This window comes from Sciurus vulgaris (genome assembly GCF_902686455.1).
Source record: "Sciurus vulgaris genome assembly, chromosome: 9".
Classification (NCBI taxonomy): Eukaryota; Metazoa; Chordata; class Mammalia; order Rodentia; family Sciuridae; genus Sciurus; species Sciurus vulgaris.
In genome coordinates, this window is record NC_136469.1 from 20,715,403 (window position 1) to 20,787,491 (window position 72,089).

Consider the following 72,089-nt stretch of genomic DNA (forward strand, 5'->3'; position numbering starts at 1 on the left):
TTTTTTTTTTTCATTTTTAACAGCCAGGGAAGTTTTTTGAGACCTTTCACGTCTCAGGCTCTGTCTTCAAATCTTCACAGGTATTAAACATCCCAGGACCATTTATGGCTCCCCATCCCTCAACCCACAAACTCAATATAAACTCCTGCTTCTCATTTTATATTTGGGTTTGCTTTTCTCTCTGACATTTTGGGATTTGCCCCCATTTCATTCTTTGGAACTTAGTTTTGTATTAAATAAATTTTGGCTATCTCATTTCTATTTATTGAGACCTTACCATATTAGCTTAGTTCACCATGTTATTGGAATGTCTTACCTTTCTCTCATATGATCTCCTTCCAGATCTTACTTCACTTAGTTCATTGAAACATTGAATATGTCCAGAAAATGTCAGCATATACAAATAGTAACTCCTTATGCCTGTGTTTTTGTGATATCATTCATTCCCACAGTTTCTCCTACTTACAGAAAGTGGTGCAAACTTACTGGAAAAGCATGAATGTTATCTTCAGAGAGACCTAAGTCCAAGAATCACATCTTTTACATGCATACTGTATGATCTTCTTTAGTAATTGAATTAACTTTAAAATCTTTATCTGTAAATGAGAAAGTGTCCTTCTTTTTAAAATTCTTAATGAAGAATTACCAAAACAAAGTGCATAAAGGATGCAGCGGAGTATTGGAAAGGTGTAAGAGGTTAATATAATTATTAGCAACAGCAGATGCTTGTGATGCCCTCCTATTCTATATGAAAGTGATCATGCTTCACATTCCTCGTTTTTCCAACCCAGGGCAGTTCGTGAAGTCTGTGAGACAAGATTACAGAGGAGATGCTCCTGTTTTGCTGGCAAACCTCTGCCAGTACATCACTGCCCATCCAAAGGAAGTATGTGTTTTATCATTGTTACTGCTTTCCTGAGGACAGGATTCGTGGACAAACAGGGGCATCCAGTTGAAAATCTCTTAAGTCATCTGCTTCGAGTTCATCACCATTCACTTCAGTCAACAATACCAAGCCTGTTCCCACACTGCGGAGAAGGATAAACAGATTTTTCCTTCTTCTACAATGGAAATGCACTTACGTAAATGCATTATAAAAACAAATAGACTGTCCAAGAGAACTTTCTCTTTATTTTCTTGCTTGGCAGGATCTGTCTTCTAGGAAAGGAGCACATGGATATTGAGGTCAGAATGTTTTAGCACTTTTAAATGAAATTCATAGGGAAAAGTCTCAAGTGCTCCTTGCTGCTCTCTTTCCTTCTCATTCCATACTCCTCCCCATGCCCAGAAGCATCCTCTGCACTCCTGTGATTCTAAATATCGCTCATAGTCTATTCTCAAAACTATCATTATGGTCCTCACCTCTTCATACTTGAATGCTGTTAGATGTTTCTGGTGTCTGAAAAATCAAAATTTCTGTTATTATTATGTTCCCTTCTGATTTTCACAAGAAAGTAAACCTACAAGGATAACAATCACTTTGTCAATAGTTACATGATTAGTTTATCCTTATGCAAAGCTTTGATTAAAAGTCGCATGGAAAGATTTTATTTGAGCCTCAGGCTAAAGCAGTACTTCTTTCTTTACTCTTAAATCGTGAATTTCACTTTCACCTCCACCCAATGACAGATTCCTACAACTTCAGTGAAAGAGATGGTCAAATTAGGGGAAACGGAAGGAAACGAATAGTCAGAAAGATTTCTCTGCTTCTAAATATCTAGTACTGAACTGAGCTGTACTGCACTCCATGGCCAGAGCAATACAGAAGTCACTGTGTGGAAAGAGAAGACAGAAAAGAGATTCCCCAGTGCATTTCCAATACAGGGCATCGCAGGTCCCATGGACTGTAAGGTTTCCTCTTTCCCTAACCACCACTCCACAGCACCATGTCCCCAGCTTTAAACAGGGAAACAAATATCCACTTATCCCAGCCTGCCACCCTAAGCTATAGCAGATGGGAGACCTCCAAGAATTATAACCTTAATACCAGGATGAGCCCATTGTCAAGATGGAGTAAATGAGAAGCTCATCTCTGCCCGGTGAGTCACCGAGTGCTTGAAGACACCATTTGTCCATTGAAGGACAGGTGTTGTATCTCTGCTCTGAAATCCTGTAGTCTCCTGTCCAATCAGACCCTCCCAATTCAGACCCTGAAAGAAGGCAGAGGGTTCAATGGTTGCTGGGCAGGGAGAGGGAACAGATCTTTGGGAAGGGGGTAGGTGGAGTGGCATGGGACAAGGATCAGGCAGTGGAGGACCTACCTAGGCAATCAGTCAAGGCAGCATAGAAGCAAGATCACCTGTGAGCTGGGGCTCCAAGCCCCAGCTACGCGTTCCATTGTCCTGTCAAGTTCACTCTCAAGATACAACTTCAAAGACAAATTAAGAATTTTAAAACTGTGAACAGGGAGCATTAAATCCCCAGCATGGACCCATCTGAGCATGGTGTCCTGTGTGACTGCACTGATCCAAACAGAGTGTATGGGCCCACCCTGTTTCAGAGCAAATGTTTTTTCTGTTAATCTCGCTAGTGTAACCTGGAACATGTTTCTCAAACACACTCACCAGTAGAACAATGGATATCTGACTCAGAAGTTTTACAGGTAAACCACATATGATTACTCTGCCTCTTCTTCAGACAGAGATAGAAGACAAAGCACCACGTCCTCCAGCCCCTCCTACGTCCTCCTTTCAGCCCTGACTGTGGCCCAGGAACTAACAAGTACTCCAGGAAACAGTTTGAGAAACAAAACAAACAAACAAACAAACAAAAACCCCACAGTTTAATTCATTTGTACTCCAAATCCAGGAAATCTTTGGTGTCTATGTTACTCTCCTTTCATTTTCTATAAGGTTCAGAAGGTAGACAGTTTGTATTTCATGAGAAATAATTGTTTTACATATTTCTAAAGAAAATAACTTACTGGATCCTATATTTAACTATCAAAGACAAGAGTAAAACAGTTTTTGAGTCCTTGTTTAAAGTGAGGAATTGAATATGTATTCATTTTCCTTCTCAGATTGTTTCCATCTCCTCGTCCTCTAGGATTATAGACCCTCCTTAGAAATTTTCAACAGTATCAAGTTTTAATTACAGGAATATTTTTTAGTTGTTTTCATTTTAATATTGAGAAATTTCTGAACACTCTTAAGAAAATCTTTAACAGCATATTTGTTAGTTTCATTTCTCAATATGAGCAAAGTCACCAGTACTTCCCCAATTTAGATATCTTAATTATGATTAAATTCCCAGATGGGTAGAGTTCATCTCTGAGGTTCTGTTTCATTTCCAGCATTCACAAGAGGGACAAGGATGTGATGTGTGATATTTTTGGAGCTTTTCCATATGTAAGAGTACTCTAATAGCATTAAAAATGAATGACATTTTGTCATGATTTGAGATTCTGTGTCCCCAAACTTCTCATCCCCCTTTTTCCATGGACATAGATCTAGTTTCTTCTGAAAGTTAATGTTCAAGCGAGTACAAATCTTTTTATTCTAATCCAAATTATTTCATTTTTTTTCTGTGCTATAGGTGGTGCTCTTTATTATCTGGAAAAGTAGTTTTACATCATATCTTTGAGTAAAAATTATTTTATTTGTTTTGTGAAATATTTTATTATCTATTTTTGATCTCTTATCTCTATTTGTATGTGTCATCACACTTATCAGTTTTTATCGTTTTCTTTCTTTTTCCAGGAAGAGAGCTTGAAGTATTTTTGCTTATATTACTGAGTTGAATGAGTCCGATAAAGATTTTAATCCTGTTAATAAGATTTTCAAAAATTTCTTTAATTTCTTCACTGTGTTTTGGTTGGTTGGTTAGTTTATCTCCTCCTGTTCTTATCTGACTTTCCACGGTGTTTTCATTCTGGGTTGAAGTGGTGACTCTGTAGGCTGGGTTTTGCAGACACATAGCGGGCATAGATTTCCCATGGCCATCTGTACTATTCCTTCTGTCCCCTCAATTGCATGCAGCATCAGCTCAATTTCTGATACTCCAGGAACATGCATCTGGCACTGAAATGGAACATTCTGCTCTACTTCCCTGTTCTTCACCATGAGAAAGATTACATATCTCTTAAAGTAGCCTTTTGCTGTTTAGTCAGGTATAGTTAGTGACAGATCACTCTTTCTAACAAGTTCCATTCCTAAGGTTCTTCCTGCTCCACTTCTAGCTTTACCCAAAATGTCATTTACTTAGAATGCAAATGCCACTCTTCATTGCTCTCCTCCGCTGGCCTTATACAAGAGACACTGTGCTGGATGAGGAAATTGAGGAGGGAGGGATGAAATCTCAGGCATCGCAGAAACAGGAATTGGTGACTGTTCAGTTTGCTAATGTAATATCTGCTCTTTAAAAACAAGCAGTAAGAATGAGTCAAAGCTTCTCTCCATTCCATCTCTATCTGTGTCATTCTAGTTCAGAGGGATAAACGTTCTTCATCCAATTGCTACAAAATTAAAGTTGATGGAAATGTCTGCTCCCTTTGGACATGTGCCTTACATTTCTGTTGTTTTTATTATTAAAGTTTTGGTGTAGGGGATTTAACCTAGGGACACTTTACCACTGAGCTGCATCCCCAGACTTTTTAATTTTCAATTTTGATTTTGAGACAGGGGTCTTGCTAAGTTGCTGAGACTGGCCTGAACTTGTAATCCTCCTACCTCACCCTCCCAAGTTGCTGGGATTACAGACGTTCAATACCACACCCAGTTCTTTTTTCTTATTTTTTTTAAGCCATTGTTAATTATTGCCATTCTGTATAATTCTCCCTTTAATTTGTTTGTAAGTGAGGAGGTAGTCTCTCATGATCTCAACCCAGAAATGAGGTGTCTTCTAAATGCAGGCATAATTAATAGGTTAGTAAATGTCATAGTCATTTTATTATATACATGGAAACAATTAACAAATTCAAATTGAAGCAGTGTTATTGAGTGTGAAGAACACTGGTGTCAGAAAACATGTCAAAATTGTACCCCCTTTGATGAATTATGTGACCTTAAACAAGTCACATGGCTTTTATGAACCTATTTATTCATAAAGCAATAAAAATGACTCTTGTTCTAAGGACCTCACAATGTTGTAGTGAGGAACAAATGGGTCAATACTTGTGAAACCCTTCTGTAGTCATTAACACTGTTGACAGTGTTATTTGGCTTCATTAGAACCTTATTGAAACAGTAAACTAACAGGTCACAGAAATGGCTTATTACTATTTACTTTTTCATCATCATTAAAATGGTTTTGGTTATAAAAAGTAGGTAGTGATTTGAGTGCTTTGGCCCTGCCAGTAAAGAAAAAGGAAAAAGATAATTCTTCCAAGTTAATCAATTTAAATGAATTTTATTCTGTCACTTTCATAGGTTCCATAAATAATTCCATTGTTATTTCTATTTATAAGAACATGTAAATATTCAGACTTTAACTGTAATGCCTTTTAACAGCATAAAGGAAAAAACAGCAAATGAGACCAAAGTCACAAGTAAACTTTTGCTCTTGTTAAATTTAAATAAAACAAAATCATAGACAATAAAAATTGGAAGATATTGTATAGAAAAGGAAGCAATGAAAAAATTGATCTTTAATTATCTTTAAACTCCTTGGAAGCAAATACTTCTAAATAGAGTTATGATTTACAGGCTAATAAATGTCATGACATCTTGTTATTAGCATGAAAATCAACAAATATACAAGGAGAGACTAATTTGGAATATGACAATTTTAAGAACATGGAAATAAAACACACACCAATTATATATTTTATTTTAATTGCTGTATAATACACTCCTCTGAGAGGAGAATATAGTAATAACTTGTAGGCTTTTACCCTTAGTTGTACATAATGATAAATGAAGTGGCTTACCTTTGGTGGCATACTAAGAAACTTTTTCAAGAGGCAAAAGATCATTCATTAAAATATTCCACAAACTTCTCTCCTTTTCTTTAGCTATCAGGTCATGAAAGAAATTTATTTTCTATGTAAATATGACCTTTTTATTCATTTTTGCAGATAACTGAGATCAAGAGAAATTATATAAGGAACAGAAACACCCCTATCATTTTAGATTTTATATTGTTTTGCTTTTCATGTATTTTCTTCCTAATGCCTTGAGGAGAAGACCATGTCTTATCCATCAACACCATCATAGCTTTGGATTCAGTTGCTCAGTGTACTCTTTCACAGAAGTACATTCCTCAGATGCTAAGGCATAGATGGAAGGAAGCAGTTAAAAGCAGGACTGTGATCTTTCTTTAGCCTCTGGGATCCTTGAAATATTAACTCAGGACATTTATAAGAGGACATTGCAAGTTCAGGAGATTCTTCATGACTGCCTTCATGGGCACGGATTCACAAGGACTCATCAAACTCAGAAAAGCTGTTATACTCCTATGTGCAGTTTATTACAGTAAAAGTTCATTATGGAAATATCAGCGAAGGGAAGGAATGAACAGGGCAGGTTCCAGGACGGTTTCAGACTTGAGTTTCCGGTCGTACTCTCTCAGTTAAATCTTGTGGACAGTGCTTGTTTCTTGCAGCAATGATGCATGACAATCAATGATGGGTATTGCCAAGAAGGAAAACTCATCCGAGCCGTGGGGTCCAGTTTGTTGAAAATCAGTCACGTAAAGGTAACTGACCACCTGCATGGCTGACCTCAGTCTCCAGGTCCTGTGGAGGTCCAATGGTACCACATGGTATCACCATACATTAAATTGTTAGCATAGACCCCCTAAAGCAGCTCAAGACTTCCAGTTAAACAAAGATATTCCTATCCAGAGGGTATTCCAAAAGCTTAAATGTGATGTTCCAGGATCTGGGGACTAAGTGCATAATCTTTCACTGCACATATATACTGATCTGTTATTCATACTATTTACTATCTTTTGTTATACGCACTATATCCTATGTCAATGCACATTGATTGAAGTTGCAGTGTACACCATTGTTGAGAGTGTGCATCAAGTCATAGTTGCTGCCACTTACTTATGAGATACCTCAGCAAAGGAGAAAAGGAGTTGCCAATAAACCAGATATAAAATTTCAAGAGATCCCACAGCTTATGATTTCACTGGCTGAAGTGATCCATGGCTAGTTAGCTTCTTCTTTCATGACCACAGACCCCCTAGTGAGGGGAGTTTGGAGGCAATATTTGGAAATTGTCTCTAAAGAGGAGTCATGTACTTATGCTGGTGCTGGATAGTCTTTGAGTTTTCTGCCCCATATTTTTTCTTTGGGCTAAGTAAATTCGATACTAGAGAAATCTCTCAAATCTCATTAAATCTTGCACAGCACAACCGTAGGAGAAACCCCAGCTCACCGGGGAGTGGAAGAGTTATACAGAACACCCAGTGATTTTTGAGGAATTCCTGAGGAACTGGCTTCAGTCTTGCTTGACCCACTGTGCTGACCAGACTCACCACATCCTAGATTCTTTGGAGCTGCATCATGAACAAAGAGAGTGGGTTGGATAAGCATTCATGTTTTAGAAGCCCCAGAATTTTTGGTCAAACTGCCTGAGCACTCTTCTTCTATATGAGGAAGTCTATGAAGACTAGGATAGGTGCTTTGTCTAAAGTGCAGATGCTAACACAGACTGTCAAGGAAAAACTACCATATGTTTGATAAGGGGTTAATCTCCTAGCTACATAAAGGACTCCTACAATTCTATAGTAAAACACTAATAGCAATTTAAAAATGGGCTAAGGACCTGAATGATACACAAGTTCAAGACATATATAAAAAACACTCATTATTGCTAATCTTAAAATACAAGTCAAAGCCCAGTGAAATATCACCTCAGACTTCTTAGGATGGCTATTATTTTTTTAAGACAGGTATTAAGGAGGATGGAGAGAAATTTAAATATTTGTACACTGTGAATGAGAATGTAAAATGGTGTAGCTACTATGGAAAGCAATATGAAGGTTCATCAAACAGAGAAACAACAACCATATGATCTACCAATACCACTTCTGGGCAAGTTGGAAATCAGGAACTAGAAGAGACATTAGCACTCTCATGTTCATTGGAGCACTATTTACAATAGCTAAAATGTGAAAACAAGGTAAATGTCCATCGGCAGATGAATAGATAAAGAAAATGAGGTATGTACATGCAAGGGTGCTTTAGTCACCTTTATGAAAGAATGACATTCTGCAGTATGTGATGATATGGATTAATATTGAGGAATTTATGCTAAGTGAAATAAAACAATCACAGAGATACAAACATCACATGATTTCACTTGCATGATATATCTGAAATTCATAGAATTAAAAAGTGGGATGGTAGTGGCCAGAGGTTAAGGGAGGGGTAAATGATGAGTTACTACTCAACTTGCATAAAAGCTTTAGTTAAGCAAGGTGAATAAATCCTGGATATCTGCTTTATAACATTGTATCTATAGTCAGCTTATACATTTCTTAAAAGGATAGATATGATGTTGAGTGTTCTTGATGCAATAAAATAAATTTTTTAAAAGCTGAATATGAAATTACCATATGAACCAGCAATTCCACTCCAAGGAGAACACCCAAAAGAATTGAAAACTCGTATTCAAGCAAATATTTGTACAGGATAGTTTATAGCAGCACTATTCATGATAGCTCAAAGATAGAAACAACCCACATGCCCATTGACTGATAAATGGATAATAAAACAAAATGTGTTATTTCTATACAATGGAATAATATGCTACCATAAAAATAAATGAAATATGGATAGAGGCTGCAAAGTGGATAAACCTCAAAAACATTACACTAAATGAAAGAAACCAAACGTCAAGGGTCACAAATTCTATGACTTCATGTATTTGAAATATCTAGCAACTATAAACCCATACAGACAGAGAGCATATAGTGGTTGCTAGGAGCTGGGGACCAGGGAGTGTGCAGCAACCGATTAATGGGTACAGTACAGGATTTCCTTCTGGGGTGATGCAAATGTTTTAGGAGTAGGTAGAGGTGATGGTCGTACAACCCTGTGATGGATTGTGCTAAATTCCACTCAACTGTATACTTTAAAATTGTTGTCATTTCACTGTATGAATTTTACTTCCATCAAAAGGTAAATAAAGGAAAGTATATTAGAGGGAAGTATGGTTGGAGGTATGTTTCTAGGGTGTAGTTTCGTGCAGAAAGAAGTATTTTAGTCAGGGATCTTAAGAAACAAGAGTGAATTTAAGTAGAATAAGTAGTTCAGAGTAAGTAGTTCATATTGTGAGAAAAATAATATCTTATTCTCAGAAGATGTTCCATATTGGCAGGAGGAAGGGAAATTTAGTTTACGAAAAATAGCAATTATGGCTGTTTTTCTTTTTTTTTAATCTGCCTATGATTAATTTTTCTAAAAAAGGGGCACTTCCTCATAAGAGTGCCACTTTTTTGATGCTAAGTTCTTATAAATTTTTAAGATTCCTCTGGCTAGTGTTGAAAAGCATGTTGTAATATAGTATCTCTAAATCTTCCTTCCAACCACATTTCTTCCTTCCCACCACTACCTGCTCCCAAGGAACTACATCAGCTTGATTTCTTTGGATTGATGGCGACAGTGAGCAGCTCTCCAAAGGCTTGGTCATGGCAGTTCAAGCGTCATCCTTCAGGACTTCTGAAAGCTAGTCTACTTATCACTTGAGTCTGATTGTCCCTGCACATCCTTCAGCTCCTCCCAAAGAAAAGATAGGATTACAGGACTCTCAAGTTCCTCCAGAAACACTTTAAAAAACAAAAAATAATGTGTCCAATGTTATCAAAATTGTTGCATGCATACACAAATATACTCATCATTAGGTAATACAGTCTTCACTCCCTTTTGCCCCTATGTTTTAAAAATGAGAAAATGGAGGCTTAGAGACAGTTAATCAAAGTCCAGAAGCTGGTGAAGATGAGAGCCAGCTTTAGATATGGCCTTTCCACTCAGCAAAAATGCTTCCACAGAGGTATAAAGTACCTTCATCTCAGTGGCTTTCAATATGCATGTGAAACTTAGTAGAAATTGAAAATAGCAGGCACCTCAGTAACCTTAATTTCCTTTGGTCTTAACTACTAGCAATATTGCCCTTGGAGCAGCAAAATTGTCTGGAAAAACCCAGGGGAGTTGAAATAATAACTCAGCATAACTCTTTTAAGATATGACTTGATAATTAGCTCAAATTACTGATATGGAGAATTACATCTTATTGTTTCCGAGCACTAAAAAGAAATTTGCCTTTTGGAGTTATCAACTGAATGTGATTCAAGGTCAAGGTTCAGAGTTACTTGTCCCTGGTGTCCTCTGTGCCAAGAATGGTAGCTGTCACCCAGTTGGAGCACATGACACCTTAGCCAATGAAGGAGATGTCCTGTTAACCCCCTCTATCCTTTGGTAAGCTCACTCTGGCAAAGCCATCTCTTAACAAAGGGCAGGGTGAGCAGCTGTTGAGGGTGTGGACTCTGTTGGTTTCAAACTTCTGGTCTGACACTTGTTATCCCAGCAAGTTGCTTTACAGAATATCTTTAAAATGGCTATAGCAACAGTACCTACCTTTTGAGTTACATCCTGGTGAGAATTGAATGACTTTTAAGTGTGTAGAATAATTCCTGCAGTTAATACAAATGGTATGTGTCTCCACTTATTATGAATATGGATCCTGGGGTCATAAATATGGATGTCAGTCATAATATAAGTGGAGGTATACATAAAAGTTTAAGTGAGATCTTAAGATACAACGTGTACACTGAAATAAGTGCATGCATTTGGGGTTTATCATTTTAAGACTCTTTGTGAAATTATTTTGGGTTATCCATCTTTTAAAAAATGACTTTCTTCCTAGTCCTACAACAACAACAATAAAAGCTAGTCAGTAGAAGTTTACAGTTAGGTTCGCATAATCTATTGTAACATTTAGTTGATAAGTATTGGTAAAGAATATTCTATTAGAGAGATGGGTTTCCTGATTTGTACAGGAAGGGATGTACATTATGCAGTAACTATCCACCCAGATACCTTTCTAAACCCAAGGAAAGAATCTTTACTCAAATAAAAAGCATTGACTGAAACAGGCTCATTATGGAATAAATTACTCATTGTAAAATATGCAGTAGCTTGATCATAAATTGTAAATCCTTATCAGGTGTCCAATACATATTTCTTTAACAAGTAAGTGACACAGTACAGAGAAAGCTGGCAAGAATCCTTTTTCTGCAGTATGGATTTTTCTTCGCCTTGTCTAAATTTTTCTACCTTTCTCATTTATCAGTATATTCTGAAATGCTGCTTCCTAGAATCAGGGTCCACATTTCCATTCATGGAAAAGTCTGAATTCTTATATCTGTAATTGCTCAAAATGTCCCTTATGTATAGAATGATCACCAACTAAGCTTCCTGAAGTCGTTCGTCCAGTTTTCTAGAACCCCATGCCTTCCCCAGGTTGCCACCCATTTACCAATCTGGGTACAGTGGATTTGTTTTATGTTGGGTGATTAGGAAGGTAAGTTCCCAGTCTTTTGTTGGAAATGGTTGCTTCCCAAATGAGATTTAAGCTGAAAACAAACTAGGACCCTCATTTGGATAGGAGCATGTTTGCCATGATGCACTTCCTGTGACTATTACACATACTCCAGCTTGCAGCAAGTTAAGGGTCTTCAGGGTCTGACAGTTTTGTGTGCTGCTCTGCAGTTAGTTATCCATTTGAAAATGGAGCACTCAAAGAGAGATATCAGCTTATGTACCATATTCTCAGGGTTTGAGTCCTGGAAAATGAAATGTTAGGTCATAATTGGTAATAAAAACAATTCAATCTCTCCAGTAAAATGCAGAGACTGTCGCCATTTCCATCAACAAACATGAAAAACAGATGAGGCAAAAATTAAGAAAAGCTCAAAGCAGGCCCAGAGACAAAAAAAAAAAATGAAGTCATACAAAGTCCATCACAGTCAAGATATTCAAGAAATAGTAAATACACAGAATCACAGTCCACTAAAACTGGCATTTTTCCACAGTGAAAAATTAAAGCTTATAGATAAAATAATGTCACCTATTGATATTGAGTTGAACTAAATAGAAAATATGCGTAAAGTTAATTTTTCTAATCACCTTTTCTCCCTTAGAAGGGTTTTTAGGCTTTATTCTTTATGTGAATGATGTGTTCTTTCAAATCTTTAATCAAGTTCCATAATTCATTCCATCAACATACTGTAACATATGCCATTAAAGTATAATGTGTTGTAAATCATTCTATTGACAGAGCTCCATAAACCATGGAGTTGGTGGAAATAAATCATATTGTCTTCTATTTTTCTCTGAAAATAAACATCTATACTCATAGAAAATAAATACAAAAATGAAAACCAAAATTTTAGTAAAAGTAAAATGACACTGAAGACTTTCATAATATTTCATGTGAAAATGAAGTCCTTAGATATTATTTTTACCCCCATTAAGGGTTTGTAGGATGAATTTGTGATTATTACATATTTGAATTTTATGACAATTTTTTCTAAATAATGTTATTTTTATTTTTAATCAACATGCAATAATTAGGTACGTTTATGGGGTACAGAATGATACATACACATTGTAATGTATAAAGCTGCTCCGCCTGACCTTTCCCGTGCAGCCATTTTCCCCGCCTCCCAACCCCTTGTCAATTTGTGAACATCTAGCTAGCTATTGGTTCATCAGTCAGCCTGCAAGTATCCTTCTCTGATATTGGTCCCCTGTTAGCCAGGTGGAATTCAACTGTTTACTAGAGCTTCCCCACCATCTTTTCCCATCCTTCTGTCTGTTCTCCTCACTTTTCTCTCTCCTCCTGGCTTTCCACTCTCTCTAGCGCACGCCCTTTCTCTTTCCTTTCTCTTTTCCTCTCATTTTCTCTCTTACCCTGCAGTGAGACACTCTGTTAATTACTAATAAACCCCCTTATGTAATTTCCCGTGTCCGGTGTGGTTCCATGGGATTTCCTTACACACATGCCCATATAGACTTGGGTATAATGTTCAAAGTGGGACACTAGGTATATCCATCACTGCAAAGTGATGAGAACATTTAAATTCTCTCTTTGAGTTATTTTGACATATCCAATAAAATATTGTTAACTATAGTCACCCTACTGTGCAAGAGAACACACGAGTTTATCTTGTGCAAATGTGCACTGTACCACTGACCAAGCTCTCCCCTTGCTCCCTCCTCACCTCTGGGCACTACTGTTCTACACTGCAAGGATATTCTCAATCAGGTTTTAGAGTGAAAACAACTAAAGGAGATGACATGTTGTAATTGCACTCCAGGCAACTTCACGCACTACTGAAACATTACCCTTCTCTTTTCAAAAGCCAGTTCTGATTATGAAGCCAGAATTAAGGACAGGTAGTTAGTGTAGAAATAGGGGATCGGGTCAAATGGAGGAAATGAAGCCATGAAGCCATCTGCCTCTGGAAGTTGGAGACTGCCCCTGGAAGAATGGAATGTCAAGGATCTCCGGAGCCCATTGATTACCAAATTTCCCTGCCTTTATCAAGGACTGCAAGCAAGGAGCTGCTAATTAATGCCCCTGGCCCTTGCCTGCCTGAATCACCTTGGCCCTCCCCCTGCCCATGGCTTCTCACTTAATGCAAAACCAGGCCTAGTCACTAGGCAGGAAGGAGAGATAAAGGGGAGAGAACTGGAGAACAAAAGAGATTTAATCTATAAAAGATGTAGGGTGCTCTCACTTCTTGGGACTTTAGAACATCAGCCATGGCCCCCTTCTTCCTGCCGGGAGAAGTCTGTATTATTACCATTAAATAAAACCTGCTTAATATGCTTGCCTTGGCGTGCTTCTCTAGTGTTCAATCTTCATCATTAGAAGGAGCAGAACTTGTCACCGGTAAAGGGTGGTATCAATTACATGATTCTCTTTCTTAAAAATCTGAATGGTTTTCTACTTGCCCAAAATAAAAAAGTCTCCTTGAGCAGAGTTCGATGCTCAGAGTCCTCCAGACTCTAGCTTACCACTCATCTCCCAATATTGTCTCTTATCTTAGGCTGTAGCCAAACTTCACCACTCCCTTAACACTTCTCTCTGTGCCTTTGTCCATACTATTCCCTTTGTGTGTTACTCAGTTTTCCATCATTATGAGAAAACACCTGAGATAAATAAACTTACAAGAAGAAAAGGTTTACTTTCACTCATGGTTTCAGAGATTTCAGTCCATATTCACTTGGTTCCATTGCCTTTGGGCCTATGGTGAAGCAGAACATATGATGGGTCATGGGTGGCAAAGGAGGCTGTTTATTTCATGGCAGCCAGAAAGCACGAAGAGAGAGAAAGTGGATGAGTCCCAATATCCCCTTCAAGGGTACAACCCCAGTTACCTAACTTCTTCCCACTGGGCTCCACTGCCACATCTCAATAGTGCCATCAACTAGAGACCCCATCTTTAACACATGGCCTTTGGGGGGAACTTATTCAAACCATACCCCTCTGCCAATAATTTCTTTCCTGTTTTTGCATGTTCACATGCTAGATAATTTTTTCCCACCCAAACTTGCACGTTCAAGCCCAGATAACATTGAAGACTGAATCAAATGCCAACTTTTCATGAATCCTTTTCTCCATAAAAATTCTTCTTCTAAGTCCCTCTCTATGATAAGTACTTTGTGTCCTAAATTATCATTATTTTCCAACCTGCTTTAATTCCTTTGTAAAACCATAAGCTCCATAAGAGCAGGATGCGTAAGAGATTAATTTTAAAATCTTACTGAAGACAGAATAAAGTACCTGGAATCTGTGATGGATAAAATTACATGATGTATCTTTTTGGGTTAAAAGAAGTTGATTCTATTTGAGTGATTCTTTCCTCTCACGCTTGCTTGGATCCAATGGTATAAGAGATGATGGAAGGAACATAGAAGGAAACCGGAAGTGAGTTTCTTCTTGTTCCTCTTTAGACAAAATGACCCAGATTTCTGCTTTTGTTCCTCAAATTACCTAATTAACTACTTACCCATGTTTCAGATTTTGAAATGTTTCCTCAGATTTCAGTAATGAATGAATTTAAACAAACAAAAAAGACACCAAACAATTGTCAGAAATAATATAAAAAATTCCTCTAAGTAGAAGGGAAATGTAAAGTAGAAATGGAGAATACCCTTTTATGTCCTTGATATGTGCACCTACAGTTTAAAATGTAAGGATCTTAGAGTTTAACCAGTTTCCACAAATCCCAAAATCCATCATCTTCTATAATGAAAAAATAAAGATATATTTTAAAGTGTTGCAAATGTTTAAAACTGAAGAGGACCTGATATTTAATCCAGACAGTTAGTAAAATTTATGCCAAAATGAAACTGGGACTGGTAATATACAGCTCTACATTTTGGAGATTGAGCACATTTTAGAGTTCAGAATAAAGGTAAATCCAAGATTCCCTAAGCAGACACTTTTTTTTTTTCTAATTTCCAAAACCATTTGTCAACCTGTTTCATACATCAGCTGCAAAGAATTACAACATAGAAAAATCACACTAAGATTGGAAGCAAAGTGAGATTAACTTGGTAGGCCATATCTTGTTTTCAAGAGCTCACCTCCAGCAACAGATAAAAAAATGACTTTTATTTCATTGACATTGATGAAAGCAGAATTTGTTCTAGTGAGTTTTCTTTCCCCTTCAATCATTTGGGAGAAATTTTTCAATTATTTCAGGCCAGCAGAATAACAAAATCCCCAAAGTTTTACTACCACTTCTCCCTAGAGCACTATTAATGTGTTGAAGCCAAGAAAATTTAAGGTGTCTGTCTTAGAACTGAGAGGCTATGAAAGTCGAATCTTCTCTGGCATATTTAATGCCCAAGGAGACCTCTGTGACTCTCATTTTAATAGTAATCTCATTTGACCTGAACTCCTAAATCCATGCATTATAATAGATGACATTTGGGGAAGGACTTTTAGTAAATTTTACTCACGGGATTGTAGGATGAACGAAAATTTCAAAACTTGGGGAGTCCAATGTTAGTCGGTCTTTATACTTGGGCTTACACAGCGTGATTCACATCAATCAACCAAACTTTGCGTTTGACTCTGTTTTGCTGTCTCAGCTCTGCCTTGGGCACATTGCTTGCACTGTGTAGCACGACTTCTGTTAGTCCTATTTCCATTAGTCTGTCCCCTTCCTGCATCATCTCCCATTTCCTCTGAACCTACTTCCACATAGTTCTTACCTGCTGTCATTCAAATAAAATTCCTCCCTTAATGCTTGCTGAGGATGTCTAAATACGAAACTGCTCAGCCATTCCCCTTTGTCCTCTCTACAGCACTAGGAACCACTGGCCACCTTCTCTTCTTTGAAACTCTTATGTGTCTGCTGACTCCTATGGATCTTCCACAATTTCCTCCATGTATCTGGTCCCTCTCTTTTTCCTTTAGACCTCCTTTCCCCTAAGTGATGGCATTTCCCTGAGTTTTATTCTTGGTCCTTTTTGCTTCTTACCTCATTTTCTTGAGTGATCTTCTCTGTGATGAATGTAAAGCTGACCTTCCTGCCAATCAACAGATTCCTATTTTTCAGTGCCTCCCCAGCGTGACCACTTAGATGCTCAGCAGGTGCCTTAGAACTAAAATGTGCTGCTTCTCCTGCAAACCTGCGCCTCCTCATTAGATGTTGCCATTTTTATAAATGGCCAACATCACCACTGCAGGCTGAGTGTGACTCCTGCTTTCCTTGCCGCTCCCGCTGTCTGATTTCATCTGTCACCTGGTGTAACGGCTTTATCTGCACAGCATTTCACGGAATTCTTCGCTGCTTCCTCTGTTTCAGTCCTTGATCAGGCCACCATTTTTCAGCAACCCCTGAATCCCTCACATTTCCCCAATGTTCGGCACACCCCTACTCTACCTTTTACCTGTTACCTAAATCCTCATTTGAAAACATGTAGATAATAATAATTGTCTCTTCTGTTAATTTTTGAGAACTTTTCACAGCCCATAAAATGAAGCCAGACTAGGGAAAAGACAAAGGAACAGTGGTTGGCTGTTCTAAGCAGCTCTTTAAAAAAAAAAAATTTTTTTTTGTACATTTTTAGTTGTTGATGGACCTTTATTTTATTCACTTATTTATATGCAGTGCTGAGAATCAAACCCAGTGCCTCACACATGCTAGGCAAGTGCTCTATCACTGAGCACAACCACAGCCTTCCAAGCAGCTCTTGAGAGCTGACTAGGTGTATCTTTTCCTAACTCTGGATTCTGATTTCAGTGACTATCCTCTATAGCTTTAAATTTGCTTTGATAGCAATATCAAGGGTCAATGAAATGTGAGAACAGGTGATATGTGTCACTTCTAAGTACTTCATGTAAATTAGCAAATGCTATAAATTAGGGTTTTCTCTTTGTTTACATTTTGAGATCATCTTAAACATGTACACTTCCATGGAAGCTCACGCTTGAAAGCTTATTCTAAATGGGGCAGTGTGACTTGCTATAATTCAGTAGTTTTGAGAGATTTTCTCCTCTATCTGGCCAAAGAAATTTTGGAAATATATTTATTCATCTATGTTTGTGTTGAAAACTGTGTTAGACTGTATTGTTGTTCAGAAATATTCCCTTCTTCACTTGGCAGTAGTTGTATTTCTCCACCACATTGAAATCAGTCACATGACTTGCTTTGGTCAATGAAATGTGAAAACAGGTGACATGTGTCACTTCTAAGCCAACTTTAAAAAGAATCAGCATTCTGTTTCTGTTCCTTCTGGTCATGATCCAGATAAGGATTGTTCTATCATCCTGCATCCCGGAGAAAAATTTTTATAATGTGCTGCTTTTATTCCAAAAGTGTCTTATTAATTTCCTTAATTATATAATCCCAAAAGTGGATATGGAGGAAATCTGCATAACTGTATATACTGCATCTACCTCTATGTCATATATGAGAGTATTTGTATATATACATATATATTACTCATACGGTTTGTATACACACAGTTGTCTGCATACATGTTGCTGTTTATAACACTAGCTAATCCTAACTTTTAAGCCCAATACCTTAATATATCCATATGCTCTTATTAAAATCCATTAACCCATGTTCTAGCCAAAGCCAAAATACAAAAATTCTAAAACATTAACTCCACCTCCTATGTCCTCTTCTCTTTTTCCCCTTTTCCAAACTTAAGTCCAAACACCTGCTTCTTCGCAGCCTTGTTTAACTCTCTTCACTGCTTCCTGGAGGATTTTTCCTCATGCAGATTTTACTTGAGCTTCATTTATATGTATTTATTTCCTTTGTTAACTCCTGAGACATTATAATAAAAATATGGATACATTTAAATTTGTTTTAATTTTGTCAACCTTCTTTTTGTATCCCTTTTGCCTAAATTAGTGTATAGAATATGGTTTAAGTTTAATAAATGTTGAACAAATGACTCAGGAATAATGTGCTAGATTCTGCTATTTCACAGCAAATTCAAAAGTAAATTGCAGAGGGTCTGCAAATTTAAATGTGAAAACCAAATTTGTTTATATATTTACAGCAGGGCTTTTCCAAGCAAAATAAAAAACATGGACACTGCAAAGAGAGTATGGACAGATTTGACTAATTAAATATAAGACTTCTGGGTAAAAAAAGATAACTTAAATAATGAAGAGAACAAGAGCCAACTCAAAGAGTATGTTTTTAACACAGAGAATAGTAACGTTGCTTACAATTCTATGGCAACTTGGTCAGACCTCTTTGTACCAGAACGAAGACGACCAAAAAAAAAAAAAAAAAAAATCAGAGAAGAAATTTTTAAAACAAGTATACAAAGATGTGCAACAGTGTAAATGGCAAAACTATCACAAAATTCCTGATTTTGTTTAAAAAATAAAGAGAACATATGCCTATCAACACTGTATAAGCATTGAAAATATAATATCAGTTACTTTAAAGATTGTCTTGTTTGAAATACCAGTGGTATTTAACTTTCACAATGATCAAGTATTGATTTTATTCAAATACTGTTTCCATAAGTGTTTTTAATTTTTGGTAGTGAAAAAAGGTGACATAGATCATTATGTGAGCTTAAGCAAAATTCCTTGATGAATTATGATAAACCCAAACCTCTTCCATTACTACTGCAAGACACAACTGCTTTGTAAAATAAAAAGACTGTGAGAAACGAGGGAGGTGCTTGTATCTAGCTGTACAGGTCTGTAAGCCTGGTTCCAGAGTCATCTGCCTGTCTGGGGCTGAACTCCCACCCCTCCCTTGCTGAGTGATCTTGAAAATATTTAATAATCCTTCTATGTGTCAGTTTCATTACCTCTAAAATGCAGATTAAAATCATGATGATGTCACAGGCTTATCATAAGGATTAAGTGAATTAATAGCCTTTCAAATAAGAGCTGGTACATACTAACTGCGTTACAAAGGTCATTTGTCAGTATAAACTTGAGAGACTCAGGAAGAAAATACAACAATAATCTCTTGGGATCGAGAGGCAAAAACGTTCACTTCTTAGTGATGGCAGATCAAGGGATGAAGGGTGGAATGTTCTAGTAAGTTCCACCACTTAGGCAATAAGGTAGAGAGCTGACTTTTAGAAAATTTAAAAATGATAATAGTGATGAGTAAATGTCACTTTGGTTTTTATTTTTATTTTTATTTATTTTTTTAATTATTATTTTTTAAATTTTTTACAGACTGCATTTTTTTTTTTTTTTTAGTTTAAAGATCTAATTGACTTTTATTTGTGATTCAATAATGAGACATCATCCCATCTCAAAACAGAGGGAGTTCTGCTGGGAAGGGAACAATAGTGGGGGTTGTAGAGCAGATTTAGCAGGAATAAGAAACAGAACAAGAAAATAAAGTAAGTTGGTTAATATCAGGTTGCTTTTCTTGTAAAGGGCAAACTAAGGGGAGTTCTTTATGTTGTTGGGTCAGGTTGACTAGTCCCTTTCCTATTGACTGCTATGAATGTCCTGTTTTGGGGAGAAACTGACCTGCTCAGGGATTTCTTATTAGCATTTCATTTGATTACACAACACTTGGCACAAGTGACTCCTCCGTGGCTATTTTGTTCTGGGATGCTGGTGCTTAGTGTAGGACCTTACTCTAAAACAATGACCTCCAGCAAATTATATATAACACACCTTTCCCACATCTTTATTACATACTTGTTGTTACTTTAACACTTTCCAGATAGGCCTCATGTACAAATAGGTGAATTTCTTCCTCTCTTTTTGGGGGCAAAATATTGATTCATTACCTCTGAATTCATAATCAAAAGCAGTATAACTTATTTCTGGATGAAGTTTATCTAACAAAGTTATTTTCTCCATAAGGCACAGGAGAAACTTCTGGCACATAGGAACAATCAGACTGCATTTTGATTAATTGTACACAAATGGGGTACAACTTTTCATTTCTATGGTTGTACAATGTAGAGTCATACTATTTGTGTAATCATACATGTACATAGGGTAATGATGTCTGTCTCATTCCACCATTTTTCATACCCCCACTCCCTCTCATTTCCTTCTACATAATCTAAAGTTCCTCCATTCTAGTGCTATGAATAGGCAAGTCTAAACCTTACCAGTAATAAAACTTCAGCATCTTATCTCCTCCCTGCTTCTCCTCCTAAAACAAAGAACAACAACAACAAAAACATTTTGGTTGCTCTAAATTCAAAAGAATTGCCATAGGTTACTATTGAGTTAAATAATGTACAAAAAGCTTCAAATGAGCACATTTTTGTTGTTGCTTTAATAATTATTTTATATTACATCAAAGTGAATTCATTGAACCTCCATCTATATATTCGTCCTCGATATCTGTGGAGTACGTGGTATATGTTCCTCTGGGAGTGAGGTGTTTTTTTTTTTTTTAAACTTAATTATTCCTTTTTTAAATTTGTTCTCATTAGTTATACATGGCAGCAAATGCATTTTGACATATTGTACACAAATGGAGCCAACTTCACGTTCCTCTGGCTGAACACGATGCAGTCACACCAATCACACCAGTTGTGCAATCATACATGTGTATAGGGTAATAATGTCTGTCTCATTCCACCATCCTCTCACCCTCACACCCCTCCCCTCTTCACATCCCCTCTGCCCAATCCAAAGTTCCTCCATTCTTCCCTTGCCTCCCCCACATTATGAATCAGCATCTTCTTATCAGAGAAAACAAAGTCTTCTCTGTTTTGGGTGTGGCTTATTTCACTTAGCATGATATTCTCCAGCTGCATCCATTTACCTGAAGATGCCATAATTTCAATCTTCTTTAAGGTTGAGTAATATTGTCTATGTATACTGCATTTTTTGAAAATCCATTCATCTGTTCAAGGGCACCGAAATTGGTTCCATAATTTGAATTGAGCTGCTATAAACACTGATGTGGTCCTGTTACTATAGTATGCTGATTTTAAGTCCCTTGGGTATAAACTGAAGCGTGGGACAGCTGGGTCAAATGGTGGTTCCTTTCCAAGTTTTCTGGGGAATCTTCATACTGCTTTCCAGAGTGGTCACACCAATTTGCAGTCCCCCCAGCAAGGTATGAGTGTACCTTTTTCCTCACATTCTCGCCAACAGTTATTATTCCTTGTATTGATAATTGCCATTCTGACTGAGTGAAATGAAATCTTAGAGTAGTTGTGATTTGCATTTCTCTAATTGCTAGAGTTTGTAACAGTCTGACATAGTTTGAACTTGTCTGTGGCACATTTTATCAACAAACCTGGAGTACTATTAAATATTCCTCCAAACCATACAGGATGGGTTTGTAGCTTACTGGTAGAGTACTTACCCAGTATGCATGGGGTCCTGGGCTCAATCCCCAGCAACTCCCCGCAAAGGAGTTTTGAAAAAAGTAATGTTTGTGAAGAACACAGAACTTCAGTTACTTTGATTCTGTTACTCAATATTCAATATAACTACTTGGACTTTTTATTTATTTGAGATTTATACATATGCCATTTTCCCCTTGTCCTTCACTTGCCAGAAACACTGGCTTTTTTTTTTTTTTTTTTTTTTTTTTTTTTTTTTAACTGCAAAACACAGTAAGTTTTTTCCTACCTCAGGGCCTTTCCACATGTTTTTACTCTGCTTGGACCTGGCTTCCACAGCCCTCACTGCAGAAGACTCCTCAGCTTTCAATATTAAAGGTAACATTACTTCCTCAGCGCTTGCCTGGGTGCTCTGCAGGGTACAAAGTTAATTTCACAGTGTCCTTTCTTTTGACAAGTGCAAATATTACATCATGTATAAATAATTATACTCAATTTAAACATGTTTAGTTAAAAGCGTATTGTTTCTAATTGTTAATTGTTCCAAAACTAAATAATGAGTCAAGAAATTAAATACCATTATTGACTACTATCTGATTATTATTGAAAATAACTTCATTGTATAAAATAGAAAGTTGTTAAATATCTAACTCAGGTGATAACTTTTTAGGTATGCAGCTTGTTATTACTTTAAATAATTTTAAATAGTAGGAGGTGATTTTGTTTTGTTTCTTTTTTGCCTTCTGAGTGTAAAAAAAATAGAATATTACACAAGAGGCATTGCAAAATAAGCTGCATTTCACAATTAAATTTTCTATAAGGTTAGTCTAAGCACAAGGCCCTGGGTTCAATCCCCAGCACCCCCCAAAAAAAAAAAAAAAAGTTAGTCAAGAAAAGCCCAAACAAACCAATTTCAAGTATTTTTCTCAACCTTATTTATAGTTCCTCTATTTCTACAATATTGCCATGAATGATAGTTATAAACTTCATAAATGAGCAATAAAGATGGAATCTTTTAATGATGAAAGGAAAAGATTAGTTAAAAATTATCGTTATCTAACTTCCTAGTTAAGGATGGTAAAACTTCTTTTATTTCTTAGATATATATAGATTTTTTTATTTTTGTGTTTTTCTAAAATTTGCCTTTCCACAAATAATTCTTAAAGGAAAGAAAACTCTTGGGAAGAAATAAATCCACACAAATATACAACCGATCTTTGACAAAGGAGCAAAAGCAATGGAGAAATACAATAGGCTTTCCAACAAATGATGCAGGAGCAAGTGGATATTCATATGCAGAAAAAAATTATAGATGCAGATCTTACACTGTTCCAAACAATTAACTTAAAATGGACCAAAAACCTAAATGTAGAGCATCAAACTCTAAATCTCCTAGAAGGTAACAGAGAAAATCTAGATGAAGTTGGGTTTGTGATGTTTGTCTAGCTACAGCACTAGGGATCCGATCCATGAAACAAATAGTTGATAAACTGGACTTTATTACCTCTAAAACCTTAAGCTGTTAATAGAATGAGAAGACAGTCATAGACCAGGAGAGAATATTTTCAAAAGACCTATCTGAAAAGTTTGCTATCCAAAATATACAAATAACTGTAGATCTTAGCAATAAAAACTCAAGCAATGCAATTTAAAAAAATATTAAGGATATCAATAAGCACCTATCTTACAGATGGAAAGTAAATATAGGAAATGATCCTCAACATCACGAAGCAATGGTGAGATGCCACTAACACACCTAGTAGAAAGGAAAAATTCAGGACAGATCAAACCAAACGCTGTCAAGGATGTAGTGCATCAGGAACTCTCATTCATTGCTGGTAGAAGGGCAAGATAGCAGAGCCACATTGGCAAACATTTTGGCATTTTCTTACTAAATAAAGCATACTTGTGTATAGACTTTATAATGTTAAGGTAAGTCCTTCATATCCCTGGTTTCTTCATTATTTTTAACATGAAAGCGTGGCTGATTTTGTTGAAAACGTTTTTCTATCTATTGAGATGATCATGTGATTCTTGTCCTTAATTCTATTTATGTGGTGAATGAAATGTGTTGTTTTGTGTATTTTTAACCAACCTTGCATCCCTGGGATTATGGTGTACTATCTTCTTAATTCATAGGCCAACATTGTACTAAACAGAAAATCTGAAAGTATTTCCTCAAAAATCAGGAATAAGACTAGGATGTCTGCTCTCACCACTGCTCTTTGACATGGTTCCTGAGAGAACAGCCAGAGCAATCACACCCTAACCCTCACAATTAGAACTATAGAACGCTGAAGAAAGAAATTGAAAAGACTTTAGAAGATGGAAATACATCCCATATTCTTAGATGAGCAGAATTAATATTGCCAAAGTAGCCATACCACCAAAAGTGTAGTGCAGATTCAATGCAGCCCTCACCAGAATACTGATGGGTATTCTTCACAAAACTAGAAAAAACATTCCTAAAATGCATTTGGAACAATAAAAGACCCAGAATGACTAAGGCAATACTAAGCAAGAAAAGTGATGTTGAAGGCATCCAACATCCAATCAGATCCAATCAGATTGTAGTTAAAAAAAGAAAAAAGCATGATATTGTCATCTAAACAGACATTAAGACCAATGGAATAGAAAAGACACAGAGACAAGTCCGTTCAGATATAGGCGTCTTGTATTTGACAAAGGTGCAGAAAACATATATTGAAGAAAGCATGGATTTTTTAACAAATGATCCTGGGAAAGTTGGATATCCATATGTAGAAAAATAAAATGAGATCCACACCTTTGAACCTGCACAAAGTCAACCAAAATGAATTAAAGACTGAGAAATTAGGCCAAAGCTGCTAAGACAAAATGTAGGGCTACAACTCCAACATACTGGTACAAACACTGACTTGCTTAAATAGACTACTAAAACTCAAGAAATAAAGCTCAAGAATCAATAAGTGGGGTGGCATCAAATTAAAAAGCTGCACAGCTAAAGAAGGGGATTAATGAATATCATGAATGTATAAATAACTCAAAAATATTAACACCTACATAAACAAATAAATAAATCACTCTAGTTAATGAATGGCCAAAAAGCTAAACAAACATTTCTTAAAATAAATATAAATGGTCAACAAATATATGATAAATGTCCAACATCCCTAGCAATCAGGGAAATGCAAATTGGAAGGAAACTGGATTTCTTTCAGACCTTGAACACTGGCTTTGAAGGGAGATACTTAACTTCCTCATCTGTATTGCTGCTTCCAGAACTTTATTCTCTTCCTTTTTGCAAGTCCATATCTTGTCAATCACATATCTAGACTTATCACCCTTTTCTCCTAGTTTCTCTCATCTCCAGAATTTCTACTTGATGAAAGTGATCATTTCTAACTCCCAGTCTTCTAACCCAATTTCTTCCATTGATTCAGGAGACTGCAGTGGCTGTGTGATATCCAACCCAATATCTCTAACCCACATTCTCCCGTCCTGGTGCAATCGAGGGCCTGGTTCTCTACAGATGCTCAAGGTTTCTGCATGTTTCTCTATTACCAGGTAAGGAGTTTGCCTTTCCAGTTATCATCTCTTCTCCTAGACCTTCAATCTATTCCTCACTCTTGCCTTGTTACTATCACAAATATATTTTCCTTGAGGTGATATTTTCCTACAGATGCAATCCTACTTCTCTATTTCCCCCAACCCAATCCCCCACACCCTGCACACCAAGCTTCTAGCATATTTTTCAAAAGTAAAAAACTGCATTTTGGTCATTTCCTTGCATAAAAAGCCTTTTGTAACTAACTTGGACACTTTACATAAAATCTGATCTCATAATGGTTTTCAATGCCAGAATTGATCTGTTGATAGTTTCCTCCCATCTTATCTTATGAACCCCTCCCCCCTTAACCTCTGCATTCAGACCACACTGGTCTCCTCTGATTTCTCCAACATGCTATGATTTAGCACTCTCTAATTTCTCAGCACATGCTCTTTTCCATGAATCAAACCTCTCTTCCCTGTTCCTCCCATGGTTGAATTTGAATGATACTCTCTCATTCACATTGATCTCTTTCCACCCATTCTACATGATTACACCCTGATCAGGGTTCATTATGATTTCAAATTATGGATTAATTTGCTCAGTTAACAATTTTGTCTACTACTCTGTCTATATATAGTGCTTACCTGAGACCAAAAAAAATCTTATTAATAATGACCTAAATATAAATTATTTTGTTTGGATTGTGAGTTTGAGGGTAGGTGCACTGTATCAGAATGTCATGCAGATTTCTTTACCTGGCATCCAGGATCATCCAACAGCACTAGTGTTCATTATGCACTCTGGTTAAGGATGAAGGAGGAGGGAAATCAAGGAGTAGTACTGTCTATATCAAAAAAGCAAAATATTTCCTAGAAAATTCAAGAAAGTCATGGATGTTTTACTGACAAGAATTCTGAAACACGTCATTTTGGTCAACTTTTCATTATTATGACCAAAATACCTGACATAAACAACTTAAAGGAGAAAGCCTTCACTTTGGCTCATGATTTCAGAGGTTTAGGCCCTGGTTGGCAGACTCCAAGGCAGAAACATCATGGCAAAGGGTACAATGGTGCCTACCTCCCAGCAGATCCAGAGACTGAGGCAGGAGGATCATGAATTCAAAGCCAGCTTCAGCAACTTAGTGAGGCATTAAGCAACTCAGAAAGATCATGTCTCTAGAAATAAAAATACAAAACAGGCCTGGGGATGTGGCTCAGTGGTTAAGTGCCCCCGAGTTCAATTCCTGGTACCAAAATAAAAGAGTATGGTGGAGGAAAGCTTCAAGAAAGGAAAAGGTGGTGGGACAAAACATACCCTTTCAGGCCATGCCCTAAGTGAACTCCTTCCTTCAACGAGACCCCGCCTCCGACAGTTCATACCACCTCCCAATAAAGCTTTCAAATGATTCATCCATCGGTTGAATTAATCCATTGATGAGGCTACAGCCCTTATAATCCAATAATGTCCTCAAAGCTCTGCCCCTGAGCATTGTTGCATTGAGGATGGAACCTTCAACATACAGCCTTTGGGGGACATTCTACATCTAAACCATAATACTGGTATGTTCCTGCTAAAATTGTAAGGAATCCCACGGAAACCACGCCAGACACGGGAAATCACATAAGGGAGTTTATTAAGCAAACAGAGTGTCTCCCTGCAGGGTAAGAGAGAAAATGAAAGGAAAAGAGAAAGTAAAGAGAAAGGGCACACGCCAGAGAGAGTGGAAAGCGAGGAGGAGGAAAAGCAAGTGTGTAGGAGAGAGAAGCAAGAGAGGAAAGATGGCAGTTCAATTCCGCTGGGCTAAAAGGGAACCAATAATGGAGAAGGATACTTGCAAGCTGAATGATGAACCAATAGCTAGCTAGGATGTTCACAGATTGACAAGTGGTTGGGAGGCGGGCAAAATGACTGCAATGGAATGGGCAGGGGAGTAGCTTTATACATTACAAAAATCAGTTCCAGTAATCAGAGATGTTACATTTTCTGGCCTCCAAGATGTGCTAAAACTGAGGAAAATTCAGTTGTAATGGGCACTGGATGAACTACTCTGCTTTGGTGTGAAATGTGCGTGTCCTAAAATTCAACTATTAGAACCTGATACCCAAAATGACAGTATCAAGAGGCAGGGCCCTGGGGAGAAGTGATTAATGTCACTCCAGTGATTAATGTGCTCCAACCTCCCCAATGGAATTAGTCTTCTTAAAAAAGAGAAGGGGGGCTAGGGAGATAGCTTAGTTGGTAGAGTGCTTGCCTTGCAAGCACAAAGCCCTGGGTTCGATCTCCAGCAACACCAAGAAAAAAAAAAAGAGAGAAAGATGGAAAGGAGAACACTAATCCCTTTATCCATTGTTTCCGGTCTTTGAGGATGAAGCCACAAGGTGCCATCTTCCAAAATTGATCAGATAACGAGTTTGACCTTGAGGCAAGGAAGGTGGTGTCCTCTATACCCCTCCCCAAACTGCAAAAAACAAGAAAGTGGATTTTCTCTGGAGTTTCTTCCCTCAGAGGGAATAAACTCACGTTGTTTCATCCACTAAGTTTGTGGTGATTTGTTTCAACAGTAAAGGGGCACTAATACATTGTCATCGCAGTGTGTTTAGGAAGCTGTAGTGTCTCAACCTCCATTTCTAACCACAAATATTTCACTCTTTATTTCAGGTGCTAAAATTGATTTACTGTGATCTATATCTTCTCTTTAGATTTTGATCTATCTGTTCTATCATTTCAATTTCTTACCCACTTCCTACATAATCATTAGATTCATCTTGTGTGCACCAATTCACACCAACTGTTGGCCTCCGTACTGGTTAATTGGTTTCTGTGCCTCTTTCAGCAATCATATAGCATCATTTTTCTTTTCAAAATGATCTCAAATTTGATTCTATCCTGTACCAATGCTGAAATTCTTGTATCTTAAGAAGAATCAATGTGATTATCTTCAGCTTGTCTTATCACTGGCATTAGGAATCTGATTAATAAATTGCCAATTTGAAACCCTCCATAAAAATCAGAGACAATCAGATTCCTATATTCTAAGCCCCTCTGAATTCTGAAGCTGAACAAAGACAGGGTCATCTCCCTAGGGTATCTGTGGACCAAGAAAAACAAACACTTCAAAGACCAACCCATAAATCTCTAGTATTTACATCTAATCCACGCTTTGGAGTTGCATCTTCAAACTTGATTCCACCTTGAATCTTAGCTCAGCCGGACTTTGGCTTTTAATAAATCATTCTTGTGTCCGTCAAAACACAATACTCACATTCTCTCTTCAGCCTTAGAAATCATAGGTTACAAATCCTTGACCTTTATTTAATTCTGCAATATTCTCCTGTGTTCCTTTAAATGCCACATCATTTAGTCACAATATAAGTTATTTTGGAAGTTAGGAAACATGATTTTTTTGATGCTAGAGGAGCTTTTGGAAAACAAACCATTCTTAGAATGAAATCAATTAACTAAGATCCTGCTATTCCACCACATTGAATAGAATCTTAATAGTAAATTCACCTTTTAAATTTGTTTACAGGTAGATAAAGAGAAGATGACATCTCAAAATTATAGCTTAGGTGCAATGTAGATTTTATGAGAAAATTCGAGGGTGTGCAGAGATTCCAGACAGCGTGTTAGAATTTCTGAGAAATTTCAAGGTCTAATTACTTTTGTTTTTCATTAAACTTTCATTCCATTTCAAGGAAAACAAAAAAGGCAGAACAAATATAAAGGATGAATAAAGTACCTATATTGCTAGATTTTGATAACTGACATGGAGTAGAACAGGGGAACAGAAAGAAGAAGGATACAGGGTGGGGTCACCCTGGTGATGTTCGGCTGAACTAAGAAGGGGATCTTTAAGTAAATATTTGAAGCAGAGGAAAGCATTGGTCAAGTGGAACCTCAGGAAAGCAGTTCTCTGATGGGGCAATGCATTGACTAACCAGAGTTTGCTTTTTCTAACTTCTTTGCTCCCCAAAATGGGTGCAGATTAGGCAGCCCTCAGCAACAACCCTCCTTAACCCTGTCTATGACACAGATTGCTATCCTATACCTACATTCCATGACCTCATCTGGAACTTTTTAAAATACATATTTTCAAGCATATCAAGTCAAGTCTCCTGGAGAAGAGTCCAGGCCTCTCAGTCAGGCTCCCTTGTGATTCTGATGCATAGTAGAGAAGGACCTCGGGAGATGACCTTGTCTGTGTTCAGCTTCAGAATTCAGAGGGGCTTCGAATTCCCCATACACGAAAAAGTTCATGCTGAAGGGGTAGAAAGAAGAATCAGCTGATACAATTGTGTTGAGAGCCTTCCATGAAATGGGTGTCTCACTGGGTATATTCTATTTCCTATTTAGAACTTGCTTGAGACAAATCATGAATTAAGATTTCTGTTTTTCTTAATTATTTAAAAAAGGAGTCATTTGCATTTTAAATTCAAGCAGTTGGCTTTGTCCAGCCTTTTTAAGATTTTATTTTTGAAACTGGTTTAGATCTTGAATTATTTGGACAATATTTTGTTTTTCTAGTGATGTTTCTCAATTTTATGCAGAAATTAGTAATCTGCATGGAAATGTTTTTAATAATGGTTTATAAGTGTATTGTTGTAGCTTTGTACTTGATTGTATTAGGGTTTCCAGAGGAAAAGAACCAACAGCATATATATATACATATATATGCATATATATGTATATATATATGCACTTAAGACATACACATATATATGTGTATATATGTATATATGTGTGTGTATATGTACATATATGTGTGTATATATGTATATATATATGTGTATATATGTGTGTATATGCTGGAGTAGGGTATATATACACACACACACACACACACACACACATACGTATATGTTTATTTATTTACAAAAGGAGATTTATTAGATTGGCTTATGGGATCAGAGCTGAATAGTCCTACAATGGCCATTTACAAGCTGGAGAGCTGGAGGAAACAGTAACTGCTCAGTCCAAGAAACTGGAGGCTCAGAACAAGAAAGATCCATGATGCAGCCCAAGTACAAGACTGAAGGCCTAGAAACTCCCTGAAGCATCCCTGGTCAGGGTCCATATCTGAAGAGTCAAGAAGCTGAAGTCTGATGTCCTCAGGTGATAGAAACAGCAACCCAGGCACCCACTCAAGAACAACATAGTTTACCACTGCGTTGGCTTCCTTCTTCTGCACCTTTTGTTCCTTCTTGACCTTCAGCCTGTTGGACAGTGCTATCCACATTCAGGGTGGGCCTCCTCCTTCAGTTTGCTGTCTTACATGCCAATCATCTCTGAAAACACCTTCATTGACACACCCAGAAGTCTCAATTTTAGGTATCTTGATCCAATCCAGTTGACAATCCAGACTGACCATCGCATCGGCCAAAAGGAAGTTGTATATTTAATGTGCAACATCCTGTGCCTGCATCTTGAGGGAAGTGATATGGACTTAGACAAGAAAATTAAGTAAATTAACTTTTCTAAGTTTCAATTTCTCTGAAAAATGGAGATGCCTTAATTATACAGATAGACACAGAAAAAACGTTTGACAAAGTACATCATCCATTTATGTTTAAAACACTAGAGAAACTGGGGATTGACGGAACTTATGTCAACATTGTAAAGCTTACAGATGACAAACTCAAGGCCAACATCACACTGAATGCAGAAAAACTGAAAGCACTTTCTCAAAAATAGGACCAAGACAAAGATGCCCACTCTCACCACTCCTATTCAACACAGTCCTTGAAACTTTAGCCAGAGCAATCAGGCAAGAAAAGGAAATAAAAGGCATACAAATAGGAAAAGAAGACATCGAACTATTCCTGTTTGCTGACATGATCCTATATTTAGAAATCCAAAAAACTCTACCTGAAGACTTCTAGAGCTGATAAACAAATGTAGTAAAGTAGCACAATATGGATCACCATACATAAATCAGTTGCTTTCCTATACTGCAATGATGAATCTGCTGAAAAAGAAATTAGGAAGACTATCCCATTCACATTAACCTCAAATAAAAAACAAAATCTGGGAATTAAAGTAATAAAGGATGAGAAGGATCTCTACAGTGACAACTGTAAAACACTGAAGAAAGGAATTGAAGAATACCTGAGAAGATGGAAAGACCACCTGTGTTCTTGGATAGGCAGAATTAATATTATGCAAATAGCCATACTACCAAAAGCATCATACAGATGCAATGCAATCCCCATCAATTTATCAATGACATTCTTCCCAGAACTAGAAAAAGCAGTTCTGAAATTCATTTGGATAATAAGAGACACAGAATAGCCAATCCTGAGCAAAAAGAGTGATGTTGGAGGTACTACAATACCAGATTTCAAATTATACTGCAGAGCTATAGTAACAAAAACAGCATGGTACTGTCAGACATAAAGACCAATAGAATAGAATAGAAGACAGAGACAAATCCACATAAATATAGATATCTGATTCTAGACAAAGGTGCCAAAAGAAGGAATAGTTTTTTTTTTGTTGTTGTTGTTGTTGTTTAACAAATGGTATTGAGAAAACTAGATATCCATAGAAGAATGAAGCTAGACCCCCCTATCCCTCACCCTGCATAAAAGCCAACTCTAAGTGGATTAAAGACCTAGAGATCAGAACAGAAACTCTGGAATTACTAGAAGAAAATGTGGCCTCAACACTCGAATATATGGGCACAGGAACCAACCTCCTGAACAAGACCCCTAAAGTGCATGATATAAAAATAATAATCAATAGGTGGGACACCATCACACTAACAAGGTTTTAAACTGGGTTCCATCCCAGTATAAACCCAGTGCTTCACGCATGTTAGACAAGTGCTCTAACACTGAGCCACAACCCCAGCTCCATGTCCTAACTTTTCAATGTACATATATAAATATACTACAGTCAATCTCACCATTATGTATATACTTAAGACACTAATTTTTTTTTTTAAAAAGTAAGTAAAATAGAAAGATCAGTAGAGTAGAGGAAAGGAGCCAGGGGGAGGGTAAGGGGACTTAATTAGAGCAAATTATATTTCATGCATTTATAATTATTTCAAAATGAATCCTAATGTTATGTATAACTATTAAATACTAATAAGAAAATACAGAAAAGAAAATAGAGATGTCTTTCTTTGAGTTTTCTCAGAAGCTGATTTTAATATGGGAATTTGAGTTCAAATAATAATTTAAAACAAAGAAAACTAATTACAGGAATAAGTCACATTTAGGGAAACAGCAAAGTTAACATGGGCAGTTTCCACGTATGTCCAGGGGCTGATTCCCTTGGTGGATATTTTGTGAGTCAGTTCAGCTCCCAAGCAGGGGATAAGACATCAACTCCTGTCCTGTTGGTCTGTGGAAGAGGCTGCTCCAAGGGCCACTCGGTCCCAGCTAGTCCACAAGCCAACTGTATTTGAGTGCTGTGGGCTTCAGTAGCCAGAGGAAACCTTGGATAAAAATTAAGGAAATGCAGTTGCTGGTGACAGACAATTGGGCGGATATGGGAAGGGAATGAAACACAGACATCATACCAACAGCTCTCAGAGAGAGTTCCTGGGAATACTGAAGCAGTGGCCATGGCCAACACATACATCTCTCAGTGACCAGGAGCTTGGAGAGAAGCTCAGTGTTGGGGCCCAGCTCAGCATGCTGGGGTCCAGGGTTCAGTCCCTTTCACTCAACAAAAAAAGTACTATTTTCATCAGCTTTTTCACTGCTGTGATTAGCTAGAAAAACTGTAGAGCAGGAAACGTTTAATTAGGGGCTCACAGTGTCAGAGGTCTCAGTCGATAGACAGCAGGCTCCATTCTGTGGGGTTTCAGGTAAGGCAGAGCATCATGGGGGAAGAGTGTGGTGAAGGGAAGCAGCTCGGGTGATGATCAGGAAGCAGAGAGAGAGACTCCACTCACCAGGTACAAAGTACATACCTCAAAGCCACGCCCCTGATGCCCCACCTCCTCCAGCCACACCCTGCCCGCCTTCAGTTATCACCAGTTAATCTCACTGATTGGATTAAGGCTCTCATGACCCAATCGGTTCTTCTCTGAACCTTCTTGCATTGTCTCACATGTGAGCTTCTGGGGGACACCTCACATCCAGAACATAACACATACAGACCTCTAATTTAATGTCCACTCCTCAATATCAGACTAGTATAAGGCTTCATATACTCCTTTTCTTAAATACATAGTTGTCACTTGAATATAATCTTTATAACTAAAATAGTTTTGTAACAATCCAATAAATGACCGATTGCTTAAAATATAATCTTTATAAATTAAATAATACAACTATTTCCTTAGGTATCATCAATTTCTGGTGGCACATTAGGATGATAATACAGTCAGGAAAATGGCTACGGTTTTCCTCCAGTTGCTTTCCAAGGCCTGGTTGTTTAAGAAAACAAAAAATAAAAAGAAATGCTGTGTTCTTGCCACTTTCATATAGCAAAGTCAATATAACAGCAAAAGAATAAGCTGTGTTCCATTCTGCCTCATATATCAACAAAATTGCCCCCTGAGTTCAGACATGCTGTTATTTGAGATAGCTGATGATATATGGGCCTACGGAATATTGCTGGATTCCCAGGTTACAGTTCAGTTTATGGCAAATCATAGTTTGATTTGTAAGGAGAGGTAAAACGATATGAAAGGTATTGATAGGAAATACATAGCAGCAAGGCACGATTTTAACTGTCCGTCTTGGACTATCAGGAGTTTCAAAAGACATTATTTGATCTGTTATTGCTTGACAAAGCTCTAAAAGCAAGGAACAGCAGTCTTTCTTTCAGTCCATTGATAGGACATATAACTACCTGAAGGCTGAGCTATTAGGAAGGGTAGTGTGGACTTTACAACACAGCTATCTGGTTTATTTTTGCCATTATTGGTATTACCAGCCACAGTCTTGCTTTACATGACCAAAATATGGAAAAAGTGTATCTGGTCCATGTACAAGTCAAGTGAGGGTTTTAACAGAGCTTTGCTTAGGAAGCTTCTGGGTTGGTAGTATGGCTCAGTGAGCCACTGCATGCACTTGGTATGTGCAAGGTTCCGAGTTCAGTTCCCAGCACTGCAGATAGCAAATTTCCACCGACATCATCTGCTCCCTGGATCTAGCAGCGACAATGACTTTGAAAGCTCACATACCTCTGCTTTATTTCTCTCTAGGACAAGGTTTCCTATCCTACGTTGGCAGGGATGAAATGGAATGTCTCTAATCCACATGAAAATTTCTATTTTTTCTGCTCCAAAATCTCTTCCCTCTTCACATTGCATTTTCAAAAGAAAATTGGGGCTAGTATTAAGTATCTGATATCACTGATGCCATTCACATTTTTCAAGAATAAAGAACAGAATACGAGAAGTATTCGATTCCCATGATAAATGTACCCAAACAGAATTAGGCAGGTAGATGTTCCACCCACAACCAAATCCATGTAACATTCTAGAAACAACTCCAACTTGAAAGCAGCTAGCTAGTGGTACAAAATTTGGTTAAAAAGCTAAGATCTTTGGAAAGTTACCTTGAGGTGTTGTGCTTAGTCCCATGAGTTCTGAATGGATTAAATATGTAAGAACACCCAGGAAAGTGTTTGAAGAATTGCCTTTGGAGGCTGAAATGAGCACAGAAAAAAACAAAGTGTTTTAATCAACGAAGGCAACATGTGCGCATTTGATGGCAATAAGAGCAAAACACCTCTTCATTTTATAATATTAAGAGAATATTCCAAATATGTTGTTTTGCATTTTAAAAGAGAGGCAAATGTAATGTGTATAGGGTGTGTGTGTATGTGTGTGTGTGTGTGTGTGTGCATTCATGGGTGTGTGTGTGTGTGTGTGTGTGTGTGTGTGCGCATTCATGGGTGTGTGTGTGTATGTGTGTGCATTCATGGGTGTGTGTGTGTGTGTGTGTGTGTGTGTGTGTGTGTGTGTGTGCATTCATGGGTGTGTGTGTGTGGTCTATTTTTTCATGAAAATAACCACTCAGTAAGATCAGATTTGAGAGTTCAAGGACAAATCTCTCCAGCACTTAGCTTTGCCTCAGGCTAAGGTACTGTGTGTACTTGTCTCATCCATATTTAATCCAGGGCCTCCCTTCTTCCTCTTCATCTCATTTACTTGTGCAATAAACACCTACAGTGCTTCCCCCACATCTGATGCTTCAGGGAATGTAGGCGTAAAAGTCATCAGCAAGCACCACTGTCCTCTCTAGTCTGTGGGAGTGTACAGGGAAGCTATGTCATCAAATGTTTCTCAGCTGTGACTCTCACGAGCAACTCAAACTGTGGATGGGGGCTGGGAGACAGAGAGTGTGAGAGGGATTTCTAAAGTTCAGGGGTGAGATATCAGAGAAGAAGGAACAGATCTGAATATTATTTTTCTGCTACAATCAATAGAACATAGTGACTGATTTTACTAGTTTAAGGAGAAAGAGAACAAATTTCTGTTTCTATTCCCCTGGTCTGAACAGGAAATCATACATCACAGAGATGATGAAATTTCCTTTTGTAGCAGCCGCAGAGGAAAAACAGTAGGGTATCATATTGCTATCATACTGCTTCTTGAGTCATGATGGGAATCAATCTTATTATTCATGAGATCAATCATTGTTGTCTTTAGTTTTGCCATTTACGATTTACTAAGTGCTTAATACATATTACCTGGTATGACATTCCCTTTGTATTCACATAAGGATGCCACCTTCTCTCCACACAGTAAATGCTTCAGCTGTTGAATCAATCCTTCAAGTCTTGACTTGAAAGTCTTCCACACAGATACTTTCCATTTTTCTTCAGTCCCAATTATGACCTTTTATATACCTTATCAAAATACAGAGAAAAATACTTTTGCTCCAAAACACCTACCATGGCTTATGCACTTAGACGTGTTTTGTTACTGTTAATGACCTTCTCCACCCTATGAGGTTCACCAGGGCCAGCCTCCACCAGGGCAAGCCACATCACCAGTCTTCACCACAGTGCCTCATAGTAAAAACCAAATATGTCTTTTTATTTTTTTAAATGAATGCCAATAATAACGAAATAATTTCCTTTTGCATCTCTCTTCTTTCACCATTTGATTTTCGTGACTGGAGGTTTTGTGGCAGAATGTTAACATCAGACTAGATTGTGATTTTTCTGGGTCCATTAGAAAATATATCCTTTGGAATTTGTTCATGTCCAGTTAGTATTTACCCATGCATCCCTTAGTTAAGGGACTAGGATAGAGTAGGTACACGATTTACCTGAAAGAGTGAGTCATTGAGGACAGGAGACTTTACCAATAATACAAGTGAGAAGTTAGTATTCCCCCAACTCAGTGGTAAGTTACATGGATTGAGGTGAAATAGAAACAGATTCTGTAGAAGTAGAAACAGTAGCAGAAGACAAATTGTCACTTATACAGAGGAAAAGAAAGAATTGGGTAAAATTTCAAATGCAAGGACTGAAGTTTTGGGAGAAAGATGTTCATTTTATTAGTTTGAATCGTGTCAGATTCCAGTTTTTTATAAGTCAAGAGCAGTCTGTGTTGATGATTCCACAGGACTCAACACACACATCTGGCTCTGTGATATTACAGATGTGAGTAGTACCTCAGTGATCATTCTGTATTCAAGCAGAAAATTCTCCAGATTGTGGAATCACCTAGCATTTGGTCAAGATTTGTCAGTTTGAAAATAGGAAATATAAAAAGGAAAAAAGTACCAAGAAACAAAATCTGAAGAATGTAGTGGACATGTAAGTCATTTCTACATTATTTCCTTATTATGTCCAAATTTGAAATTTGGATGCAAGTTTGAACAAACTTTTAAAAAAGTTGGTACAAGTACCAACTTCTTCTTCCATTTACCAGAAATCCCCTGCATTCCTAGATTAATAAATACATATACACATAGAGCAAGAATTGAACATGTTTAAATATACTGACAGATTTCCTTTCCAGAAAGTTATTCTAATTTTCACTCCTAAACACAGGCAACTTCCACAAGAAATTGCATAGACTAAAAGAACATATGTAAATACATATAAACAAGCATACATATAATCTGACATTTCATTTTCATTAGTAAAAATACTCTTTAGGGCTGGGGTTCTGGCTCAGTGGTAGAGCACCTGCCTAGCACATGTGAGGCACTGGGTTCAATCCTCAGCACCACATAAAAATAAATAAAGATATTGTGACCATATACAACTAAAAAAAAATTTAGAAAAAAAATACTCTTTAAAACAAACTATAAAGTTTCAGGAACCCTTTGTACTCTTAATAATTACTAAGAATCCCAAAGAACTTGGGTTTAAATAGATTGTCTCCATTTATATTTACCATAATGGAAATCAGAACAAATTTTAAAATATTTATTAATTTTTAAAAAGATCAAAATTAAACCTACTACATTTTAACCATAAATAATATGATTTATGAAAAATATTCCAAAGCAAAATTAAATTTGATGAGAATAGTTTTACATCTATGAAATGTACAGTTTTCTGCATTTGGAATTCATTTTATTGTTTTGGAAATCTCTATAATGTTTAGCCTTATAGAAGACAGCTGGATTTGCATTTTCTGCTTCTGTTTCCAACCTGTTTTAATATGTTACATTGGTTGAGTATATAAAGAATTTCCAGCCTCACACAGATGCCTAATGAAAAAAGAAAAAATAATTTAATAGACCCTCCAAATAATTGTGAATATTCTTCTCAGACACTATACCCAAACTTCACCAGTGTTAATTTCTTAAAGATTAGTTGCAGCATAGAATCTGAAACCATATTATTAAATTGCTTATACTCCAAAACATTAAAATCCATTGTCTATATAGAACTTTAAATTGATGATTTACCTTTACATGATTTTATAAATGTGTACATTTGGAAACTAGTTCAGTGAGTTATGAAGATATTCCAACTGATACATTTCATTATACAATATCAAATAACCATATTCTTGAATGTCACTGCCGATTTCATCCGAAAAGTCCTCAAGTATGAGGATACTGTCAAGTTAATTGTAATGGATACAATTTTTCCAAAATTTGAACTTCCACTTGAAAGCTCAAAATTTATCATTGTCAGTTATTTTTTTTCCCCCAAGGGTGAGATGTCTGCCAAATTCCTAAGTGTGAAGACCTTAATTTGTCTCTTATGCATTGTTCTAAGTGAAAATGGTGTTCTATTACAAAGGCAGCAGCTTTAGCTCACAACTCAAATAACCAGTGATTTTCCTAGAGGCCGCCATGGTACTTCTGTGTGTAGTAGAAGTGCTTCTGTGTACCTTCCTTTTTATTACATATAATGTATTAAAAAGATGCAACTTGCCCAGCCAGTGACACATGCCTGTAATCCCAGCGGTTTGGGAGGCTGAGGCATGCTGAAGCAGGAGGTTTGCAATTTCAAAACCAGCTTCAGCAACTTGCCCTAAGTAACTCAGGGAGAACCTGTCTTTAAATAAAATATTAAAAGTGCTGGGGATGTGGCTCAGTGGTTAAGTGCCCTGGGTTCAATACCCATTACCAAAAAAAAAAAAAAAAAAAAAAAAAAAAGTGGACTTGATGGTTGAGATTTAGTATGATCAACAATCTTTACTGTTTTATCAGGCACCTCAAGTGAAAGTGGATTTTTTCTTTTTTTTTCTTTTCTGTGACTGAGTGGCAGGGAAGCTTGAAATGACTACGGTTATCATTTGGTGCCTAACCATTAGATAAACTGCAAGCTCCTTTCCCACTCTGGTCCCACAGATAAGGTCCGTAAGCCCCTGCGTGTAGGGGACATTCAACAAGTGCGACCTTATGTCTTTATAATCTCACAGTTGTTGCCTGTGCTTCTTCAAACAGTGCAAGAGACATTATCCTGTAGGGTGCTGCAGTGGCTTCTTCATTTCAAGTTAGAAAAACTGCAAGAATTCTTAGCTTTGAAATAGCTCATCACATCTGCATTTAAACTGTCCAGTTCTTTATATTGCAAGACCTGGATGATTTGTCTCCACAAATCAAAGTTGTGATATCACAACTTAACTAGCATTTTGATCTGATTTGAAAATGTTCTATTGAATAAGACAAAATAAGCTAAATAAATAACATATATAAATCCTAGGAGAAATACAGTTTTAGTCAAATTTTTATTTTGTATTCATAGTATTATCCAATTTCTCTAGTTTCTCCAAAACTTCCTCTCTTCTTAAATTTTTTCCCAGCATCTTCAGACATAGATGTTACAGGTGAGGAATGACAAAGCTCATTTTCTCATTCCTTCTTTAGGCTGATGATGCATCCTTACATAGAGAAAAAGAGTACAAGGTAATCTATATCATCTTTATAACAAAATATTATTTAATTGAAATCAGTCTCATGAAAATTTTTAAAATTTGCAGAAGTTTTCAAAACCTTAAGACAATAATGCCAAACAAGAAAACAAATTATATTTATTTTGTGTTGTGCTTCTGTATAGATACAAAGAAAACCACATGATATCAACATAATGATATCCTGGAAGGTAATGGACTCACAGATTATATAAAGTCTAAACAGATGGCTAAAATGCACAGTAGAACTACTGAGAAAAATAAAAACGAATCCCTCAAAATGTTCATATTTATACGCATCATGAACCTGCCATCTCGGAAAATTCTGTGAACACAGGGATGTGAAGTCACAGGGGACACAGCCAGCAGAACAACGCTGTCACCACAGGTCATTGCCCCAGTCCACTGTGTCCCCATGAGGGAGTGAGCCCGAAAAGACAGATGGTGACTTTGTGCCATCTCGTGAGGGCCACTGACCTTTCGGATGTCCACAGCCCCACAGCATGCCCTGCAAGAACCACTGATTGGGAAGAGTCATATTTAAAGAATCCTAACTTGCTATGAGACTCTCAGTCAGGAGCTTTCCTTCTTCTATTGTAATCTTTGTCTAACACGCCAGAAACCCTCACAAGAATTAGAGATAGAAAAATGAAAAGAATAAGAGAAAAAGAGAAACCGGGAAAGGAGAAAAACTGGCAGTTAACTAAAGAAAATATACCAGATGTCCTCAAATATATAATGACAAAGAAACAGAAATTAAGATGACTTTTTTCAGAAAATGGCGGGGGGGAGAAAACCAAAGAAAATAACAAACTTGATAAAGATGTGGGGAAATCTGCATATTCTTGAACCTGTAAAGCAGATAAAAATTGGTACAATTTACAGTCTCTAAAGTCTAATTTTGCAAGTGTAGATTGTACTTAGAAAACAGCAATGTATTCTATTTCTGAGAATTTATCCTAACAAAGAAAGTAGATGAATGTTTATGGATATATGATGTATCTATCTATACACATACATACATACTTATACATGTGTATCCACACATACATATATAAGTATAGGTAAAGATATCACATACATACATTCTTATACATGTGTATCCACACATACATATATAAGTATAGGTAAAGATATCATAGTATCTATAATAGTAATTTTTTTTTAGAATAGTCAAAATATACATCAATAGGATTTGACTCTAGAGTTCTTGGGTATTCACAAGACGGAATATCACAAATTCACTAAAACAAATGGTATAAGTCTTTATCATTTTTGGAAAGGGAGACCAAGATACTTTAAATGATTAAAAATAAATGACATTCTGCAAAAGTGTGTAAGTGTATAAGTGGTATGGCCCTATTCAATAAAATTGTATGCATGGGTAAATGCATAGACAACAGATACACACCAAAATATTGTACGGTGAACTGCATGTCATGAAATTGCTGGCTATTTTAAATTAGCTTAATGTAAAGTGGTGTTGCTTGATGGCATGTGTGTTGGGAGCCAGATTTTCCCCCCTCAGGGAATGTTTGACAATACTGGGGACATTGATTGTTTTCACAACTAGAAGAATACTGCTGGCATCAACTAGATAGAAACCAGGGATGCTGCTGAATATCCTAATGTTGTTCTTCCCAACATGTCACAGTGCCATGGTTTTGAGGGAATTCAAGGAAACTCAATTTTACAAATATCTATTGGGCCCCTTTCTTGTGAAAGGCATTGATAATGCAGAAGTAAATCAAAGAGATATGGATGTTGACATAGGAAGAATGATATTGTTATACCTGAACATAAAGACTTCTTTATAAATTAGAATAAAAGTCATGAAGTTACATTAAAAGGAGGAGAAGAATGAGTCTTAAAAATATGGTACACAAATGGTATGAATCTACATCATGCACAACCATAGAAATAAAAAGATGTATCCCATCTGTGTACAATGAATCAAAATATAGTCTGTAAAAATAAAAAAAAAATTTTAAATGTTCACTCTCTGACCTTTTAATACCACTCATAGGAATTTTATGTTACTAAAAAAATTGCACCAAGGTATGTCTACCATATTGATAACTGGATTGTTATTTATACTTGTGGAAATTTGGTAATATACATAGTAGGGGTGTTATAAAATAAAGTTTGAGTACTCAGTTGATGGACTGTGCTGCAGCTTTTAAAATTCACATTTTATAAAATTACTAATATGAGAAATGCTCATTGTGTAAAGCTAAATGAAAAAACAGACTACAAATCTCTATGTACAGCATGATCCTCATTTTTAAAAACATACATGAGAAAATAGCCTAGCAGGAAATATGTCAAAATGAGTTATGAGTGGCTTTCTCTAGTGAGGCATCATGGGCCATTTTAAATATATTTTCTTTACAGTCTAGGTACTTTCTAAATCATTGAAAATGAACATACATTATTTTTATAATTAGGAAAAAAGACATACCATATTGATTTCTACATGCAATGCTGTGTATTAGCATAAAAGAAAAAGGAAGTGTGATTTTTTTTTGCCCTTGAGAAGCCTATATATAAAGCTGGAAGGATGAGTCATACATAACATGGGAAGTTTGTGATTGATAATAACTACAACTGTGAAAAAAAAAAAATAGCCAGAAACAAACTTATCTGAATATCTGCTTGTCTGGCACTGTGCTAGATACTTTCACCAACGTTATCCCATTTCCTCATGCCAGCTGTCCTGGGAGGCCAGTATCATTAGCCTCATCATAGTGATGAGAAAATTGAAACTCATTGAGATTAAGAATCTTGCCCCAGGGCCACCCACAGAATGGAGTAGTGTGAGGATTCCACACCAGGTCTGAGTCATTTTGGTAAAAAATGGTCATTTGCACTTTGAATGCTCTTCTATGCTGGAGGTACAGGAAAAGATTACCATAGTCATGAACCTGAACACTTCAGTGGGCACCGTGCAAACTGACTTATTTGTTTCGGGAGTCACAAAAATAGTCCCCAACCTGTGAAGTTGGAAATTATCGTTGACTTCCTTCGAGGAATAGTGCGGCCAAAGTCAGATGTGCTCCGTGTGCTATGAGTACAGAATTTTTGTGTTTGAGGTATTTCTGCCTTAGAAGACATCGCATGAATCTCTGCACAGTCATTAATTGCTTCTGCATAGGGGCATTCTCCAGCATCCAAGGAGAAACTGCGGTGGGTGATGAATGACTACAAGCTGGATTCTTCCTCAGACGGTGTCCCTTATCTACAAGTGATATAACTGGGCAGGAAGTCAGAAAATGGATGTTTTAATCAATCCCACTCTCATTTGTGACAGATCTTTGCCTGAAAAGAAGTGGGCAGTCCTGTGTCCTTGCGCTCTTCTGTTTATATTACAAGATCATGCTCTCCATTTTCTCTGACATAGTAGAAGGATTTATCCAAAATAATGGTTCTCATTTAGATAGGGAAATTAGATCTATCACTGTGCCCTGACAGCACCACCAAACCTAATTCCCCTCTCTATTAAGCAAATAAAACATCACTCTTGTGTCGGATACTGAAAAATGTCTGCCAGTGGCTCAAGATTTATTAGTTTGTTCAAGCCCCTCCATTACAGAAAATAAAGAATTTCTTTTGTTGTTTAACTCAGAACTTCAGCCATGCAAAAGGGTTTGAGAGGAGGGAAAAATGGGAAAAAATGTGGAAGAGTTTTATTTAAGAAAAAGACATCAATATATTTTATTTCACTTTAACTTTTTCACATTAACATGCAAGTTTATGATCTCTATTTCAAGGTCTATCTTCCTTCTTTCTCCCCTAATGTTATATTAAATAATGTGGGAAATAGGGTATCTTCCCTATCAGAGAAACTGGAATCTCCTTTGCAATTTTGCCTGTACTTGAGGTGTCTTGAAATATAATACTGAATGGATGTTCTTAGTTTACATTATTATTAATAGCAGTCATCATTTGAGTGTGTATGTTAACCATGGAAAAATAAGTATGATTTCCCTCACTTTCTAAATAAAGATCCTGAGGCACAAGGAGTTCAAATAAATTACTCAAGTTCATATAGTTGTACTTATTTGAGTACAATTCCAACTTAGTGCTAAATATAATCTCCATGCTCTTCCATACACAATACTTAGTTTTATTTCAAATGCAATTGTTGAACAGGATGCAAATATACTCAACATAATTAGCCATTAAAGGAAAGCAAATTAAAATCACAGTGAGATAAAACCTAGCACCCATTAGGATGGTATTAAAAAAACAAACAAATTCTGGACAAACAGAAAATAGGAGGTGTTGGTAAAGATGTGGAATAGTTGGAATCCTTTTGCATTGGTGCTGGGACTATAAAATTGTTCAGCTACAGTGACAATATGACAATTCTGTAGAAAGTTAAGATATGGAATTAACACAGCCCAGAAATTTCACTTCTGGTTATGTATTCAAAAGAATTAAAAGCAGGCCCTTGATTCTTATAAACACATATTCATAACAGCTTTAGTTCCAACAACCAAAATGTTCATTAACAAATGAATGACTGAACAAAATACACCACATACAAGTAATGGAAGGTTATTCAGTCTTATAATTAATGAAATTATGATACACATAACAACATGGAAACCCTGGAAATATTATACTTAGTGATATAAGTCAGACACGAAAATTACAAGTAATTTTCAGGAGTCCACTTCAATAAGGTACCTAAAATAGACAAATTCATAGACATGAAGAAGAAGTTGGAGGAGACAGGAGAATAGGGAATTATTTTTTAACAGGTACAAAATTTGTCTTTTGGGATGATGAAAATTTCTGAGAATGAATAGTGGTCATGGTTGCATGACATTGTGACTTCATATACTGAGTTATGTGTCTAAAATGGCTAGGATGGCAAATTTCATGCTATATTTATTTTAATCAATAAAATTGGGCTGTACAAAGTTATCTCTCTGACATATATTCAAAGTTGAGCTTTCATATTCACATGAAAATAAGCTGAATTCAAAATATTAGACCAAGTTATAAGAGATAATGTAGACTCTAAAGAATGGAACAAAAAGTATCTGGACAGGGAAAGTCAAGCTAACGTCATTAATATAACTTAACATCTCTGAACATAGACCCTTTAAATTTGAAAATCTGTAGAATTCAATCCAGTAGGAAGTTAAGTCTAACTTTCTTGTGAGTACAGGTGTAAGTCCAAGCAAATCAGATGAAAGAATTGAGTGAGCCTAGTCTTAAAGCCCCTGATCAGATAGTGAATTTGAAGAAAGTCTAAGCATGACAATTAGATGTTCAACTTTCCACTCTATATACATGGCCCTTGTGTTTATTCTTAGGTGTTCTGGAAGAACCCAGCTTCTGGGCATGGCCCCACAGTGCTGAGAGACCAAGGAACAAGAGGTGGACAAACCTAGAACTGCACAGAGTGCACTCTTTAGGGGGCCTTACTGATGGAAGCGCGGTTCTGGGCAGCAGCAAGACCAACTGGATCCTTGAATTTGGATCGAAAAGAGGGATATACATAAACGAGTGAGGACAAAAGTGATTTTGGCCTACCTGGAATGTACCTGGTTTATCTTAATATCAAAGAATAGGCACATTCCCGGTGCCAGGTACTTTAAGAAAGTTCCACATATACCACTCTACTGGTTTTGTCTATTTATAGTTTGCTAGGAAATAATGCAAGAAAAAAATCATCTCTGGGGCAATCATGGTGGTTTTGATTCAAGATGGCCCGAGTCATGTCAAGTGGAATCCATTCGTATATTAGGCTCTGACCTTAAGTAATCATACCATTATCATGAACTTTTAGCATCCCTTTCCCTGAAATGGTAAATATTATTTTCTTAAAAAATAAGGATGTTTGCAACCACAGAAACTTTGAAATTAAATAAACAAATGATGAATATACTAACTCAAGACAATTTATGCACTGAATTATAGGTCTGAAATAAACCTTTACATTTTCAGGACAGTTTAATATATTCAGTATTTTAACACATTTAGAGTGTTTAATGGAATCTAATGTATTAAAGGATAAGAGCATAAATTAAAATGCACAATGGATTATGGAATTGTATTTTCAAGCTAAAAATAAGAGCCTAAGAGCCTAAGATTATAAAAACACAGAACATAAAAATGTACTTTATTTATAAATTTACAATGACCATAAGACTGATTTAAATGCATAACTAGGTGTTTCTTGGTGGAGTGGACTCTCAGCTGTCAGGAAGTTTTTAAAAATTCTTTTTAAAAAATTTGAATATGACAAATTTATAAGAATAGTCTAAAATATTTTAGAAAATATAATTTACTAAATTTGTAAATGGGCTTAACTGTTTACATTAATTTAGTATATTCAACTTGAGTTAATTAAACATTCATCAAACAAAAAAGGGAAATAATTACTTTTTGTTTATTAGTTGTTATAAATAGGACAAGATTTGTTAGTCAAATTAAAAGCTTAAGAGGTGCAAGTTTTCTTTATCATTACAACTTTCAAAGATATGTTAATTTTAAGACTATGTAATTGAGCATAGTCCTTTCAATGCATGCATAAAATCTCCTTCAAGACATTTAAGAGCCCACACCGATGGCCTTGATGTGAAAAGCTACACTAAAGCAAAGATTCTCAGCTTTGGTGGACATACCTTTGATGTGGGATCTAGTAAGTCATTAATAATAAAACTACTAAAGTGTGCAAATCATTTGCATTTAAGAATAGATCAGTTCCAAGGTTATTCCTATAATAATATCAACCTTCTTCCTTGTCTACTATATACATTCTTCGCGGGAATTATTTATGAATTACAATGCACTGGAGTGACAATAATACAATAAGAGCCAATGACCAGGAGCATTCCCAAAGAATGCTAAATGACTGAGAGAGTGAGACAAGTAAGTAATGGTAACATAAAGGGTACATCTTAGCTTGGTATCTTTACAGAATACTAATTAGTGCTAGGTGTATTTGCATAAATATTCTTTTGTTTCTATCTCTGCTCATAGAGATTTCAAGGAGTGGGTCCTAATATGTTACACTTAAGATATGAAACATTTAGATTAGAATTTTTTTTCTGATTCTGTAGTATGTCATTGGATAGGAGTCTATTGACTTCTATGAGTAAAAGCTGTCCCTCTACTTTTCCTCTGAATGCTATGTAATCTCTAAGAAAAAACATGCTGGTGTGCTCAAATACTCATGCATGCGTGCATGCACACAAACGTACACACATACACACACAAAGCCTTGTCAGATTTCTCTGGTTATAAATTATCTCGATTTCTTGTTTAGTTTAAGAGTTACAAAGGTCACAGTAATCATGACGTATGTGAGAATTTTGGAGTTCATTGTCCTTTCTTGCCTCAGTAAAAATAAACAAATAGATCAGTAAAAATAAATTTTAAGAGATTCATTACTTGTCTAAAATGAAACAACTGAAAACTGGCAGAGGCATAAAATCTATTACTACAAATTCATAGTTCAGGTACTTTTTCACTGTTCTCTCATGGAATTAAAGATCTCTTTGAGATATTTACAAAGTATACCCATGAAAAGCTGTATAACACCAATTATGCCCATTTATCTGTTGCATTCTACCTATTTGGCATATGGTAATTATAGGACAGTATTTCCCGATTGGAGGGGTAATTGAAAAATGCATGGTTGCCTCTAACATTCAAAACAATCAATAAAATTTCCCACTATGTTAACTGAGTAAAAATAAAAACCAAATGATGATCTCAATCAATGCTTTCATAAGTATGATATGATTTTTAAAAACCCCCAATAAAATAGGAATAGAAAATAACTTGATTTTGCAAAGAATATCTACAAAAAACACACAGCTAGAATGTTGCTTGATGACATTTTGTATAGTTTTACCCTCATTTTAGAAAAAAAAACAAAGAGGTTCAATTCTTTTCAAAGTGTTGTGGGTTATTTTAGCCAATGCAGTAAGATAATGGAACAAAGACTGACCATGTTGAGTTGTGGATCAATGGGAATTAGCATATAACACTGGTGGGAGAACGGATAATTACACCACTTTAGGAAGCAAATTAGAAGTTTCTTCTAAATCAGATATGCCATTAGATATGCCTATGTCCCATCTATCATTTCCAATTCCAAGCAGGGAAATGAAAAGTGTAAGTTCACAAAACACTTACATATAAAGTTTCCTCCTGGTTTTATGTATAACATTCTAGATAAGGACACAATCCAATTCAACACAGGAATGCATAACCAAAACAAATTTAGATTCTTAGTATCTGTTTATATTGAGCTCTAAAAGGCAAAATTAATGTAAGATAATATAAATCCAGTGGACGCCTCAGTTGGAAAGGCTATTATGTGCTAGCATAGAATTGGAAATATTCTATATTTTGATAGTTCCCCAGATGTGTACCTTTGGTAAAACTCAACGATCTGTATATTTAAGATATGTGACATATCCTAATATCATGGTTTTGATGTGAGGTGTCCCCCAAAAGTTCATGTGTGAGACAATGCAAGAAAGTTGAGAAAATAAATGATTGAATTGTTAACCCAATCAGTAAATTAATACCCTGACAGGATTAACTGAGTGGTAAGATGGGGTAAGATGTGGCTGGAGGAGGTGGGCATTGGGGGCATGCCTTTGGGGTATGTATTTTGTATCTGGCAAGCGGAGTCTCTTTCCACTTCCTGATCATTCTGTGAGCTGCTTCCCTCCACCACACTCTTGCACCATGATGTGCCTTACCTTGAGCCCCAGGGGACGGTGCCAGCCCTTCTACAGACGGAGACCTCTGAAACTGTGAGCCCCCAAGTATACTTTCCGTCTTTCGCAATTGTTCTGGCCTGGTCTTTTAGTCACAGCAGCAAAAAAAAGCTGACTTAAACATCCCATGAAATAAATATATACTAGCTTGGGAAAAGAAAAAAGGAAAAAACTGTGAGAGTATGAATAGTCAACTATTTGAAGGCTTTATGTCTAAATAAAGGCATGAAATGGGCAGTAACTTGAGGAAATAGAGGTAATGTATTTTCTGTTTGATTATTGCTGGTGCTATTCCATTAATGTTTATTGCTGATGTTGTTATAGTGGAAATTTCGTTTTTATGCTTGATGGGAACTACACAGGAGAAGAGAAAAACCCTGATAATACAAAAGGGAGGATAATCGGTGACTGTAGTTCTTCTGAAGCCCAGTGAATATGATACCTAGGGCCCAAGTGCAGTGCTGGCCAGGCATGGATTTTCAGCAGAAGTCACATGAGGGGGTCTGAGTCTGAGTGAGGAAACTGAGGCACAATCTGGATTCAACTGGGGTCAGAGCCTTGTGGCTGGACTTCCCCACCCTCCTTCCTCCTGGTCTTTGCACCATCCCCAGGACTTTGAGTGCCTGTCTCTCTCCCCTTCCTTTTATGCTCTGGATGGTATCTCCCTTCATAATACTGTATAATCGAGCACACCAAGTAACCTCTGTAGATAAGAGAGTGAAAACATGATCTAAGAAATCCTTTCCCTTTTTGACAACATCTGGCTTTCAAAACTATTCTCAAAACAGACTACTATTGGTCTCTTTGTTTTAGGCAGTATTCTTGTTCTTTCCCTGAGAAATAAGCCTTGAACTTAGCCCTGAAAATTTAAGGCCACCAGTGAGTGTGATTTGAAGGGGAAATAAAAATGCATCAGTTTAATATTTACAAAAAAATCCTCCCATCACATCTTACTTTTCACTTCTATGCATACTTTACCTCAGGCAGCAATTTTTACTGCTGGATTTCATGGTTTGTTTCAAGACTAGTTACATTTTGATGCAGGACCTAACCTACTCCACCTCCCTAGGTTTCCATTTCCTCAGGTTTTATGAAGGTAAAAGTGTAAGAATTGATATGTACAAACTTGGGAAAGCTACTTCATCCCTCAGCGTCCATTTCCTCATCTGTAAAATCAAGGCCACTGGAAATCTCTTGCAAATCCAATTTTCAGTTACTTCGGAAAATTTAAATACTCTCAAGATTCAAATTTGACACTGGAATAATTTGACACTGTACAATTGAAGTATTTAGAAACAGTTGGTCTCCATTCAATGCTGCTGAAACCAGAAAACAAAATCATCATACTGGCTCTAAGCCTGGTTCTATAGAGACTGAAATAATGCCTCTAAAAAAACAAAGAATTCTGGAGAATGTTGTCTTTTATTCTATGGAAGCAAGTCAGGAACACCTCACTTATTTACATCTAAAGCAGCTAAGTGATTCGAAGCACAATAAGAGATTATTTAGAGTACAGGAAAAGTTCAACAGAGAGCATGTAAAATAGCACTAAAAATAGAAAAAGCAAAATTTATTTATCAATAATCACTTCAATTTATTGCACTTCAATGCTTCATATGCTGTACCTTTATTTCTCTAATAATTCCACAGATACACTACAAGTTAAATATCATCCCCACTTCCAAGAGTGTGAATGAAAGGGATTTTCACAAAAGCATACATGCATTAGGGATGGGGTGCTGGAGGATTTGTGTGCCTTGCAGACATCTTACTAAGACTTCACAAGTAGGTGATCCAGCAAGGTTTCTGAGCCACAGCAACATTGAACACACTCCTCCCACACACTTCCAACTGAATCCAGAAAGCATTATCTATCTAGCCATTTATGTTGGGGTGCACACTGTTCCATCTGGTTTTGAAAATGCTGATAGTCACAATGCTTCTGAAAAAAGATTGGGAAGAAAATGGAAGCCTATTGCTGGTCATTTTTCAGGTAATCATCAGTTAAAATAAAAACTATTCCTGGGTTGCATGGTCTCTCAGTTCTACACGAGACCTTGGCAGAATCTGTAAGAACCAAGTGGACATCTATGACCAATTCTTGATCACTCTGATGCCATGATTGACAATAAGTGTTTCCAAAAAAGTGAAACTGATCTAAGACAATGAAGCAGAATAGGAAGTGTATAAAATAGGACAGGTGAAATCCAGGACTGACCCTGGCAAGAAACAAAGCATCCTCACCAATCCTCCCCGGTTCCTCAGGCACCCACAGCCAGGCTTGGTGGAAATACCAATTTCTTGCTTGTTTTACTGAATTCCTTTGGCTTCTATTTAAACTACCAAAAGCTAGATCCATTGAACACATTCTGAGGCTTCTTAAAAAGTATAGGGTGAAGCCAGAATTGGGGACAGGCAGTTAGTGTAGAAACAGGGGATCAAGTCAAATGGAGGAAATGGAGGCCATGAAAGCCATTTGCCTCTGGAAGTTGGAGACTGCCCCTGGGAGAAAGGAATGTCAAACATCTGCAGAGCCCATTGATTCCTAGATTTACCTGACTGAATCATGTTGGCCCTTCCCCTGCCCAGTCGCTTCTCACTTTATGCATCTCACCTGCAAAACTAGGCCTAATCACATAGGCAAGAAGGAAAGATAAGGGGGAAAGAACTGGAGAACAAAAGAGACCTTAACCTATAAAGGATGTAAAATGCGCTCACTTCTTGGGGCTTTAGAACATCAGCCAGCCGTGGCCCCCTTCTCCCTCCCTGGAGAGGTCTGTGTTATTACCTTTAAATAGAACCTGCTTTAAATGCTAAATCCTACTACAACGTTAGGATTAGCCTGTATATTCTTCCTTATCATACTTGCAGTTCTTAAATGTTTGTGGTTCATTTTCAACAAGAGACTCAGGAGGATTCAGGTCAATCATATCCTCCTAAAGGAATCCCTGAAGGGATTCCCCCAAATTAATAAAAATGGGGGAAATGTTGGGAGAAATCCTAGTTCTTGGTTCGCAGCAGTTAATGTCTCAAGTGTGTAAACCTGCAGGGAGGACCATTCTGCTTCTCCTACCTAGGAAAGTAAATAACTGCCTCAAGTTGACCTAGTGTTACCAAGGGAAACTGTATAGGAGCCTGGTGGTCTGATCCCCCTTGGCACATTGTGATTGGGCAAGAAACTTATAAAATGTATACCTGTTCCCGCAATAAACCTGCTCGTCACAAGCCTGCTTCCACCCAATTCCCGTAGTGTGGGGCTCTTGACTCCACGGACCTTACCTGTGCCTGAGCTAGCCTGGCACCCCTACATAGGAGAGATACCTACTCTGACTTAGCAGTTAGGAAAGAAACTTATCAGCCATTATTTTTTAACATCCTTATCCTGATCCCCATTCAGAAATATATTTTCTTTAGTTACCAGGCGCACGCTCACATATGCATGTGTGAGAAAGGAATCACAAAGCAATGCTCCCTCCTCTTCAGCAGGCAACACATTTTGGCATTATCCACTCAACTTCATTTTAAAATAATAAGCTGTGCACTAAACTAATGTCATGCCCTTGTGACTGTTGAGCAACGACCGGAAATTTGAAAAATACTGATAAGTAAATTAAAAAGGGTCTTACGTCTTTTGTGCTCAAGGAAATATTGGAAGAAGGAAGATAGAGGAAAAGGAAGGAAACTTGTTTTCTTTTCCATTTTCCCTGTCAAGTGAAGAATGGCTTTAGGAATAAGCAGGAAGGCAGGGGGGCTCCCCAAGCTTCTGCTCCTCCTGTTAGGGCTCCATGGTGTGGAGGCATGACCTCACCTAACCCAGGTCAGGTCATTGAAACACGAAGAGCGGTGTGCTCAGATGGCGGGAGGTTCCAAGGTTAGCTGCCCGAGCCCTCCCTTGACTTTCAGGTGTCACACACTGAAGCCTGTTAACATGTGGACAGACTTGATAGGGGTCTCAGGCTGACAAGTTTGTCAGAAATACTTACTGGGTAGTAGTGTTTCAGAGCAAGGCAGAGGATACTTCAACAGGAGCAAGTGGAAAAAGCAGTTCTCAGTGCGTATGGCATCTTGAAACCTAGTGGGTCCCAGTTAGCAAGTGAGAGACAGTCAGATCCCAGAGTCTGAGCGAAGACCACAGAATCAAGTCAGACTTCAGCATTGGAGGTCAGCAGAGAATCTGGTGACCGAGAAGAGAAACGACCTTGTGGAAGCATCCGGAAAAGACTGAGACAAGTAGAAAAATGCTGCACCAAGATATTAGCCAGTGCCTATCCCACGAACCTACCTGTCAATCCATAAGAGGACAGTGACCTGGATGTAGTCACAAGGCAACCAATTGGCATAATAAGACAGAATAATATCTCATAAGACTATATATTTAAGTTTTTGGCAGGAGAACATTTTAGATGAGACTAAATTCTGTATCTGCCTCCCATTCCAAGTCATCCACCAAGTATTGTGGGTGTCCTAGTCTATTTGTGCTGCCATAACAAAATACCGTACACTAGGTAATTTATAAATAAAAGAAATTCTCACAGTTCCAGAGGCTAAGAAGTCCAAGGTCAAGTTGCCAAGCAGTTTTAGTATCTAGTGAAGGCCTGGTCTCTGCTTCCTAAATGGTGACTTTCTGCTGCATCCTCTCATGCAGAAAGCAGGAGGGCAAGGGCCCTAACTAAAACCCTCCAGTTCTTCTCTAAGGCTTTACTCCTGTCCATCAAGGCAGAATCCTCCTAGCCTAATCACCTCACTAATAGGCCCACCTCTTTATGCTGCCTCACTGGCATTAAGTTCCAACATGAGTTTGAGAGAGAACAGGAAAATCACCATAGGGTAATGTAAAGCACTACTGAGATCAGTTAGGAAGAAGAAGAAACTTCAGAGCCCTTGCGTATCTGAGAACAGGGGGAAGGAATTTGCAATCACACTGCACACTGCGTACCCTGACGTGGGCCTTTTCATCACTACATGAGCTCATTGACAAAATAATGAAGGTCACTTCATTTACAAAAGTATTTTTAGTCTCACGATGTTGTAGCATCATTGAACCTTCTGTTTTCAAATTTGGCATGTTGTATATACTGCAAAACTGGCTGCTGAAGGAATCCTCTCCTATGGCTAATGTGAAAGGCTATTGGGTACAGAATTTTCTCAATAACCTTTTGTTGTAATACTAATTCATGAAATTTTGGGGCATAGAAACTGTGCTGGTGTATGAAATAAAGTGGTGCACTAAAGCATCTTTCGATAATTCCTGTAAAGTGTTCACTTGTACAAATCATACCAACTAAAGCATATTTTCTTCACATTGACTTCACTTCTATGTATCTTTTCTGTGAATGTTTTCTATGGCAAAAAAAAATACATTTCAATCAATATGTTTTTGTGTCTCACAAACATTAATCTTTTTAAATGAAGACATTGAAAGGGACTTTTCTGTAACTATATTCTTCAAAACCAATTCAGTTTGAAGAATTATAGGTGCTGGTTTAAACTAACTATTAATCTATTGAAAATTATACTACTTTGATGTTAGAATGAAATACCTGCAAATATCTGTTCCAGTGTAACCATATACAAAACACTACAGAAGTTATTAATTTAATAATCTTTTTTCTAAAATAAGAAACAAATGTATTTAAAATAAACAGATGTGGAGGGATTTTTTTAAAAAAAGATTAAGTAATAAAGTTTTATGGCTTTTTTTTCCTAGAAAAAGAGATTGCAATTTAATAGTTATTTCAATTTCTTTAAGCTTCCTTTATGCTTCTAATGAAATTAGCAGCACCGTGAGAAGAGGGAGAGAATACTTTGAAAAAACATTACTAATAGATATTTTGGCAGAAAAATACGAGTAACTGGTGTGCCCAGTTACCACCAACAATACAGAAATGATAGAAATAAGATCTCTCAGTTATTAAACTTCAGGATACATCAAAGGTCTTGAGGTTCTCTAAAAGCCTGAAATTCTCAAGACAGGGTAATTTAATTGATTCCAATGGGATGATAAACTCCTCAAACAGGTATCCGTGCCTCTAAAGGCCCGGGAGTGGAGCTGGAAGCACCAAGTTACCACCTAAGCACTATCCAGAGAGGAAGAAGTCTTACTTAACAGGCTGCAAGTGATGTGGTCCCAATGTCGAGAGCGTCTTGGTCACTTGGCTTGCCAATCGCACACTCCTTTGTTGATTCTGTGCCCACAAAACAATTTTCTGATTCAGAAGTCTCCCTTTTTTTTAAGTCTACTTAAAAAGGGGGAAATATATGCACTTGTCTTGAACTCAGTTACTTCAATCCATGTGAAAATTCTATTTCTGTTTATAAATAAATAAATGGCTCTTCTGTTAATATGTCAGTGTGAGTGTTCCATTAATGGGAACCTGAGAGCTGACACCCTCGCTAAGGTAATAAATGACCCTGTGAGGACCCCTGGGAGTCATCCAGACTGATATATTTTGCTCAATGGTTGCAAAGTACTTTATTTTTTAATCGTCATGGCATTTGAGTGTAAGTGCTGAGTCTTAGTTTCCCACCTCTACCATTTGGGCAGTTTCCTGCCTATATTATTTTGTTAGTGCTTTGCTTGGCAAACAGTATTGGTTGCAAATCAGCAGTCATAAGCATCCAACTCTGGTCCCAGACCCTCAGCATCTTGGCTGGAATAGCCACTTCCCATGATAGACGATTCTACCTAATTGTTTTCCTAGCTTCCCTTCAAGTAGATGCATGGGAATGTTAGTTAATCCTGGCTTGCAAAACCTGACTGCTAAGTTCTGGGAAATTTCCTCCCTGACTAAGAGAGGACTAACACACTTGAGATATTTAAACATGGTCTTTCTCTGCTTTCGGATACCATTTTGTGGAAACACGGTGCTTTAGGCTGCAAGAGGTATCATCACCACAAGCAGGCAAGGCTGAAAATGAAAGCCAAAGATGTGCTAAGCGTGGCAAGGTGTCAAGAGGACTGGACGGAATGAATGTTTTTGTCTCTTTCAAAATCCCTACACTGAAATCCTAATGCCACTGTGATTGTATTTGGAGGAAGGCATTTGGAAAATAAATTAGGAAATGACGTTGAAGTCCTCATGAATGGGATTGGTACCTTCAAAAGAAGAGGCCATAGGAAGAGACCAGAGTCTGCAACCTGGGAGAGGTTCCTCAATGGAGCCCAATAGTGCTGCACCCCATTCTTGAACTTCCAGTCTCCAGAACTGTAAGAAAAAAATGTCAGTGGTTTATAAGCCACCAGTCTGTAGTCTTTTGTCATAGCAGCCTGAAGCTACCTTGCCGATAACTATGTCATACTGCTGCAGCAAACCTGGAACTCTTATGCTTAAGACCTCCAGACTGAGGTCAGATTAAGAAAAAATCCTCTGCTTACATTTCTAGATGGCTATTCTGTCATTTTCAGATAAGAGTTTCCTTACCATTATAATGGTCTTAGTCAGAGATATTAAGAGGATCACCAATATATTGCTAAAATTATCGATAATATTTCAATAAAATGAAAAATATAAAGTTACTAATATAAGCAACTTAAAGAACTATGACTTTTGTGAGATTTAATAAATATAGATTTAATTACTATTGCTTTCATCTGTCAGTTTCATTTATGGGGTATAATATAAACCATGGTAAAGAGAATTTTTATTTTTAGGTTATATATGGTAACAAAAAGACTCTAATAATGACTTTTAAATATATGTTTATAAACAGGTACAGAAATGATGAAAACGGGGCCATGCCCCTCCACATGCTCTTTCCTTGGGTACACAGATTGGTTGGTTAGAGATAAAGGGGACACTGCCTGAGCAGTGTGCTTCCTTCTAAAGGGTTAAAAATAAAACTTGACCAGGAGACTTTTCTTTTAAGATGGAAAAGATCGAGAAGGGAGAGGGGAGAAATCAAGAAGTGTTCTAGTTTTTGATGCATGTGCTATGATTTTCCCCTTGTGTTAGTAAGCTTTTCATCACTATGTCCAAAATACCTGACAAGAAGAACAAAGGGGAAAAGTTCATGTTGACTCAGGGTTTTAGAGATCTCAGTCCACGGTTGCCTGACCTCATTGCTGTGGCTTCCAAGTGAGGCAGAACATCTTGGTGGAAGGGACTGGCAGAGGAAAGCTGCTCAGTCCATGGCAGGAATCAGAGGATGGGGAGAGGCCAGGGATAGATATAAACCTTGCTACCTAGCCTGTCCCACCTACCTATGGTTACCACCCAGTAGTCTATTCAAATTATTAATCCAGTAAGTGGATTAATACACTGATGAGGTCAGAGCCCTCCACAATCCAATCTTTTCACCTCTGAACATTGCTGCATTGCCTAATGTGAACATTTTAGAGAACATTCTAGATTTGAAATGTAATGCCCCTAATCTGAGAATCATGCCCAGGCTTCTTAAGACCTTGGCAATGACCTAGACTAGGGATCGACTGTGGCAGCTACCCAAGTAGTGAATCTCCACACACACACACACACACACACACACACACACACACACACACACAGTGAGCTTACAGTCAAAACAAGTAGATAACTGAATGTATGTTTCAAAAGAAAGAAAAAGACTTGGACAAGATATGTTGTGTACACAAGAAAAATTGAAATAGATTGAAATTTTATAAGAATAATGATAATTATCACTAAGGATATAAGAGAAAAATTAATCTAAAAATAAAAATTCAAAATTATTTTGAAAAAGAGGAGAAATGAGAAATGAAATGAATGAAAACTATAATTGTGGAAATAAAGCACACAATAAATTAGATCATCAGAGGACAGCTGAAAAAGAAATGAAAGTATTAAACATCAAGTCATGAAATTCTCTCAGAATGGGCCAGGTAATAATAAATAGAAAGATAAAGGAGAAACTAAAGGGACTGGAAAATAGAAACTGAAGACAAAATATTCAATCTAGTTGAAATCCCTGGGGGGGGGGGGGAGAATGAAATGAGGGAATAAGAGAAGAAATGAAAAATTTCTTAATAAAATTATAAATGAGAGAATGACTAACAGGTTCATAAGCAGTAGTAATATTAAACAGAAGACTCCAAACCTATGTACATTAGAGTGATACTGAAGAAAATAAAGATAAATTCTTAATGTTTATCAACTACAAAATATTTGCATTAAACTTCTCAGTAACTTCTGCAAGAAAATAGTGGGATAATGGGAGAATTAAATATATTGAATAAAATATATTAAATAAGAATAATTTTGTACCTAGAATTTTATACCCAGTGAAATTGTCATTTAAATGTGAGACCATGTTAGCCTTATGAAGAATTCCAGGAAGGCCTCCAAGATTCCTGTACCTTTACATACACACCTGCGTAATCTCCTAGATAGTAATGGTGATGGATTTTACACCTGTGCTGAACTTTTATTAGATGGGAAAGGTGACTTTAAGAAAGTGATATTATCTAATAATATTATCACATGACCTCTTTAGGTCTAGGTCTAGAAGTCAGAGACTGGGGTCAGAGTTTACAATTGCAGGGACATATTCTCCTTAGCCCTGAAGAAGCAACTATCAAGTTAGTTTCAGAAGGGGTGACATGGTGTAGGGAATTGTAGGCAGCTTTTGGAGCTAAGAAAGGCCCCTTCATCTCTAACCAGAAAGAAAAAGAGGACTGCAGTCCTACAACTACAAAGAGATGGATTCTACCAACAACCTGAATGGGCTTGGAAGTGGATTTTTCCCTGAAGTTTCCAGAAAAGAACTCAGTCCAGTCAACATCTTCCATATGAGACCCTGAGTTGAGGACCAATGTATCCAAGCAAGACTCCAAATCCAATGCAACTATGAGATAATAAACTTGTGTTGCTTTACAATGCTACAATTACGGTATATTGCTACACAGCAATAAAAACTAGTGTACAAGTCTTGCTATGTAAATTATGTTGGAAACAACTGGAGATTCCAATAAGAAGAAGTTAGGAAATACTTTAAGATTAGGACAAACCAAGATCAGAAAATTATACTTTTATTTCACTAACAACTCTGGAAAGATTCCAAGTAATACATCATTAGCTAGTTTTTTTTTTTTCCCCATATATACATATATGTATGTGTGTGTGTATTTTTTAAAGCATGATTACAGTTAGTTACTTGGAAAGCATGACCCATTACCCCAAAACTTATTGGTATTAAAAAAGCTAGCCACTTTATATTGCTTAATATTTTATGAGTCAGGAACTGGGAAAGATTGACTGGAATAGTGTTCACTCTGGGTCTCATTTGGTCACAGTTAGATGATGACTGGAACTATCGCCATCTACCTATGCTTAATAATTAAATGCTGAACTTCAGCTTGGCCTTGCATTAGGAAGAATTACAGGAATCTAAAATGTTCTGATTTAAGTCTTTAACAACCATTGTATTGCTTGGTACTCAAAAATCCTATCTACCAGTCAAGGCTGAGAAATGACTTTATTGTTCTAGCTTCTCTCTGCCTCTCCCTCAGAAACAGTGAAACTTTGGTAGGTTGGGAGCCCCAGAGCAACACAATCCACAATTTAATCTGATATGAAAATTTCATACTCATTTTTTATTACAATCAATTACACTAATTATATGCTAAGCATCATGTCCAATTTTAGTTATGAAGATGAATAAGATAATATTTATACCCTAAAGGAGCTCATAACTTCGGGTCAAAGAAAAAAATGTGAAGAGCCACAATTACAAATAACTAGTTCCATAATAATGTCAAGCACCAAGCATTATGGGAACACAGAGAAAGTACACCTAAATGTATGCAGTAAATTGCCCTGTTCAGGCAAGAGCAGTATATTTCTTCAGCTTTATACACAGAAATGAGGCTATTCGATAGTAAAAGATGACGTACTTTAGAGAAAGTATTATAGTATGTCATAACAATGTGACATTAAAGGAAAATAATTTCTTGCCAAATCAAATATTTGACCATTAGGAAAAGAATGCAGATTTTGTTTCTTATTTGTTGGTTGTCACTTTTCCTTGTCATGTTTCCATTTTGCTAATTAAACAATTGTTTTCTAAAATTTCATTTTTCTAAGATTATTTAAAGAGGCAAGGAATTTTGTCTTTGAAAATTCAATGTATAATGTTCAACATCTCTAGTAATAAGAGAAATGCAAATCAAAACCACCCTAAGATTCCATCTCACCCCAATTAGAATGGCGATTATCAAGAATACGAGCAACAACAGGTGTTGCGAGGATGTGGGGAGAAAGGTACACTCATACATTGCTGGTGGGGCTGCAAATTAGTGCAGCCACTCTGGAAAGCAGTATGGAGATTCCTTAGAAAACTTGGAATGGACCCACCATTTGACCCAGCTATCCCACTCCTTGGCCTATACCCAAAGGACTTAAAATCAGCATACTACAGAGACACAGCCACATCAATGTTCATAGCTGCTCAATTCACAATAGCCAGACTGTGGAACCAACCTAGATGCCCTTCAATTGATGAGTGGATAAAGAAACTGTGGTATATATATACAATGGAATATTACTCAGCCATAAAGAATGATAAAATTATGGCATTTGCAGGCAAATGGATGAAATTGGAGAATATCATGCTAAGTGAGATAAGCCAATCTCAAAAAGCCAAAGGACGAATGATATCGCTAATAAGTGGAGGATGACACATAATGGGGGGGAGGGAAGGGTTAGTGTTAGGGTTAGAGTTAGGGTTAGGGAGGGGGGCAAGTATGGAGGAAGAAAGTACTGTATAGAGGGTAAAGAGGGGTGGGAGGGGTGGGGGGAAGGGAAAAAATAACAGAATGAATCAAACAACATTACTCTATGTAAATTTATGATTACACAAATGGTATGCCTTTACGCCATGTACAAACAGAGAAACAACATGTATCCCATTTGTTTACAATAAAAAAAAATTCAATGTATAATTTAAAAATAAAAATTCACTTTGATCATGATTTGTGATTACCTACTATTTTGCTTGACACTGATGAAACATGGTGGGATTGGTCAAGAGAAAAAAAAAATCATGGTTTTGGAATATTATGATATGAGAGACTGTGACCTCCAAATAGTAAGATATCAGGTAAAATAAAATAAATGCCATCAGAAGCATAAGGAACTGGGAAAGTGCTTTCAATTTTTTTTTTAATTTGTATGGCTTTATTTTTTTTTTTAATCCTAAACTTTTTTTAAAAAAATTTTATTTATCTTTTAATTTTTTACAAACTGCATTTTGATTCATTGTACACAAATGGGGTACATCATTTCGTTTCTATGGTTGTGCACGATGTAGATTCATACCGTTCGTATAATCATACATGTACATAGGGTAATGATGTCTGTCTCATTCCACCATTTTTCATACCCCCCTCCCTCTCATTTCCTTCTACATAAGTTCCCCCTTTCTTCTCTCACTCCCTACTCCTCTCACCCCCATTATATATCATTCTCCCCTTATCAGGGAAAACATTCAGCCTTTGGTTTTTTGGGATTGGTTTATTTCACTTAGCATGATATTCTCCAATTCCATCCATTTATCTGCAAATGCCATAATATTATTCTTCTTTATGGCTGAATAGTATTCCATTGTTATATATATACCACAATTTCTTTAAACATTCATCTGTTGAAGGGCATCTAGGTTGGTTCCACAGTCTAGCTATTGTGAATTGAGCTGCTATAAACATTGATGTGGCTGTGTTACTGTAGTTTTCTGATTATAAGTCCTTTGGGTATAAACTGAGGAGTGGGATAACTGGGTCAAAAGGTGTGTCCATTCCAAGTTTTCTTAGGAGTCTCCAGACTGCCTTCCAGAGTGATTGCACCAATTTGCAACTCCACCAGCAAGGTACAAGTGTGTCTTTTTCCCCACATCCATGTCAACATCTATTATTGTTTGTGGTCTTGATAATAGCCATTCTAATTGGAATAAGATGAAATCCTAGAGTTGTTTTAATTTGCATTTTACTAATTACTAGACATGTTGGACACTTTTTCATATATTTATTAATTGCCTGTGTGTCTTCTGTAAAGTGTCTGTCCAGTTCCTTGGCCCATTTATTAATTGGGTTCTTTGTATTTTTGTTGTAAAGTTTTGTAAGTACTTTATAAATTTTGGAGATAAGTGCTCTATCTGAAGTGCATGTGGAAAAGATTTTCTCCCACTCTGTAGGCTCTCTCTTCACATTCTTGATTGTATCCTTTGCTGAGAAAAGGTTTTTTGGTTTGAGTCCATCTCATTTATTGATTCTTGCTTTGATTTCTTGTGCTTTGGGAGTCTTGTTGAGGAAGTCTGATCCTAAGCCAACATGATGAAGATTGGGGCCTACTTTTTCTTCTATTAGGTGCAGGGCTTTGTTCTAATTCCTAAGTCCTTGATCCATTTTGAGTTGAGTTTTGTGCAGGGTGAGAGATAGAAGTTTAATTTCATTTTACTGCATATGGACTTCCAGTTTTGCCAGCACCATTTGTTGAACAGGCTATCTTTTCTCCATTGTATGTCTTTGACTCCTTTGTCTAGTATGAGGTGAATGTATTTATGTGGTTTTGTCTCTGTGTCTTCTATTCTGTACCATTGGTCTGCCTATCTATTTTGGTGCCAATACCATGCTATTTTTTTTACTATTGCTCTATAGTATAGTTTAATGTCTGGTATTGTGATAGGTCCTGTTTCACTTTTTCTACTCAGGATTTTTTTGGCTATTCGAGGTCTCTTGTTCTTCCAGATGAAGTTCATGATTGCTTTCTCTATTTCTGTAAGGTACATCATTGGGATTTTAATTGGAATTGCATTGAATCTGTATAGCACCTTTGGTAGGATGGCCATTTTGACAATGCTAATTCTGCCTATCCAAGAACATGGGAGATCTTTTCATCTTTGAAAGTTTTCTTCAATTTCTTTCTTTAATATTCTGTAGTTTTCATTGTAGAGGTCTTTCACCTCTTTCGTTAGATTAATTCCCAAGTATCTTGTTTTTGACACTACTGTGGATGGAGTGGTTTTCCTAATTTCTCTTTCAGAGGATTCATCACTGATGAATAGAAATGAATTAGATTTATGTGTATTGATTTTATATTCTGCTACTTTGCTGAATTCATTTATTAGTTCTAGAAGTTTTCTAGTGGAGTTTTTTGGATCTTCTAAATATAGGATCATGTCATCAGCAAATAGTGACAGTTTTAGTTCTTCTTTTCCTATTTGTATCCCTTTAATTTCTTTGGTCTGTCTAATTGTTCTGGCAAGTGTTTCAAGAATGTTGAATAGAAGTGGTGAAAGAGGGCATCCCTGTCTTGTTCCAGTTTTTAGAGGAAATGCCTTCAGTTTTTCTCCATTAAGAATGATGTTGGCTTTGGGCTTAGCATAGATAGCCTTTACAATGTTTAGGTATGTTCCTACTATTCCTATTTTCTCTAGTGTTTTAAGCATGAAGAAGTGTTGTATTTTATCAAACACTTTCTCAGCATCTATTGAAATAATTATGTGATTCTTAACTTTAAGTCTATTGATGTGATGAATTACATTTATTGATTTCTGGATGTTGAACCAACCTTGCATCCCTGGGATAAACTCCATTTGATCATGGTGCACTATCTTTTTAATATATTTTTGTATGCAATTTGCCAGTATTTTGTTAAGGATTTTTGCATCTATGTTCATCAGGGATATTGGTCTAATGTTTTCTTTCCTTGATGTTTTTTGTATTTGTCTGGTTTTGGTATCAGAGTGATACTAGCCTCATAGAATAAATTTGGAAGGATTCCTTCCTTTTCTATTTCCTGGAATACTTTGAGGAGTATTGGTATCAGTTCTTCATTTAAGGTCTTGTAGAATTTGGCTGAGAATCCATCTGGTTCTAGGCTTTTCTTGGTTGGTAGGCTTTTGATGGTTTCTTCTATTTTGGTGCTTAATATTGATCTGCTTAGATTGTGTAAGTCTTCCTGATTCAGTTTGGGAGGATCTTATGTCTCTAAAAATTTGTCAGTGTTTTCGATATTTTCTATTTTGTTGGAGTATAGATTTTTCTTCTAATTATGTTATGTATTTCGGTGGTGTCTGTCGTGATATTTCCTTTTTCATCATGGATTCTAGTAATTTGAGTTTTCTCTCTCCTCTTCACTAGTGTGGCTAGGAGTTTATCAATTTTATTTACTTTTTCAAAGAATCAACTTTTTGTTTGGTCAATTTTTTGAATTGTTTCTCTTGTTTCAATTTCATTCATTTCAGCTCTGATTTTAATTATTTCCTGTCTTCTACTATTTTTGGTGTTGATCTCTTCTTCTTTTTCTAGGGCTTTGAGACGTAATGTCAGGTCATTTAGTTGTTGGCTTTCATCTTTTTAATGTTTGAGCTCAATGCAATGAACTTTCCTCTTAGTACTGCTTTTGGAGTGTCCCAGAGATTTTGATATGTTGTGTTATTGTTCTCATTTACGTCTAAGAATTGTTTTTATTTCTTCCCTGATGTCTTCTGTTATCATTGCATCATTCAGTAGCATATTATTTAGTCTCCAGGTGTATGAGTAGTTTTTGTTTGTTATTTTATCATTCATTTCTAATAGTATTCCATTATGGTCTGATAGGATACAGGGTAGTATCTCTATTTTTTTGTATTTACTAATGGCTTCTTTGTGGCATAGAATATGGTCTATTTTGGAGAAGGATCCATGAGCTGCTGAGAAGAAAGTATATTCGCTCGATGATGGCTGAAACACTCTGTAAATATCCAATAAGTCTATATCATTGATTGTATTATTTAGTTCTATACTTTCTTTGTTCAGTTTTTGTTTGGAGGATCTATCCAGTAGTGAGAGTGGTTTGTTGAAGTCCCCCACTATTAATGTGTTTTGGTCTATTTGATTCTTAAAATTAAGAAGGATTTGCTTGATATACATAGATGCTCCATTGTTTGGGGCATAAATATTTAAAATTATTACATCTTGCTGTTTTATGCTTCCCTTAAGCAGTATGAAATGTCCTTCTTTATCCCTTCTTTATCCCTTAACCTAGGTTTGAAGTCTTCTTTATCTGATATGAGGATGGAGACCCCTGCTTTTTTACTGGGTCCCTGTGCATGGTATATTTTTCCCCATCCTTTCATCTTTAGTCTGTGGATGTCTTTTTCTATGAGATGAGTCTCTTGAAGGCAGCATATTGTTGGATCTTTCTTTTTAATCCAATCTGCCAGTCTATGTCTTCTGATTATTGAGTTTAGGCCATTGACATTCAGGATTATTATTGAGATATGATTTGTATTCCTGATCATTTTGGCTTATTTTTTGCTTTTTGCTTGTCCTTTGATTGTCTTTTCCTTTAGGGTAGTTCCTCCCTATCCTAACTTGTATTGTTGTTGTATTGTTGCTTTTCACTTCCTCCTAATGAAATATTTTTCTGAGAATGTTCTGCAGGGCAGGCTTTCTATTTGTAAATTCTTTTAACTTTTGTTTATTGTGGAAAGATTCTATTTCATTGTCAAATCTGAAGCTTAGTTTTGCTGGGTATAGGATTCTTGGTTGTCATCCATGTTCTTTCAGAGCTTGAAATATATTGTTCCAGGCCCTTCTTGCTTTTAGAGTCTGGGCTGAGAAATCTACTGATATCCATATTGGTTTCCCCTCATGTGTAATCTGATGCTTTTCTCTCACAGCCTTTAAAATCTTATCTTTATTTTGTATGTGAGGTATTTTCATTATAATGTGTTTCAGTGTGGATCTGTTATAATTTTGTGCATTTGGTGTTCTGTAAGCCTCTTGTATTTGGTTTTCCATTTCATTCTTCAGGTTTGGGAAATTTTCCGATATTATTTCATTGAACAGGTTGTTCATGCCTTTAGTTTGTATGTCTGTGCCTTCCTCAATCCCAATAATTCTTAAATTTGGTCTTTTCATGATATCTCATAATTCTTAGAGTTCCATTCATGACTTCTTAAAATCTTCTCTGTTGTTCAACTTTATTTTCAAGATTAAATATTTTTTCTTCATTGTCTGAGATTCTGTCTTCCACGAGGGCTATTCTGTTGGTGATGCTTTCAATTGAGTTTTTAATTTGGTTTATCATTTCTTTCATTTCAAGTATTTCTGTTTTTTTGTTTTTTTTTTTTCAGAATCTCTATCTCTTTATTGAAGTGTTCTTTTGCTTCCTGCCATTGCTCTTTTAACTGTTTACTGGAATGGTCATGCATTGCCTGCATTTGCTCTCTTATTTTGTCTTTTACTTCAGGGATCATTTTAATTATGCAGATTCTAAACTCTTTTTCTGTCATTTCTACTGCCATGCTGTCATTGGATTCTATCACAATAGCATCTTGGTTTGTTAGGGACACTTTCTTCCCCCATTTTTTCATATTATTTCTATATATTCCTCTCTAGCAGTAAAGATCAGAGATACTGAACTTCCCCCCCGAAGGCTTATTATGACCCTGTAGTTTTCCATTACCTCTCCTTTGAAGGGGAGATGAATACCAGTAGCACCCAATACAGAGAAAATGTAGCCTTGATCCAGATAGCCCCTATAAAGACTTTAACATTATTGTAATGAACAGGATCAGTTCGATGACTACTTACAGTATTTCTAGTTGTGAACAAGAGGATGGGGAAGGGTGTATGATGTAAGTGAGTAAATAGAGGTACCTGTCAAAAGGCCTCCAGTCTCCTGTGGGTGTCTCAGGAAGGGAGCTGCCCTTCCAATGATGATGGCCATGCCCTCAGGAATGATTCAAAATGCCTGCACCAGCCTCCAAAGAAGCTGGGGAGTCCCAGTGAGGGTGCGCGGAGTCAGCACAGAGGCAAGTGCACTGTCCCTCAGCAGTAGGGGGGCAGGTGGGCAGGCTCAGCTACCAGCCTCCATCCTCAGTGTTGGGGCAGGCTGGGGGGCTTAAAGCCGGTCTGTCCATGGTGGGGGGTGGGCTCAGCACCAGCCTCCAACCTTGATGAGGGGGGCGGGCAGGCTCAAGTGCTTTGAATTTTCATCTTCGTGTTTATTTTTTTCAGTTGCTGCATGGAGCCTCCACAACACAATATAACTTTAGATTTAGAGTTTTAGTATTTTATAACTTTATCATCAGAATTTTAGAGCGGGAAGTGACTCTAGATGAGGAGACTAAAGGTCAGGGAAGTTTAATGATCTTTCCATCTTGACATGAATAAGCCACACTATTCTGATGCAGTGTTTCACAATGTTTGTTATCTGTACCAGGGACAGCAGAATTCATGGCCTGTTGCTAGATGGGTTCACAGATACATCTTAATGTTATTATTATCTTTGGCTTTTCCAGTATTTCTAAATAATCTAGGAGGGAGTGTCTACCTAACTTTTTAACATATGTTTGTCATATACAGGTGAATCCTACAGATATGACTTGTAGTATATGTACAGGTGGGCAACGCAGCAGCTGCAATTCCCAGAACCCACTTTAATCTGTTTGACTTCAGGCTTTTGCAGCTCACCGCTCCCACTTCCTGAGACAAATTTTTCCTCTTTTAAAACTTCATATAAATTATCTTGTGAGTCAGCAAAGGAATCACCTCCTAGGATGTCGGGCCAGTCTGCAATTGTCATATCTTCTATCCTGAGCACTATCTCCTGAATTTATTTCTTTTACAACACTTCTAAGACCATATTGTAAGTGTCCTTTCACTTCCAAACGAGTTCATGGCAGATATTATCTCTTCATCTTGGAATATCTAGTGTCCTGCAATAGCTCAGACAAATAGACTTCGATAAATGTTCTTGGAAGAATAATATTTTGTCAAGCGGGGTGAAGACAGTAAAAATACCATGAGCGTTCAATATTTATTAGTACTTTTATAGAAAAATACTCTAGCATAAATGTGGTATAAATGTGATTTAACACTGTATGCATATACATATACATGTGTACATTCTTATATATGTGTGTTACATTTTAAAATCCTCTAGAGAAAATAATCGTAAAACTAAAATCATATATATATGCATATATGTACATATATATAGTCAAAATTTTATTCAAAAATGGGAAATAAGTTTATTTTAAGAAATTTGAGTACTCAAAACCTTTTTGGAAAATATTGCATAATAAAATTGAATCTAGGACAAAGGGCATGAAAATATTCAAGAGTATAAAGCAAGGAAATTAGAAAAATTTATAGTTAAGACCAACCAATAGTTGACAATAAAAGTACAAAGCTTCAGGAAATTATTACACAGTGATTCCAAAAAAAATAAAAAAGGAAGAATCTTTCTAGTTTTCTAGAGTTTTCAACAGATCCTGGGAGTAGGCAGTGATAGAGGGAAGGAGAGGTGACATAAAGTCTTGAGTGTTATTGTTGGCTGGAGATACTACATAGTTCTGGATGTGAATTAAAAAATATGACCACAGTGTACAAGTTAAACTTTAAATGTAAAGTTTCTACTTCTATTTAGGATATAGAAAATCCAGGAGAACATCATACCCACTATCATAATGAGAGGCGGCCAGAACATGGACAAAATCCATGGCTCTATCCTGTAAGGCCGTCTGTGTGACGAACCAAATACAGCAGGAAACAAGTCCTCCCCAGAAGGAAGAGACCTGCGGCCAACTCATCCTTGATAAAGCAGAAGAGGAAGAAGCTCCTATAGACCCAGGTAAGAAGAAAACATAAAATAAACCTTCAGTGGATTTTTTTTTTTCATGGAACAAGCATCTTTAATATCTATGGTGTACTTTGATGTTTCAACTCAAATTGTGCTTTCAGTTTGAAAAACACTGTTGTAGCTGAACCTTTGCCATGTCCAAATGGAGAAACAGACCAAGAGAGCAAGTGATTTGCAAAAAGTTCCCCAGATTTCACAGCAATGCTAAAACCAGAACCCAGGCCTCTTGACACCTGTCCAGGTCTTCCCACAACAAAAATAAGCCAGAACCTCCTTTCTAGCCCTTCCCATATTTTTACTTTCTTTTAGAAGTATTTATAGTAGAACAGAATTTCCTGAGAAAGAACTAAAATAGCTTTCTAAAAGGTGCCTTACCTACTAGTTTTATTTTCAAAATGGAACCTTTTATAAACACAAATAGAACATTTGAAATTTGAATATTATATTATTTATACTTAGCATACATAATCCAAATATACTTAAAACTAAAGTCATTCATGGATTATTCAAAGGCAAATTTCAATGATCATAAAATTAATCAAATTTTAGTTCATCATGAAGCTCATGAGATTGTACAGTGCACATACTTTGAAGTTCAAATGAACAGAATTACGGATAATATATTCATTTCAACCCAATGAACATTTAGAGTGTATATACTGTGTGCTAATTGTGTTGTGTTGGCAAAATAGCAGGAAATGAATGCATTCTTCTGGTTTCCTTTAATGGAGTTTTAAGGTCCAAATATGGACCAAGGTTGAGATTTTGAATGGCCAGAAATCCCAGTCACAGGACAGTCTGTAATTATCAGCCAACTCTTCCAAGCCTTCACTGGGGGTCATGACAAGATCAAGCACAGAACAAAATTACTGAGATGGAGCCTGTAGGGACTCTGGACATTACACTTGGTAGGAGCAGAGGGTGCATCATGCCTGGGAAAGGGCAAGAGAGCTGGGAGCCACCTCCCACTCTCCCAGGAGCAGCCTGTGAAGCCTGCTGGAGTCTGAGGGCAGGTAGGAGCCCTGCTGGAAATCCCATAAGCCCTCTGGGTTTCATCCCTAATGCAAGAGTGGCTCCTGTGCCATAGGAGCTCTGAAAACTCAGGGAGACCCTTCCCTATGTGCAGCGTTGTGGGGCTTTCCAAAGGCATAGAGTAGGAAGCAAAGGACAGAACAAAATCCCCTGGACACTCAGACCCCCCCCGCTGCTGACAGGAGGGTTCAGATCCAGGTCTCAGATAACTCTGAGCCGGTGGAAAATGTCACTGGACGTAAACAAGGAAGCATACACTCAGCCCAAATCCACCTCAGCGCCCCGAAGAAGAGGTAATGCTTTTCTAGGAATAAATATCGTCTGCTCAGTCTCTATTATTAATTTATTCAAAGACCAGCATTCAATGTTTAAAAAATGAGACTTACAAAGAAGCAAGAATTAATGACCACTCCTCAAAAAGAAAGTCACTAGAGCCAGAGCCAGAGATGACTCAAACACTGGAATTGTCAGACCAGTGGCATTAAAATATAAGTGAAAAATATTTTAAAGAATGTAGTTGAAAATGGAGTGTGTGGGTCACACCTGTGCAATGATGCATATGAGGTGTAGGTGGCATATATGTTTGCTACTGCTGTTATAATTGTCACAAATTAACAGACTAAAAAAAGACAGATTTACTACCTTGTAAATCTAAAGAACAGAACACTGGAAGAACTAAGACCAGACGTCAATGGACTAAAATCTGATCTGAGCGGAGTTGTGTTCCTTCATGGGGAGGAGTGTCCTCGATTTTCCCAGCTTCTACAAGGCCCATGACCTTCCATCAGCTCATCCTCCAATTCCTCTCTGACTCGGAAGATGTGCTGCCCTGCCTTCCTGCTTCACTTTCTGGGACCTTCTGACTCTACTGGGCACACCTGGGTGATCCAGGATAATCTCCCCATCTCAAGTTCACCTGATTAGCAATCCACTTCATCTGACACTTTCATCCCCCTGGTGACAGGTGGCATGCCTTTCTAAGGTTCTGGGAATCAAGGCCTGGTCATCTGTGGGGAACCATTATTCCTTTGACCACATAGGGAATTTCATCAAAGAGATGGATTATAAAAATCAAATGGAAATGATGAAAAGAAAAGATACAATAAAAAGTTGCAGAAGGCTTTTAATGAGCTTAATGGTGTGAAAATAGAGCAGATCACATACTGAGCCATAAAGCCTGTGTCTAAAAATTTTAAAATATTGAAAAGATGCATGGTATCTTCATTCACTTAATATTTAATTGGAATTGAGAGCTATAACCTATCTAGAAAATTATAAGACAATGAAAAATTATGAAACCAAATAACCCATGGATCAAAAAAGAAATCATAAAGGTACTTAAAACATAGTATAAATGAAAAGATAAAGAAGGGGATGCATATGAAATTGCATATGATACAACAAGCAAGAGTCCTTTGAGGAAAATTGTGCCAATAAAACAAAAAAGAAAAAGGTCTAAAACCCATGCTCCTGGCTTAATAAGGCAGGAAAAGAGCAAATTATACTCTGAGTGAGGAGAAGAAAAGAAATAACCAGAAAAATCAAAAGCTAATGAAATACAACATGAAAAAATGGAAAATCATTAGAGCATCAGCAAAAATTGATCAAAAGCATCAAAATTTGGTTTATTGAACACATGAAAGAAATTGTTGAATCTATATAGGAAGCCGAGTCAAGAAAAGAAACCAAAAAAACTGGGCATGATGGTGTACCTGTAATTCAGCAGCTCAGGAGGTTGAGGCAGGAGGATCTCAAGTTCAAGGCCAGCCTCAGTAATTTAGCAAGGCCCTAAGCAATTCAGAGACCCTGTCTCAAAATAGAAAATACAAAGGGCTCAGTGGTTAAGCACCCCTGGGTTCAATCTCCAGCACCAAAAACAAACAAACAAACGAACAAAGACACAAGACAAATCATCAAGAATAACAAAGGAACACTACATACCAAAAATTACAAACACTTATCAGAAAGTCTATTATCCTTAATAAAGGGCTATTAAGGATAACTTTATGGCAAAAGTTGACAATGTAGATGAAAAGCAAAATCCCTGGGGGGAAAAAGCCTTTCTAAAATGGGCACAACAGGAAATAGATCTTTGTAATTGTTTTGTATCTGTTAAAGCAAGTAAATTCTTAATTTAACCACTTAACACAAAGAAAGCTCTAGAAACAAATGCCTTCACCAGCAACTTCTCTCACATATTAAAGGAAGAAATAATAATAATAGTGCCAGATTCCTTCAGAAAATAATGGAGAAACCAATTCCCAACTCACTCTGAAAGGCCAGCATTGCATTAACAGCCAAGCCAGTGAAGATTACAAGAAGCAAATAAAATTACAACCCAATATGCTTCTCAAATGTAAAAAATATTATTTTAAATTTTTTTACATACTGCACTTTGATTCATTGTACAAAAATGGGGCACAACTTTTCCTTTCTATGGTTGAACACTATGTAGATTCACACCATTCATATAATTACACATGTACATAGGGTAATGATGTCTGTCTCATTCCACCATCTTTCAGCCCCGCTCCCTCTCCCTTCCCCCTCTCTTTTCCCTCTATGTAATTCAAAGTTCTTCCATTCTTCTTTTATCCCCCACTCCCCCACCCCCATTATGTATCAGCATCCACTTATCAGAGAAAACATTCAGTCTTTGGTTTTTGGGGATTGGCTTATTTCACTAAGCATGATGTTCTCCAACTCCATCCATCTATCTGCAAATGTGATAATTTTATTCTTCTTTATGACTGAATAATATTCCTTTATGAATATATATATATATATATATATATATATATATATATATATAAAATCACAGTTTCTTTATCCATTCATCTGTTAAGGGCATCTAGGTTGGTTTCACAATCTAGCTATTATGAATCAAGCTGCTATAAATATCAATGTAACTGCATTACTGTAGTATGCTAATTTTAAGCTGTTTGGGTATAAACCCAGGAGTGGAATAACTGGGTCAAAGAGTGGGTTCATTCCAAGTTTTCTGAGGATTCTCCACACTGCTTTCCAGAGTGGCTTCACCAATTTGCAACTCCACCAGCAATGTACAAGTGTGCCTTCTTCCCCACATCCACACCAACATCTATTATTGCTTGTTTTCTTGATAATAGTCATTCAAATTGGAGTAAGATGAAATGTTAGGGTG

The 72,089-nt window shown here is 36.9% G+C and overlaps 1 long non-coding RNA gene across 1 annotated transcript; it reads right to left on the minus strand.

Moving 5' to 3' along the window:
- Positions 1 to 32,544: 32,544 nt before the first annotated feature.
- LOC306669411 lies at positions 32,545 to 54,564 on the minus strand. Its single transcript, XR_013766110.1, has 4 exons — positions 54,417 to 54,564; positions 52,298 to 52,488; positions 35,922 to 36,080; positions 32,545 to 32,706 (listed from the first exon to the last, which is right to left on the minus strand). It is a non-coding gene; the product is annotated as an uncharacterized lncRNA (long non-coding RNA).
- Between the last annotated feature and the right edge of the window lie 17,525 nt (positions 54,565 to 72,089).